Consider the following 72,089-nt stretch of genomic DNA (forward strand, 5'->3'; position numbering starts at 1 on the left):
AGTTGGTGGGAAAGTTTGCTTTCTTAGCTTGAAACTGATTTATTCTGTGTCAGGCACTCAGTTCAAAGCAGATAAAAAGAACACAGGTGCACATAAATACAAATTAATACCTACATCAAACTCCTTCATATAAAACAACATTTATTAAACTGGAACCCAAATGCACATTAACCTGTGTTCCAAAATAAATGCATGTGTCCTCACAGATGTTTCATTATTGCAAAGTGTACAAATATTAGGATAATAGAAATGATCTCCAAATAATGCATGATGATGCTAATTTATCACTGTAGGAGGAGCATTATTTCTGTCCAGTCACAACCGGGAAAAACACAGAATTGAAACCAAACGCTAGCGTTCTTCAGCCTTTTATATGTGTTTGACTGTTTGACCAATCACTGCAAGAGAAACTGCTTCTGCAGGATAAACATAAACTAAATATAGAATATATCCTGTGTCTTTGATATCAACATCCTGCCAAATAAAAATGAATATCCACCTTTCAGACAAAGGTATGCCTGGGAGTGTGGACCTCATTTCAAGCACAATTAACTTGAAATGGAGTGCTGCAAGATCAATAGTCCCCAGTTGATCCAGAGGGAGCTGTCAGTCTATGGAAATGGCACACATATGGTAATATCCACAGCTTAACAACAACTTAGAGGATTTACTGTTGCTGTTTTCAGACCCACATGAATAACAAACAGTGGGCCACCCCCTGGGAACCATTTTGTTTTATCCCAGCTTCAATTAATCTTTAAGGAGGAGGATACCATTTGGGATAAATGGCAGGGGGGAAATGAAGAGGGCGTCTGTAGATGTGGAAGGTATACTGCTAATTATGAAAATTACAAATAGACGATCCACTCATGCAAATTCATTGATGTGTGTGTTCCATTGTTCTTTTCACCTAACTGGCTTTTCATCATCTCTTTATCTCTCCCTCTGTCACACACACACACACACACACACACACACACACACACACACACACACACACACACACACACACACACACACACACACACACACACACAGACAGATAAAGTGTGTTTGCACTTTCATTTTCTAATTAGGACACTTTTGTCTCAGTGAGAGCTGCTATTGACAGGCACGCAGACATTAGCAGGATTATATGAGTTCTTACACTGATGAGTGTGATGAGATCTCAGGAGATGTGTATGGATTTTACCTCCTGCTGACTGCACTTCTTTGCTCTTAGCCTTGGGGCCAGAAACCTGTGGCATAACAGACTCTCCGTGAAGAAATGAAAGTTAGGATCGCTGGCAAGCACGGTAGTTATACGGTCCAGTGTGATGTCATTAAATCAGATTCGTTTAGCAGAGTCAGGTGCAGACAGCCAGCACGTATAGACAATGCAGTGTCACCTGAGAGAGCGCTGGGGCTTAGGTCAATTCGAAATTGATTTACCTCAACTCTGCGATTGATGAAGTCCGTTCAGGTTAAACTGCAGAGTTCTCGATTGGGCATGCACTCGATTGGGAGTCACTATTGGAATTTACTTCTGTGTGTCGCCCCTTAGCTCAAGCCAGGTGGGAAATTGAGTTACAAAGCACAGTATGAGAGGGATAGATGACCTCTGTGACAGTTATACAGTTTGTGTCTGTCTTTCATAACTCCAGCTGGAGAAAGTCTGTTGATTGAACTGAAAAGGAGACTAAGGTAAAAATCCATATTACTCTTTTCATACTCTTGTAATCTTGTGGCAGGTTGAGTCCTCTTGAGAAAGAGCACTAGAGGAATGGCGGCATTCCGACATGGGAAGCCCTGCTATTGGCAAATCACAACCTGCTGGGGCAGCCAGAGGTATGTAAAACACTCTCTCTCCTCTTTCAGGAAGGCGAGATGTAGGTGGAGACACATGACAGGCACAGAGGCAATTCCCTGTCCTGTTTTCCAGGGAGTGTGTTAAACTAAATTTAAATTGCTACTATGATTTTCGTCACTCGCCTCTGATGAAGGAGAAGTGATGTTGGTAAAGAAATGAATAAATGAAAAAAAAGCACCACAGCCCGGGGCCTGTGGCTCTTCCTGACTCCATCTTTTATCATGTAAATAAGGTGAATGGGACTGGGTTAGGGGGACAATTCCCCAGTCGCCACTTGAGCCAAATACAACTTTCCTGCGCTTTAGGCCCACAATGAGAAATGTATTTGGATGCCTCAGTTTTAATTTAACTGGAGTGGCAGCTGAGGGGGCACCAGGGACCTCATCTCATGGCTGCTACGATCGCTCGGGTGAAAGGAGGGGAAACCTCAACCTGGTGCCATACATTTCAATGTGCAAGATCTCTTCCACAGCTCCATCACTGTTTGTGTGTGTGTGTGTGCGTGTGTGTTTATGCGTGTGTTTGTGTGTTACATCTGACTGTGGCACTCGCTCTGTAACACTTCTTTGGTTTCCCAGGGAGGAAACACGCTTCTTGCTCCACTGTAACATTTGATTCATTATGATCTGCAACAGCACATCAGTTCACTTATTATGTCTTAAAAAATCCTCCCAGCCTCCCAAAGAGCAAGGGGGAAAAATCCACCAAAGAGGCACTGCCTTGCAATTGACAGCTGTTATTGTGCTGTGCCATCTGGTGCATTTGCCAGGGAACAGAAAAGGGTTAATATTCTATGATGTGTGGTAGCAGTGGCACAGGCTCTTTTGCACAGCCAGAGTGAAATACCGGGTGCCAGGAGTCTGTGCACCCGATGGAGAGAAACCCTCAACATTAGCATGGCACCATATCAACCAATGTGGCTAATTTAATGGGTCAAATACGGTTGGGAGGGTGCCAAAATAACAGACGTACCAGGCAGAATCTCTAACAGGGTGGAGAATCACAAAGAAGAGTTACAGCTCCGCTTGGCATTATGCAGCTTTTAATCATAATTCTCCACAGATAAAGCATAGCAACCCCGGAAATTTTATTTTCCTTTTTTGTTAACCCTACATTTTGGAAATCTGTGTTCAGCTTGTGTCTATTCATGTCCCTGTGCATTTGTGTGCAAGTATGTGTTTTGCTGTGTTGGAGCTGTCATTATTCATTGACCACAGATGTAAATGGATCTAAACAATGGGACGCGCGTGCTGTGGGTAGCTATCGCCCCTGGAGAGGACAGGGCCTGCTGAAATTAATAGGCCTCCCGTGGCTAAATAAGCAATGTCGAAATAAGCCTAAATGTCCCCCAATCGCATGACAGACAGGGCCCAAGAATCCGAACAGCAGGTAGTTATTATATGAATTGCTGGAGAGGGACATATTGCAGACCCAACATGCCACATCAAAACCATCACACTGAACTGGATTTGAATCATTATGTGTGAAGTGAAGAAAAAAAGCTCATTTGCTGCACAATGTTTCCTGCTATTGTTGTTTTTAAATAAATTATTTTGCAGCATATAAGCCTTATGTGGAAAGCCAAGCCTTATTTTCCATTATAAGATTGTTGTTAAACTTTTTTTTTTTGAAGAGGGAACAGAGGCAAATCATGAAAAATCAACCATTACAATGTCTTTCACATATGTGCACTCATATGCTCAAAGCCCTAATGTTGAAAAAACGCACACGAATATGGGTATAAATATGCTCCTTAGCTGGAAGACACAACTATTTGAGCCATCGGCTCATTTCTAATTCTGAGTGCTGGTTCACAAAATGGTCCAACATTTAAAGCGACTGGCAGGGGGTAAATTAGTGCTCCGAGATGAATTATCATACAATTAAGGACCCCAGAATGTGCCAAAACACAAAACACACAATATGGAGGAAAGACCTACTTTCCCCCTAATTCATCAGAGACCGACCGATGTCCCATCCGCTTTTAAAGGAACAGGCATTGGCTTTCAAGCCCATTTACACTCATACTTGTTTGCTCTTCTTGTGTTCAGCATTCCAGAGATTTATATTAATTCTAACAAGCAGTCTAATTTGACCATATGTGGTAAGATTTTTTTCTTCTTCTTATTATTTGATATTGTGATTCCTAAAGACACAATAATCAACCTGCATATAATATTACACTGACACTTGATTTTAAAGTATCAGGTTTTCATTTTCATTAATCATAACACGTGTTCTTCCTACTGTTGCTCTCTCTGTCTTTTCTTCTAGCTTCTGTGTGGCGATAAAGGCGGCTGTATTGGGGATCTGAGCTGTGTGGAGTGATGAGACTGCTTAGGTGGTCAATAATCTATTACGGCACACAGCCCTCGCCAGAGTGACAAATGTCTGTCAGAGAAATGGGCCCACAGAGGTCAGAGCTGGGCTACTGACCTCCGCCCCCCTCTCAGCCACCGCACACAGATACTGTAGAGCAGGCTGAGGCAGACTACAGTGGCAGGTGTCTGTTTTTGTTTCCACCCACCTTTATCAAAACCAACTTAATTTACCTTTACAGTGATGACAGTAAACCTCCACATCCAGCTCATCATGACTGCACGCTTGAATAAATCTTGCAATTTTGTTTAGGGCCATGTAAAATGAGGCTTTAAAATTCATGAACTGGCTTTCTTTTTTTGGGGAGGGGGACTTGAATCTCCTTCCTATTTAGAAACATCCATCACAGGAGAAATCAGACACTCTTTCACTGTGAGGAACTATCTTAACCTTAATCTTTCATACCGGAATAGTTTAAGAATCAAATTAAGTACAAAAGCAACCTGAGGCATCAGGGTTTCTCAGTCTACTAATCTGCAAGGGTACCTTTTACATTCTTATGACAGCATAGATTTGGTAATTACTTTAGTTTGTGTTGATGTGGGTTGGGCTACAGTACACATGTGGACACAGAGTGCATTTTAGACATTACCATCCTTGTTATAATCAGGTATTTTTTCAAGTATTTCGGTTATATGTTGCGCATCATATCCTGGTTCCTAAAACGTGAATAAGCCCTTATCACGATTTTCCAGTAGAAACTGGGGTACTTTAATCACCCTATCCAGGTTTTGTGATCACTGTCTGACATGTTTGTAGGTGCACCATCAATCCAAGTTACGTAGTAATAAATCAGTAAAAAAAAAAACAAAGACACTGATGTAACAATGTAATGATAATCAACACACTGAAATGAAAGTGAAAGTCTGACTTTAGCAATGTAGAGCATACATTGTATTATAGCTCTTGTCTTTTTTTTTAAGATTCTTTTTTGGGCATTTTTAGGTGTCTATTCAACAGCAAAGCTTAAGACAGGAATGGGGAGAGAGAGGAGGAATGACATGCAGCAAAGTGCCACAGGTCGGAATCGAAACTGTGGCCACTGCGGTAAAGACTGAGCCTTTGTACATGTGGTGCATGCTCAATCAGGCGAACTACCAGGGCGCACATTAGCTCCTGTCTTTAATTACAAGTGATCAGATGCTAAATCAGAGAAGCTAAATCCAACCGAGAGGTAAATGCAGCAGAGTTCAGACAGCTACAAACCAAACTGTGTTCATCCTGTGGCTGAGATGTTGAGGACAAACCTGCATGCAGACGATCAATCAGAAACATGAATACAGAGTTATGAATAACCAGGTTTCTCATCTCATTTTCCATGTAAACATTATAGCCTGATCAAAGCTGGGATAGGAGTCAAAAGCGGGCTACTTATACCGTTCATGTAAATGGAAATGTATGAAATGATAACATTGTAAGTTCCATGGCTATAGCATATCAAATCATAATCCAGAGGTAATTCTCTTCAAAGTTGAATAAACTTGGCATATGTGCTTGCGTCCTCATAGAAATATTTGCAAGAAGTCCTTTTGGCCAAGTAATAATTAAAGCTAAGATCTAAATGGATGCACAGTATGATTTAGATTTTTAGGCCTGTGTTCCAGTCCTATAGTTTTTTCTACACAATATTTTGTATGTGTGTTGTATTGGTTTGCATGGTAAACATGTTTGTTTTGCTTTGATTTCTCAGTATGCGGAAGATTTTCTAAGCTTTTTAAAGAGAAAATGAAGGTAGGCTTCCACATTGTGGACAAAACCGTTCTGTTTCGTATCGTATTGTATTGTATTTGAAGAAGGGCCGCCATATGTGACTTAGCAAAGTGAGATTCTCGGAATTAATTTGTAGCTGAGTATATAAAAACTCCCTTACAGCTTTCTGGAGTCACCCTGAGAGGAGTCAGTGGTCTTTGTGTATTGGCAGCCGTGCTTCCATGTTATAATGATAGGAATGGACGTAGACCATTTAAGTATCAAATCAATAGCAAATTAAATTTTTTAGCAGTGCAAGCTACACTCAGAATCACCTGTAATTATCCTTGACAGACTTTGGTTACGCTGCTCTCGTGTCACTTTGCTTCCAATGCACACACTGCTTAGACATACAGCAGTTGCTGATTATAATTAATATCTAATTAAAATAGTGCAATTTCTAATATTTTCCGTGCCATCTGTGCTTCATATATGTTCTTTATGAGTGCAGACAAATGGCACATGTATTCAAAACACTACCTGAACACCTGAAGTAGGTTAAGCAGAAACACATGCGTCTAGCCTGGTGGTGTGGTTTGGAAAATGGGCTGGGACCTGATTTGGATAAAAACACGATGACCCACAGGCACTCTTATAATGAACAGTGTGTCCTCTGAGCCTTTAGTTTTCCTCCAGCTTACTACATTTGTCATCTTCATATGAATAAACAGGCCTGTTTAATCTCTCTGTCCTTTCATGGGATTTTGTGGCACATATACACTAACAGCAGGCTATGTGCAGCCTACAAACATGCTTGTTTTGTCCTCTTTCCATTGAATGGTTTTCAACAAAATCTACATTGCAAATGAACTGCAGAGAGATGCAGTACCGATCCGTCATTCTCTGAATTTATGTGGAAACTTGTGACAGTGTTTGGAATTAGATCAGACCTCTGCACGTGATCAGATAGATCACATAGGTGTTGTAACATAAACCTCAGCAACAGCTGTAGCATAGAAAGGCCTTAAAGGTTCACCTTAGGCTGCTGAGAGGCAGGGATATGGGAGATGTGTTGATGCTGACCTGTCTGTCTCCCTGTGCCCACTTGCAACACATCTACTGTTGATCAAGTGGAAATTAACTGCGCCTGAATGACATGCCATGCTGGGGATCTGCACATTGGCTCTGCCTTTTTAATAGACTTACACCTCATTTGGCCTCTAAAGCCTGTGAAGCCTCCCATGGGAAGGCCTGAGGCAAAGACACACACACACACACACACACACACACACACACACACACACACACACACACACACACACACACACACACACACACACACACACACACACACACACACACACACACACACACACACACACACACACACAATACATGCACATACAGAAAACCAGAAGGAGGTATGTGTACACCAGAGGGATAGACTTAGAAAGATGTGGAGAGAGAAAAACAAGGAAAAAAGGTAGAGGCAGAAAGAAAGACAGATTGCTTGCAGGAGAAAGATGGGGGGGGGGAGAAAGAGAGAGACAGAACTGGAGACAGGAGCAGACAAAGAGACAATGAAAGATAAAGGAGAAAACACAGAATGAGCTTGTGCTGTCTATGTTCGGCAGCAGCGACAAAGCCTGATTAGGCCATCCCTGCGCAGTTAGGGAGGGAGCGAGGGCTGAACAATGCAGCCCTTCCCCTTCATAACAACAGACCTTCCTGTCTGACCCCCTGACCTCTGTCACCGGCAATACGTGTCACAGCCGCGACGACACCCTGTCAGACCCACCCCTCCCTCCCTCTCTCCATAACCCAACTCATTCCCTCCCTCCAACCTCAAGTCCGTCAGTCCAACCTTGTCAGCTGATGAACCCCAAATTATTCACTTTTTGAACAGCAGTTGTGATAAAGGGGGATCTTAAGGTCTTACATTTTACTTACACTTTTAAAATGTTGCTCTGAAGCTCCACAGTGTTGGTAGCGGGAATAAGTTAGGATTCAACCCTTCACTCTAAAGTACAGAGGGGTTTCAAGTTTTCTCATTGCTATGACCAGTATTTCTATTTTTGCTTCACATTGCCTTTTTTAAGGTTTGGTAGCTAATTTGAATTCAAGAATGAGCTGGAGAGAAATATCAGTTTTAGAGTTTCTTATTTTGTGTCTCTGAAACACACATTAAACAACTAATTATAACATTGTTAGAGCTGAAAGAAGAGAGAGAAAATTAATTAGCAGCTATTTTGTTAATCAGCAAATATACCAAACTGGTTCCAGGTTCTCAAATGTGAGCTTTTGCTTTGAGTTATAGCGTCGTATATTTAATATGTTTTGTGTCCAGACGGTTAGCTGGACAAAAGAAGTAATTTGGAGACCTTGGGTATTATTAAATTGCGACTCGCTAATTTTTGACATTTTAAAGACTAAACGATAGATCAAGAAAAAATCATCAAATTAATCTATAATGGCAATAATTGTTGCAGCCCTAAACATTATGACCCAATATATTCACTGACTCTGTCCTATAGTATCTTTAATTTGCTCTGTGGTACTACATTCACCAAGTGCCCTTTGACAAACAAATTACGAGATAAAGTGCTTTTATGACTCAAATTAGAACATAGAAGGCATTTAATTTGTACAACTTTATGTATTTTTTTAAATATTTTGCTACCTTAGCTAGAACAAGCCTAGCCTGGTGGCTGATTCTCAATATGTATTGTTATATAATATGATATGCTTTTATAAGTGTACGACTTTATCTGGTTATATGAAACTCAGGATGGTGGAGAACTGGGTTCCTAAATCCTGTGTGTGGTTAGGTTTAGGCAACAAAAGCACATTGGTTCACTTTAAAAAATAACATGGTTAAACGTTAATAAGCAAACAGGTCCTTTCTCATCCTTCAAGTCCCTTTTAACTTTTTAAAAATTGAACCAAGACTATGACCTTTCCCTATTTAACCAAGGGTTTTGAGTACATAAACATAACCAAATGTAAAAACAAATAAAATATGTCGTCACTGAACTATAAGTTGTCACTGAAAGTTTTGCAGATACATTTATTTGTGAACTTGGCAGATGTATGCATTAAAAATATTGTGCATTATGTTGACAAAAACATAAAAAGTAATTTGGACCCCATTACGTATCACTCAAAACATAAGTAAGTGTAATTTCTGAATACCAGGGTTGCAACTGCATAAAGTGCTTTTTTTTTTTTTTAAAGATAACATACTGCTTGCCACCGGTATGTTTTCTATTCATTCTGTGTATAATGTATTTCTAGCAGATGGTTACAGCAGAATTAAAAATCTGCTGCAAAATGGCATCCCTCTATCAGAAGTTAACAGTTAACGATTAAAGCGATTCTCCAGTTAAACCAGATCTAATTAGCTTTTGCCAATTTCCCCCCTCTCGTACCCCTAAACACTCCATCTGCTGTATTGGAGCTTCTGATAGTGAACTCCACTTCTAGGAAGAGGAGCCGCTGTAAAGCTCTCTCTCTCTCTCTCAGTTTTTTTTTTCAGGGGCTGGTTAGAAGTCATCTTTTGTCTGATGGGCGGGGGGGGGGGGTTATTGTCTACATATTAAGTGAGGTTCTGTACGGATTTCAGCAGCATCTTGACTCCCCTAAGCTGAGGAGCAGCTGAGGTTAAGTGGTCTCCTTGCTCATGGCACCCATCTTCTTCTTCACCGTGACAGCTGGGGACCAGACCGTTGCCATAGATACACTCTCCACCCCCAGTTGACTGCTCATTTCAAGTGAACACACACACACACACACACATATATGTACTGTATCAGTTAATAGTGATTGATCTTTGGTCTTCTTCTGGCCTTTTGATCAATTCCACGTGTTCTCCTTCTCTTTATATTCTCGTCCAGAAGCAACTAAACTAAAAAGTGAACACTGAACAACATGAATGGTGAATCTGAAGCGAAAACCGTTTTTCTTTCCTTCACTCTAAGGTCTAATTGTTATCTATTAGAACTGATTATGAAAAATGGAAAGTCAGTTTTTGGAACAGTAAAAATAAATTTCAGTCACTGTACTTGACTGCATTTCTGTTTGTTTTGCTCAAATTGCAGAACTTTTCACTGAAGGTGGAAGAATTCCAAGAGATAAACCAGTGATCTGGAAAATAATTTCAAATATTATTTTCCAATAACACACTTCACAGGGCAACTTCTTGTGTGCCAGGCTACAAAAGACACAGGTCTTGTTCACTGATTTAACAAACTGGAAGTTGCTCTGTTTGTAGGAACATCCCTGAGTGATACATTCTATGTTTGGAAATATGAATATTATAGTATAATTTATTTCCAAAGCCAACATCATTTATGTTTGTTTTCAACTGAGGATGCAAACAAATCTTTAAGAATAAATACTTACTTGGGGAGGGGCCTCAATATCTTAAGGTAATAATGGAGCATTTGTTTATTTCTTTCATTTAGAAACTTATGAGGACCAAAGGCCTATAATACATCCGACTCTCAGACTCAATATGCAATATGGGCATAATATATCATTCTCATAAAAAGTCACAAAAAACTGTTCATGTATTTATTGACAGATTTAGCTCAGAGCATAGTATTTATGTTGTGAATGTTATTAAGATCACACACTACTTTCTTTGAAAAAAACATTTGCTATATTTTCTTAAAAAACAAACAAAAGAACAAACTTTTACCGACGTCATTAACTTAATAGGGTAATAATGTGCTAGACCAATGAAGGCCTGCAACGTCAGTGTATGTTAGCCTTTACATAGTCTCGCTGCTGTGTCAGCTAATGGCTTGTATCCAGTTTTGTACACAAAAGTTATCATTATTGTATCATATTTCAGTCTTCACTGAACCTGCCAGACTTAGCATCTTAATATAAACTTTTCTCAATATTTTGATTTAGAGTTTAGCTACAATTCTCAATTTCTGGTTTTACAAAGCCAGCTTCAAGTGATGCATCAAAAGAATTAACATGCACTTAGCATGTTAATGATAAATGAGAAATTACCTGGAGATTTATGAAGAGATGTCAATATTTGCTTAACCTGCATGCATCTCTTTGCCAGGGTGAATGTATTCACGAAAACCCACTGTGTTACATTTTTTTGAAGCCTGAAGGCTGTATATGTAATTCCTGTAAATGCCATGTGGAAATGCACTGTATTTCTAACAACAGAAAGCGTTGCCAGAGCAGTGAACGTCATCGACGACAATGGACAATTTGTGAGGTATTATGATAAGTAAAAGATAGGAATCTGTAAATGCCCTCTTCAAAATGTATGCAAAAGACAGCAATTCTACATTTCTTCACAATAAATATGATTTTCCTATATCTATGAACTTTCTTACCCTAGAAATTTGACAGATTAACTACAGAATCTAGTATAAAAGTCAGCAATCTGCCTAAAAGGATTTGCAATTTTGATGAATCAATACTCCTATGATTTCTAAGATCTGTAATGTCAAGTGCAATGTTTTACTGCTGTTAAATAATTTGGCATAAAGTTATTCTAATTATTCATTAAAATATAATTCAAGTCAACAATTCATATATATATATATATATATATATATATATATATATATATATATATATATATATATATATATATATATATATATATATATATATATATATATATATTAAATAGATAGATAGATAGTAGATCATTAGCACCCCATTACTGCTGGTCAGTAAAGACGGTCCCATCCAGATGGAGCTGCTGTATTCTGATGCTACTGTGACACCTCTAGGTGTCCTGTGACCACCATCTAGGGTCAGACATTAAAAGCAAAAAGGCAAAATGTTGGGATGTGACAACGAGCAGGCCCCACCCAGGACCCCAGACCAGCAGGCTGAGATTAGAGGACATTTGTTCCACAATATTGCTGCCTCCTGGTTTCCTAAGGCTGGTGCGTCTGCACAGAAGGTGCAGGCAGATATTTGGGCAGCGGCCAAAGCCTTTCCTCGCTAGCGGGCCACCTCGCTAGAGCTGCAGGTGCTGAGAAGGACTCCCCGCTGCTTCCTAGTGTGGTCTGCGACCCTACAGGCTGATGGAACAAATGCTGGTCTAGGGAAAATAAACTTATCTCATTTGGATGACAACACATAGCCTCAGGTTACTGTGTTGTGTTGCACCAGTTTTGAGAAACAAGTCTGATGGGGTCAGTGGCTCATCTGAAGTAGAGAGCAGTTTTGCTGTACAAGTGATAATGAAGGATTCAGTTTCTCTCAGGATTTGCTCATCGTATTAAAATCTGAACTTCTTTTGAAAAATCAATATACTGTTACTGATTTCTAATGCAACAATCAAATGGGAAATAGTAATGATTTTACTTTGCACGAGCCTTTGGTAGGTAGCTGGGACTGTTGGAGGTATTCTCTGTGGAGGGGCTCTCTTCTGGCTGACCTGGCCCTGACCTCTGAGGTGAACCCCATCACACAGAGATGTTAGCACGCCACCCAGCGTGATGGATCACCCCTCGGATCACTGTGATCTAACAATCGTGGCCAATCATAAGGACTCTCGCTGTTACTATAATGATCGGCAATGATTCGGGCCTGGAGTATTCAGATGATGGATGGAGGCTCGTGCCGGGTCCTGAGAGAGGGCGAGTCAGGCTGGATAGAGCCAGGACTGAATGTCTATTGACAGCGTTTGGTAGGTTAGGTAGTTGTTCACATCTTTATCATAATGAAGTGGAGATACTTAACCCTGGAGTACGTGGGGGTCTCTTGGTGCTGTAACACTGATGTTTAAGGTGACCCCCCTCAGGGAGACGCCCACACATTGGCTAACCCATTTTAACCAGATGATATGCTAATTTTTGTGACCTTAAATTGAGCTGGGTTACTCCCACTTCTGCTGAAAAAAGAGGATGATGAGCTCAGAACGACATATAAGGGATTGAGATTTTTTTTTTATTACACTTTTTTAACATGAATTTCGATGTTGGTTTCAGTTGTTTGAGTCATTAAGCAGACACAAATCATCCTGCACTGTAACTGAAATCCATGCAATGATTTTGTAGTACAATCCTTTCTAATATATACAGAAGATCAAAGTAATACAACACTAATGTATACAGCATGAGCTCCATTTGTGTGGAGGAAAAAAAGCATTTCTGCTGCAATAAAATGTTTGAAGCTGGGTTCTGTACTGTATCTCTATATAATACATGCAGCCTCTATGTCTGGCCTTGGATTTGGGTAAAGGCTGTCACAAGCTCACATGAGTGCATGCATCACGGAGCAAGGGTACTCATCCAAACCCCACCCAAAAACCCACTCCCCCGGTGCGGGGAATTACTGGGCCTCTCCCAGCTCCTGGTAACCCCTTCATTATCCACACACCAATGGGTCCGGATCAGATTCAGCCTTTCTGCAGGGGGGAAAGAAATGGAAATTGGGAGGCAGGGGCTGCAGTCCATGCATCTGAACAATGCCTCAATGTTTAAGAAATGGCCTCATGGATGGGAAGTGATAGGGTTCAGTTGTGTTTAGTCTGGACCAGGCAAACTTGTTTTCATTTGGTCATTTGTGAGAATCTGCTTAAATGGTTCCTCTGGATCTTTGGCTATTTAATTATTACATGCGTAATTAGCAGCATTGCTTCACAGAGAACTACATTTTTAATATTATATTTTGCTTTTCCCATGAACTGTGTGGTCTGTAGTCAACCCTTTCTGTGTCCCTATCTCCTTTTCTCTTTCTATGTCCTCTATTTATTTTTAAATTAACCTCCAAATAGACCTCATCTGTCCAGAGAGAGCGTATTAACTAAAGCCCTACTCTCATCCAGGATGACTGCCACAAGGGCTGCAGACTCCACCCACACAAACCTGTCCCTTACTGCCCATCAACCGAACAGCCTCACACATCAGGAAACAAAAATCAAATGTGGAGAAGAGGTAACAAAAGGATTTCATTATATATAATTAATTACCTACTGGCCCTTTCCGAACCGAAGAATTAGAGGGCTTTAATTGCTTTATCACCTGGGCCTTGTGAGCGCAGCAACTCAGCAATCAGCCTGATTTGTTTTAAATGAGCTGCCATGGGATGGGGTGGAAGCTTGATGCTCTCTATCTGCCCTCCAGCACCTTTAGGTGAATTGCTGGACTGAAGGTATGTAGAGTGAAGCTCCTGACTGGTAAATTGAATGTCTGTAAATGAATGGAAATCAACAGTGTCAATCCTTGAAGCTCCTAAACATTTTCTGCTGGAAACGTTCTATAAGAAACAGTAGGCTATGTCAAAGGGGCCCCTTTTTTTGAACGGAGGTTTTAAAACCCCAACACACAAACTCCCTCAGGATGTGGCGGTAGCCTTCGGGATTTGAACACCAGTGTTACTGAAGCAATTAGCATATTCCTGTATTAAAGGAGGGGAGCGTGACAGTGTTTTCCAGGATGTCAGTATGTATCATTAAAAGGCATATTTTAATTAGGGACATGTTAGTTCGTTACACTAAATGGATTAACATTGCTTGTCAAGGGTAGAGATATGTTTTACATTTAAGTCCACTGGGGAACAAGGTCTCAATTTAACAAGACATCTTTAGTTGAGATGGGTCTTGTTAGTGGGGATTCAGAAAATGGCACTTAGACAGTTTCATATTTTGAATATGTGTGAAAATGCCGTATCGCTGGGCGGCTGTTTTTGTGTAACTGGATGTAAGAAGTCAATTATTACATTGCAAAAGTCTGCAGGCTGTCATCTGGAAACAATACGCTCAAAGGGCAGACAGTTTGCTATCATTTGCAAGTATATTATTACCAAAAGACAGACTTCAACTCAAATTGGTTTAGTTTTACATTATGATTTGTAAAACAAACGATCTCAAAGCATGTTTGTCCCTTTTAAAGTTTATGAGGAGGGATTCAAAAAAGCGAGGAGCTTGACAGTACACTTTCTGACGATGCAGCGAGTACAGGTTCTGCATGACCGTTTGGATCAAAGAGTGGTTATCTCTCCTATTGAGCTGTTCTCACCTCTGTCTTCTTTCATTATGGGGTGGACAACAAGAATTTCCCTCCATTAATCAGAACCCAATTCCCGGGTCAGCCATCACAGAACTCCTAACAAGCCAAAATGCAAAAAGAAGTGTGGAAATAAGTAAAATAAAAACAAGACAAGCATCTCCTGAATGTCATAGATGCCCGAGAATTGATTTCTTCCCTGTTAGTGGGGAAAAAATGGGCAAGAAACTATTGCTTAGCCAGAGGTTCTACTAAATTAGATTCACTTTGTGTGTGCAGTCAGCAATCAGTCAGCAAAGTCAACTTGAACTGGTTGTGAAGTAAGCACATATTCATATAAATTGGCTTTTTTTCTGCAGTGAATGAAATAATCCCCTACCTGACCACAGTGGATTGCTCTGCATACATATAGACAAGTTGTTTCCATCCATATATGAATAATGGCTTGTGTTAGAGAATGTCTTTCCAGGGTATCCACAAAGAGTGCGTCAAAGGATTTTGAGACTATCAGGATAGTTATTGGGATGTGAACCCTGCAGCTGTGTTTTTACATTTCTTTCACATCTGCTGTGCTTACAACACCTCTGCAAGGATTATATTCAGAGGATTTGCAGGCAAGAGGCGTAAAAAACATAAGAAAAACTGCCTGAATTCTTGATATGTGCTGTACACGTTCAATAAAGTGCCCACTAAAAGATGGGATGAATTAAGACTTGTGCAAATGTAGAAATGACGGCAGATACATTCTGGCGAATGCTGACAAACATGGAGCATTTCTAACTCAGATTAATAACCAAATATATGCATCCAGAACTTACAAACCTCTCTGTGCTGTGCCATTTTCCATGAGTAAAAGATGATCTTCAGTAGAATGTCATCACTCCCCTCTTCTGACTGTCACTTAGCCTTGTCTAGGTATAATGTCCTGCCCTACTTTGCCAGTTCTTGATTAAAATGTTGACTTTTTGCTGGGTAATAACCTGATTAATGTAATTGAATGTAAAAGGGCGTAGCTCAGCAGCATTGCTGATCACTGGAGATGGATTAGGAGAGAAGGCTTTCAAATTGAATACAGTTCTCCCTCCTCAGCTTGTTAATTGTGCCGTTTACCACTACCTGAGTCAGTGACCACTGCTATTTAGTCTCTCTAATGATGATGCACAGTCCGACCCAACCACAGATAATTAAAAAAGCCTTCCCCTCACCAACCCCCCCATCTCTCTCTGTCTTGAGTTTGGTGTTGCATTGACAAGCCGCACTAAGGCTAGATATTGAGCTGTCCGCTTCGCAGAGTCTTGGCTGCAGGACCATGTAGCCTTCTAAATGCTGTTGTGTTGTGTGTTTTCTATAGTGAGAAAGTTAGGTATAGATCCTTGGTGTTTGGCTGTGATTGATGGCAGAAAAGTCTGAGGTTTCATCATGTTCTTCCTGTTGCAATGGTTTCCCCCCCTTTATCTCACCCAAGCTAAAACAACTGCTTTTGTGCTATCATTATTTCTAACATCAAAAAGAGAAGAATTCTCCTTTTGTTAAGCTTTAGAAATCAGTGCTTTCCAGTTGGACGCCTTTCTGTTTTTTTTAAATCCCCCTAATCCAATGCCATGTTTGTAATCTGTACTTGGGTAAATTGTGAAAAATTTGTTTTGCTGTGCGGTGCAGGAGCTCGCACTTAAACCTGACAATAAGTTGCGTTATAGGAATTCCAAGCAGCATCCTGACTTGTTTTTCTAGTTGGCAGGGACAGGTGACATTTTTATTTGTGGCACTGTGCAAAGAAGTACTTTACCTCATTGTCACGACCAGGCAGTGAGAGCAAGTACAAGCTCTTTTCATCTCTGCATAGTGTTGGTGCTTTTACTTCTTCTCTCAGAACAAAGACGGTGGTGAAGAAAATGAACAACCCTAAATGCTGGTCCTACAGTATGTAATCTTTCTAACTGGCTCCACCATTTGTGACTTTACTTTGGTCTGCAAATAAATATTATTTTCATTATTAATTAATGTACAGATTATCTTTTGCATTTTATCGATTAATCATTCAGTCTATGAAATCTCAAAAATAGGGGAAAAAATTCTGATTACAATTTCTTCACGAGTCCAAGGTGATGTCTTCTTTAGTCCAACCAAAAGTTCCAAATCCAAAGAGATTTGATTTACAATTATATTAAATGCAGAGAAACACATTTGAAAAGCTGGCACAAGCAAGATATTTTTTCATTGAAATAGCTGCTGATTAATATTCTGTCAATCAACTAATTGTTTCAGCTCTACTTCGTTGTATCCTCAGTTGGATAAAACACAAATTATTGTATAATTTTATATAAACAGTAGATTCATAACAATAATACAACTTAATTGTTTTGGCACGTAACAATAAGATTACTGCCACATCTACTTAGCTTTTGCACAGGGTTCAAGGCTAGGCTAAAAAATGAAGAAATGGGTAAGGATGTTTTTCATTCACACTGTTTGCAATGTTTGTATGTAAATGTAAAATAACGTCTTGATCTGCGCAGTGATGAATACAAAGGCCTTTTATAAAATGTCCCCTTCATCAGGTTCTAAATAAAAGATGCCTTCTGTGTCTTTTGTCCACATTCAGTTTGATTAGCAAAATAACTATAGAAACGTATTCAGTGCATTGTAGTTGAAAGTATTTATCCCTACAACAAATGTTGATTTTTTTTCCAATAACTGTCTACCATATCAAATTTAAATGAATCCTTTTGAATGTACACTGTTGAAGCAGCTCTAGAATGAGGAGCTTTAAAGGAGGTCTGAGAAAGAAATTCAGTCTGTGAATGTACACTGCTTGCAGTCTGGAGCAAGTTCTGAAATAATTAGGGGAGAGAAATCTTTGGCTTGTGCAAACTTCTTTCCACCATTGCAGAACAAAATAATAAAGAGAATGTGTGCTAGACAAAGGCAAGAGACCCCCACGGTGCCTGGGTCTCTGCTTCCTGTCAGGAGTATTCCTGCGGGGTTTCACATGACAAAACGCAGAAAGTTGTTTTGTCCCCGTGCCTGTCACGATACACCCTCATAACTGCAGCTGTGTGTTTGTGTGCATATGTATATGTGTGTTTGGTTGTGCACTTGCACACGTGTGTCTGTGTGTGTGTGTGTGTGAGGGTGTGTGTGTGTGTGTGGCTGGCTGTGCTTTTCTTTTTTTTGTACTGGCATGTTGTCTCGCTGTCTTCCCTGTCAGCTCATAGCCTGGCACCTGCTCTCATGTTCCTAATTAGTCTCATTTAATTAATTATATTCTACAGCACATCTCCTCTCTGTTTATATGCAGTGTCTTTCTTTAGGTCTCACTCCTGTCCTTCTACACTTCTAATTCGTAATACCTTATGTGCAGAGAACATAAGAGTCTTTCTATTTAGTCTATTTCAGTAGTAAATGGGAGTTTGACGAGAGGCAGAGGAGGTTGTGTTAAAGCTAAAGTAGCAGGTGTCTTCTGGTTGAATCCAGCACTCTTTAAATACTAAACATGATATCCTTTTCAGTTAATTGGAAAAAAATACTTCCTTTAGTTGACCGTGCTATCATGCTCTCAAAACCTGCAATTGGTGCGCTTTTTTCACCTTAGAAATGTGATGCTAAATGATCGTTTTTGCCAGTGAGACACGCTGACAGCCAGCTGACTCACAGACAGAGTCTCCTCAGTAAGCTGCAGGAAAACAAGTCAAGTTTCAAGCATGGTGAGTAAACAGAAATCAGGAAAGCACTTTACCTGTGACAGTTGGCCTAAGCACCTCTTTCTTCTCTGTTAGCTTTTCTGTTCCATTTGTCAGGTTCACTTGGCTTGTATGCCAGTGTTGTCTATTAGGTGTATTTTCACTGTGCTTAGCACTACAGTAAAGGACTGAATTGAGAGGAATGAGAGAGAGAAAGAGAAAGAGAAAGAGAAAGAGAAAGAGAAAGAGAAAGAGAAAGAGAAAGAGAAAGAGAAAGAGAAAAAGAAAGAGAGAGAGAGAGAAAGAGAGATAGAGAAAGAGAGAGAGAGAGAGATAATTGAGTTTATTAGCCCCCGGAGTCCCTGGATCTTACAACAACTGTAAGATTAATGTAACAATTAAGACATATTTATAGTTTGAATGATTGTCAAGATTTAAATACACATATATAACACTAAAACACCTTTCCTAAAATTACCTTTATGTTGAATAAGGTGTGATAATTCCTAAGGTGACACTAAGAAGGGGGCATCCAAGGTACACAAGCCCATCAATGAACAACAGTGGAAACAGCGTTGAATTTCACTTCCTGATGTCAGAGAAGAGGGGCAGCCAGTCGCAGGCAGCCTCCCGGCTGCCCCTCATCCCGTGTTTTCCACCAGAGGATCCTGGGCTTACAGAAAAGATGCCGTTAATAATTCAGAGTCTTGATGAACACCACCCAACACCGCCACAAAAGACAAGATCAAACTTTTGGCAAAGCCAGCGCCGCAGAGGGCTGATAGTGTTTCCCTGTGTAGCACGCTGTACGTTGACCATATGGACATCATAATCACCCGTGGGATGAATCAGCAGATTCTTGATCTGGAGCCCAAAATCACACGACACCTTAATTAGCTGGTGTTGATATCGCCCTTCACAGTACTAATTTGTCATCGCCAACAAAACAGCTTCTGGCAAGCACGGTTCTGTTGAATTTTGTCGACACTGCTAAGGAAACAGAGATGGAGCATTTAAGGTAACACAAATTTGTGAGTGAAATCCCCCCCCCCCTACGAGCGGTAGCCCTACTTTGCAAAGCATTTATTTCAACAACAAAGATTTCATATTTAATCGTGTTACATATCAACAGCCAATTATGAGGAAATAAGCATGAGTTTGTCTCTGTTATATCCTGAATAATAATATGCAGCCATCATTAAATTATTTGGAACTGTGTTTATTCCAAATGACATGCGGTTCCCAATAAGGTGTAAATAATTGCTGCCCTCCTTGGGAGGCGTAGCCACCAGGAAGCAGTGAGTTGAAAAGGTCAGACGTGTTCTGCACGCCAGCTCTAAAGTGGTTTATTAGCATCCCAACGACATATTTAGGAGATCGTCTGAGACATAATTACCTGGATAAGGTACAGATGAATACTGTATTTGAGGGAGAAGGCAAGGTTGGTTGGATATTGGCTTTGTCTCCATTAACCTGGAGCGTGGTGTTAAAGGATCTGTTTGTGGAGAGAAAATGACAGGGAGTCGAGCTGACGGGGCTGGACTGAGACAGTTAGAGGCCCCTCGCTGCATAGGATAATTAATAAATAAAATACCAGGGGAGCCCCTGCCATGCCTTCGTCTATGACAGGGGCTGTCTCCAGTGCGCTAAAGCATTAAATGACCAATTTCTGTCAGACTAACTTCCACCACACTCTCTCTCCCTCTCCTTTTCTTTCTCCCTCTCTCTTTTACTTGCCCTCTCATCTCCACTAGACTCACCCCTCTCTCCCTCGTTCCCTCCCTTGCTTCCTCGTTTCCTGAAGTAGGGCTACTTTGCTCTCTTTGCACTGAGTTTTTCAGCGACTGATGGCTCTAGTTCATTTCTGCTGAATTAATTGGTCCCTGAATGAATTCTGTTGACAGGGCAATTCATCATGAGTTTGGCCTGACAGTGACTGGGTGTTGGGTAGGGGAGGGGGCGGTGGTGTCGGAGAGTGTGTGTGTGTGTGTGTGTGTGTGTGTTGGGGGGTGAAGCGGTGTGGGGAGCCAGTCAGAGGTGGTGGGGGTTGGTGATTCTGGCCTCCCACTTTTCTTTCTCCCCTCTTTGCCTTGTCTCATCTTCTTGCTCTGTCCTACTGGAATTGCAGAAAGCTGGATGCTCTTGTTGTGATGTTTTACCAAAACAGTTAGGACTCAAACAAATTGACCCCCCACCCTACCCCCCAGGCTGAGGTACTGTCAGACAGAAGACCCTCTCTCAGCTTGAAGGGGGCACACAGGTCAGTGCTACCCCATTTTACACATTTTGGCCTTTTGTTACACCCCCACACACTTCCTCCCCAACTTCAAATCCCTCCCCACCACTTGATGTGCACACACAAACACCAACTCTCGCCCCACAGCTCCTCAGCCCTTTCGGAGAGTGACATAATCAGGTAGCGAGGCATATTTAGTGCATAATTACACAATGTGTCACACAATGGCCATTCAAAACGATAATTTAGCTCCTGAAGGGAAATGGCTTTGCACTGCTGACTGATTTAACTGGGATGGGAATGGTATAATAGCATATAGTTGGCAGATGAGGCCTGGGTTGAGAAACGTAGCAATTGCATTTCTCCAGACAGCTCTTGAGCTGTTCATTATTCTAATTGCGAAACTATGCTACAGTACCAGATACACACAGAGCCCGAACATCCTTTGAGCTTGAACATGGAGGAAACCTCTTTAGGCTGTGTTGAGTCAATCAATGCTCACTCATTACAAACATCACAAAGTCATGTTCTTGTCGCCTGGATGGTCTCACCCGCCGACAGTGAAAATAACCTCATAATCATCATTCTGTCAGGATCGGGATCATCAGAGACCAGGCTTGAACTCTCTGACTCCCCCTGCCATGCTGAAATAATCTTAGTATGAAATGATGATTTATTTCCCCATGACATTTTCACAAACCTTTATTTTAATGTTTAAAGCAGTTCATCCTTGGACCAGGATGATAAACATGTAGTTGCATCTTCAGGGACATTTCAAGATTATTAAAGACATATTCACTTTGAAGATATAACCAACTTAAGAAAAAACTCTTTCACTTTTAACACAAGTAGCTTCAGATTAAACCTCTGGGCCGCTGTTGTGCTGCCTCTTCTCAACACAAATCCATTTGGGATTAACAGAGTTAACGAAGGCGGCATTGTGAACAATACTGCACCCGTGCAGCCACTAATTAAAGCCTCTTCTAATGAGGGCTCGTTGATTGACACAGCAGGGTTGGCCTCTCCCCTCACCAGCATCAACTATGACAGCCACATGATGAGGCTGATGACAGGCTCCCATGCAGGCAGATGACAGGACGTCACTGCTAGACCACCACCGCTCTCTGAACAATACCGTGCTCGTGTCACACCTTGAGATTCACAGAGTCTCGCTCTCTGGTCATCTCGTGGATGTTAACACAAAGAAAAATCAGTATATATTGAATTCTAGGTGTTTTCACTGTACTTTGTCACTGTTTATTCTGTTCAGAGGAAACACCCTGTCGACCACTGGTGGAAATTGTAATTCAACATTTAACAACACTCCATTACAAATACAAGTACCCCAAGTAAGTACATAAGAATTATCAGCAAAATGTACTTAAGTATCAAAAGTAAAAGGCCCCTGTGGCTGATGAAGGATCATATATCACATTATTGATTGTTATTATTAATGCATCAATGCTAGCAGCATTTTACTGTTGTAGCTCGTCCAGATGCAGCTATTTTTAACTGCTTTATATACGGTTTGATTGAGTCCAGTGGTTGGGTTACAAGACAAATCTGGGAAAGAAGAGCAATCAAATTTCTGCTACACAAATTTATATTAATTTGGGGATTTTTTCTGTAATCTGCTTTTTGTATAATATTGGATAATTTGACCTCTTTGGGTCTTGAGTTATTTAAATGAAAACATCTGAGAGGTTAAGGGGAAATGTCTCTTTGGTTTGACTGCTAACAACTCATAGACATCTAAAACCTGTGGCAAGGGGCCCTGCTTTTTTGTAACAGGTTTTACATTTGTTTTACAGGCCTGTCATATGTTTTTAATCAAAACTCTGAATGAACAAAAACTAGTCACAACAGCTATCAGATAAATGTAGTAGAGTATGAAGTAGTGGAGTAGGATTTAAGTAGCATAAAAGGGAAATACTCAAGTAGAGCATGAGTACCTTAAAATTGTACTTAAGATGAGCAATTGTACTTTCCACCCCTGATGCCGACCATCAATCTTATTTCAGATGCTTAAAAATAATTGAATTAAAAAATAAATTATATATATATATTCAATGCAATAAGTTGATGTCTGCATAAAACTTTAACTTTGCAAGGTATTGCTTCAGACTGTGTTCATCTACCAGCTTTACAATGGGCTTATTTCCCAGTATATATTATCAGTGACAGACATGAATCATGCCAAAGAGGCCTAGCTGTAGGGCATCACCAAGCCAAGTTGACAATGAGGGTGAAGTGTTTGAGTAAATCTTGCGCGAGGCCCATTGGCCCCCGTGGCAGGGCCTCTCTGTGCAGGGTTTGAGAAGCCCTGAGGATGACAGGTGCTTTTCGTAATGCCTAACTGATGAGAGCCAATAAGCGTGCCCCATTCTGCTGGTGTGTGTCTCTTCTCCTGTTGTTGTCATCTGGCCCGCTAAAGTAAAGATGAGCTTGACTGACAGATGCATCCGGGTTCACAGTTTATTGGTTTCTACGAGAGAGCCAGATATGCCAATTTAGACAGGGTAGTGACAAAAAAGTTCCCATCTAAATGGAATAATTTTACCACTGGGAATTCTCAACTGGGAGAGGAAGGAGTGTTAGTGTGTGTGTATGTGTGTGTATGTGTGTTTCATCTTTTAACAAGCCCTGAATGACAAACACATAGGACAGTTAGGGGGCTGACAGAAACAGCAGCTTTTGATGCTTCACAGGGGATCCATGAAATAAACAATAGGCAGAGGAAGCAGGGAAATTGAATTACAACAATTGTGTGTTTGAGAGTAGAGAGTGCAGAGAGGAGGTGAGGCAGCAGCAGTGTGGTAAGGCAGGATGAAACTGATGCATCATTAAATATACTGGAGTCAGAAGCCGGGGCAACGCTTTCCTGCCTTCCCAACTGTCCTGCTTCTTTGTTTCACCCTCTTCTCTCTCCCTGCCTTTTTTTATTTCTCTTTCTCCCTCTGTTCTGCACACACACACACACACACACACACACACACACACACACACACACACACACACACACACACACACACACACACACACACACACACACACACACACACACACACACACACATATATACACACACACACACACACACACACACGTGTTAACATAATGCAATTGTTTCTTTTATTGTAGGCTAATTTCAACAGGAATCATAATGTATATGATTTCTTCCGACATACACTGATACACACAAACAACATGCTCTGCATCTATCATGTCTTTTATATTTGAGAGCTGTAACCCGTATAAGTGCCTTCTGTAGTCCTGACTCTTCATAAAACCAAACATCAATATACCAGCAGCAGGAACGCTCTCCGGGAACCTTGAACTCTGAATTATTTTCTTATGGGGTTAATAATGAGGGGACACCGAGTCAACGACTGACATATAAAAGAATTTATTTCTCATGTGCACAAAAATAATTGGAACAGAACTGAAACAGAACAATGATTGAGGCCACAAGGCTTTCCGTATAGATTTTCACCAGAAATCCTTTTTATGTCCATGACACATCTCCTGTATCATCTTTACAACAGCAGAAGACCCATTCCTTCAGAGGTGCTCCGCTTCCTAAAGCAAAGACTCCGCCTGAATGACGGTGGCTTGAACTGCCAGTGTTTCATTTTCAGATATGTCGAACTACACGTAGACAGAAATAGGCAAATCCCAAGTGCAATGTGTAGAGGATAGCTTCTCCAGAAGAGCAGAAACACAGTCTGTTTCTATGTTATCCGGTGCCCTCTGCAACAGCAGCTAAATTTCATCTCGGATGCCCTGCCCTAAAGAGTTGTGTTGGTAGAGTGAGTGGAGGGAGGGAGGAGAGATGGATGACTGGTAATAAGTGTGGATGTGTTTTTATACATGGAGGCACAGATGACTGTAATTTGGATTAACATAATGATCACAACATCTACTAACAGCAAACAGGACAATATCTTTGATTGTTGCCAAGGACTTCAGTTTGATCGCATCTTTATTTAAGGGAATTGGTGGAGCAAAAGTGAAATGAGAAAGAAACCATTTCACACCGGAGGTCTTGTTAACTTTTATGCTGTTCTCCATGGGGATTACTTAATCTGAGCCCAACAACAAAAGATGTTACAGAAAGCCATTTAACTCATTGCATAGTGACATAAAACATTATCATGAAAACAAAATAAATTGACAAAGACAACCTATGTGATGTTAGCATCTGAAACCTGCTACTACAGTATATGTAGCCACAGGTTATATAGTAGTTGTGCTTTTCCTTTTTAGCACAACATTACATTAACACACAAATGTAATGCATGTTTATTTTTCAGTCTGTATATCTACAAAGGGAGCCAGTACATTAGTATGATCCTGGAATGGTGTGTGTGATAATATTTACAGAGAAGAATTGTCTTCACGTTATTCACAAATCATTGTACAAAGCAGCATTTTGTTGCAACTGATGGAGTATTGAGTCATTGAATTTCACCTTTTTCATTACAGTCATATGCATCATGTTGTTCGCCTGTTGAGTTACGACATACATGTTCAGTGTTGACTACTTATTTAAAAGATAATACTGATTTATTTATGCATACATATACTGTAAATAAAATATTAAATATCAAACTAAGTCTTTGGCAAATGTAGTTAAAAGTACATTCACAAAATATTTTTTCCAAAAAGCAAACTGAATCAGTATTTCTTTTCAGTCCCAATGGAGAGTAGAACATAAATCAAGAAGGGAGGTGAATATGTGTTTGCAAAGGCAATTAATTTTGTTGAACAGGCATGAATTTACATTTAAAAAAAACAGGTTTGTAAGGCAATTGTTGAAGCTAATTTACAGTTGGTTCGCTCAACTGCATACAGCTTTCTAAACTGTGTAGGCATCTAGTGGTATGACTAAGTAGCTGAATGGATTATAACCCAGGAGAATTGAATTTGTTCATGTAGCCATAGGGCTATGGCTTACAAACTCCTCAGAAACTCGAAAGCATCGCTTTTACTCAGAAAAGGATGTTTTCACAAAAACATGTCTGTCTGTCTGCCTGCTTTGTGTTTTAACGCCTACACTTTCCAACATAAAGTATCAACTTATGTCTAAAATTGGTAGGTTAATTCAAATTAATTTTAAGTGAATGTACCAAATAAATTAACAAAGCTGAGGTTATAGTGCAAAAAAAGAGCAAAGGATGATCATGCATGGACATGGACATGACTGGGAAATTAGGGAAATGTGACAACTACTCTGAAAGAATCTTTGATAACCTTTTTACATAAAAAAATAGTGACAAAAAAAAATAATTTAAAGTATTTAAAATTCTGGCGAGGCCATTTTGTGGTCACCATGTTTTTAATACTTTGCAAAATGATTTACATTTTTACATCTGATTGTTTGCCACATGGAGTGTGATGTTGCCATTGGTTTATGTAGGGTCAGTAAACGTTGTAGGACATGCTGTGTTTATCTGATAATGTACGTGGGACAGGAGAAATGGGAGCAGACGACGTAGTCAAAGCACCAGAGCAAAGCCCTCCCTACAGTGTGGAGCCACAATCTCATTAAGTGTCAAAGATGCCTAGCAACACTGGTTCAAGTCGCTGCATCATCAAGCTATGGGACCATTGTCATCTCCCCTGGACCTTATCTCTCTAGAGCAGAACAATACTGCAGTTCATCACATAAAAGCAATGTGAGGATCCATGAATAAAATAACAACAACAACAGCAACAAAGAAACAAAAATAAAAACCCACAACATTGTTTTCCACATGGTATTCTTCACACTGTTTTTCTTCAATTTATATTTTATAATATATATATATATATATATATATTTATATAATCTCTTAAAGTCATTCTGGAAATGTTCGGGCCTGTGAGAGATTGAGGGCATGATGGGTGAGTTCTGAACGCCCACGGGCCCTTTTGACCCAAAGTTTGTGACGCTGAAGCTGGGCTAGATGCACTGGCGTCGACCTCGCCGATCCTTCCTCCACATCACGTAACATCACAGGGTTTCCTTTAGGATTCCACCTCGCTTCCCTTTGACCTCAGTGTTTCTTAGACGGGGACAATATGGAGGCCGAAGCCCTGGCCCTGCAGTTTGAACTGGTCTCCATAGTAACTAGTGGCGGTCGTAGGCAGTGGCAGCAGTGGGAGGTGCGGAGCCACGGGATGCGGCACTATAATAATAAGGGGAACCTGAAAGTTAACAGAAGAACGAGCCGTTGGAAACCACGAAGTCAAACATCATGTAAGACGTGTGTAAAACTCCAAAGAGAGAAAACATGGAGTCAGGAGATTTATTATTAGATTATTATTATTATTATTTTATTATTATTATTATTATTATTATTATTATTATTATTATTATTATTATTATATTATTATTAATGTTACAGTATGTTTAAAACTTTTTTATAAGAGAAAGTTGCTTACTTAGTAATGCTGGATTGCTGAACCGCCATGCTTCGTTGTAAGTGGTGTATTGTGGATGAGAGTAAGGGTTTCCAGAAAAGTCCCCTCCTAGAGAACAAATCAATAAAAACAAACATTAGCAAAGAGCTAACAAACTGAAATTACTGACTTTTTTTATATAAAAATTGCCTTTACCACAAACATACATTGCAGTTACATTACAATCTTGTCTCAAAATAATGTTTCTGCTGTTTATCCTGGCTGCTTGTATAGATTGTCTCCACAGTCCCTTCACCCTTCAGGTGAATTGATTGAAAAGGATTTTCTCTATTCTTTCCTTAAGTTAGGACTTCTGTGCTTTCCCCTTACTGCTTTTAAGCGATGATGCTTCACTTTAAAACTCCCTATAAGGTTCTCTGAGACTCTCATTCGCTCTTTGTCCTCCCTGTGCAGGTCGTGGTGGAAAAGAGAGGACGCTGAGGGGATGTCAGAGAGCGATGCTGTGGGTCCACAGGTTTCCTTCTTTTACGAGACTATAAAGGCTGGGTTTTATATGAAGCTGCTGAAGAATGGCCTTTGCTTTAACAGTGTTTGGGGCCAGTCACTAAATCTTTCACTACCAGATGACAAAAACTACAACCTCTGGATTAAAAAGGTAGCTGTGCTTGTGTGCTTGTATGAGTATATCCATAGACACTCTCCAGTGGCATATAGACCAATAGTTTTCTTAATTTCAGATATCAGCTTTTACCTCCCATGTACATGTTAAAATGTTACCCTCATGCACACTGAGCTCACTTGTAAATACTGCACGCCTGCTTTGATTATTGGTCAGTGTGAAAGGAACATGTCTCAGCGCAATAAAGGGAATTGTGTTTTCAGTTGTTTGGAAGAGAGATCTACACACACTGGCAGCTATAGAATCCCCACTGCTGGTCGTGTAACTCGAGCTCATCCCTGAGAGAGATAGTGATTTAAATATTTACAGGCCCTCCACGCCTCTGTGTTTTGACCCTTAACTGTTTGCTGTGAACCTGAACTGCAGGTTAAGTAGAGGGGAAAGAGATACGGTCTGCAGCCCTGGGTGTCCGGGGAGGCGAGGAGAGGAGCAAAAGCAGTGTTTATTGACGAGGCTGGTGAGAGTGCGCTGTGTGGACACGGCGAGGGTAATGAGCGCTGGGAGCTGGAGTGTAACTGAGAGGAACTGTCCTATCATCAACGGCAACGGATTGGGGGGGAACCCCTAAAAAAAAAAAAAAAAACTCCCCCCAAAAGAGAAAAAAAATAAACTGCTAACCGCAGTCTAACAAAGCTATAACAATCTCGCTTCAATCCTTTGAGTCAAGAGCAATGCTTTAAAGTTTCTTCAGTATCTCAAATGTGTTTTTGTATGTGTTACATGCATACTGTTAAAGACGTCACAGAAAAGCATTACCACTTGTTTAACTTAAAGTGACCTCAACAAGATCAGCTGAAGGGGACTAACCGCTGAAAATTAAACCTGTAAAAGTCAAATTAATGGCATCGTAAAAAGGGAGTAGTGCCACCTACCAGGAACCATTCCAGCGAGTGTGGAGGTGGGGTAGCTGCCTTGTCCTGTGGGGGGGACATGAGGCGGGTAGCCAGGTAAAGTGGTACTGGCCATGTCTCGACCTGCAGGTACACAGGAGGAAAATTATTACATGGATGCTTGAACACAGAAAAGTTGAAAATTAATGTATATTTTAAAAGCGTTACTTGCTGGTAAAGCATAAAATCAGAATTTTTCTTTTTTATGGGTAAAAATAATTTCTCCCTAAATGCTGCAATCATGATATTCATATCATGAACAAGAAACATAGTTCACAAATACTTAAAATGACCACAAACATGTAAAATGTTGCAGCATGTTACATGAAGTTGCATGTTGTCTATCCATGATGTCTATCTGAACTGCTAATACAGTCTGGGGTTGCAAGGGGTTGGAGCATGCACTGGGTGAAAGGTGCAACCCTGGGCAAGTCACCAGTCTATATCACAGGGTAATTTGCATGTTAATTTGAGGAAAGTTACTTAAATTGTTTTTTATTAAATGCTCCAATCAGAGACTGACAGAGCTGTAAGATTAATATACCAAAGTCCTAAGCAGCTTTTAAAACTGACAGGAGCATCGGGCCAATGAGAGCTCTGTCTGCTCCACATTCAGTCCTGTAATTAACAGTGGCAGCATCAGGTCTGGCTGGATGAATTGGCACACAGGACAGGGACATAAACAGCATCAGCCCTACGTCTCTGCCTCTGCACCCCCCTCTTTAAGCCTCCTCTGGCCCTTCAGACCTTGGGCCTGTCACGAGGCTGGAGGGACTTGGAGGCCTTTTGTTAACCCGAGAGACAAGCAAGGGTCAGAGCTGGAGAAAAGCAGGGTGGAGTGGGGGAGAGAGCAGTCACTGTTAATGAGCAGCAAACAGTTAGTGCTTCTGTATGCATAACAGAAGGGCCACAAAGCATGATGGGATTGAAGGCTTTGCAACGTGAAAGGCAGACGCTTTAATTTGGTGTATATTTAAGTTATTAAAAATGAACACAGAGGTAAATCGACTGAAAAGAGTGAGCTTGATTGGGGTTTGATCTGGCTACAGGGCCTTATGGGTAAAGTTGTACCTGCTATAAAGGGCTGGTTGGCATACTGGCTGTAGCAGTGGCCGTGGGCATGGGCAGGGTAGCTGGGAGTAGAGGCATCTACAGAGAGGCTGGACTGGTGGGACAAGATGTCGGCTAGAGTAGAGTCTTCAACAGAGGAGGGGGTGAAGGGGGCAAAGGATGCCTCATGGGGCTCTCGCTTTACACACATGGAAGGTGGATATGATGGGTGAGAGTCTGCCAGGTAGAAAGAAAAGAAAAAGAAAAAAACTAGATATAATGTAAACATGCAACCCCACACATACAGCATACATTCACTTCAGTCACTCAGATGTATGGAGGGATGGATGTATAGCTTTCTAAATGCCCAAATAACCAAAAGGAAAATGTGAGTGCAGAGGGCAAAACAAATCAGAAGTGTCACAGCAGAAGTTTGTAGATTTGTCATGCATATAGCTGACACTACCACAGGGAAATAAATCAAACAGAGACAGGACTCCAAATCCTTAACAGATTTATGGTATGAATTAGAGGAAGCCTAAAGGATGAGTAACACTACAAGAAGTGCAATTGCTTTTACAGTATACATTTACTTCCTATCTTTTACCAACTCAAGACCAGACATTTTGTATGACTTCTGAATAGATAAGCAGTCTTAAGCAGTTGATTTGTTTTTTTGCATAGCATATAATAATAATAATAATCTCATATGCACCCAGCAGTAATTCATTCAACTAAGTGGAAACACCAGTGAAATGTTGCAACAACACATTGCGCCTGATCAATCAAGCTCAAATACGTAAAAAATTTCCCCAAGGTTTTGGGGAAAACAAACAACATAATCTCACGGCTGCTTTCTCACAACAAAATCACTCCCACAAATAACCAAACAATCGACTCGCAGACAGTTCAAAACTCTACACTTTGATCTAATTTGGCTGATGAGTCTTGGCATCTTTCATTTCACCGGCTCTGCCTCTTGAACCTATGCAATCAATGTGAGCTCTGTCTTCGGCCTCTCCACGTCTGCCGCAGAGCCTGTTCTGTTCACTGGGGCCTGTAGGGAGAGATGGCTCTTTCCCGACACCATGATAGCCTCATTAGCTGCTTCCCCCATCATTGTTACTTTACAACAGGACTGTGTGTTGCGATTCCTCATTAAGATAAGGGCTGTTCTATGAAAGGGGGATGCAACCCTGTCAGCCCTATGAACCTAATGCCAGGGAACGTAACTGACTGCTTTCCCACTGAAATCTAAAGCAGGTTCTACAAATCTCTTTGTCTTTGTGACAGCTGTAAATGTGGATTTAAACTGAGGTACTGCAATTACACAGAATACTTTCATCTTATTGAGACAAATAGCATTGTTACGGAGGGAACAGCACAATGTTTAACAATGTACATTTTTAACTTGTGATCAAATCATTAAAAAGATGGTTGCCACGAATCCCTGGAATGACCAGACATATTCTAATGAGTGGGCTTTGCATTTAATTGGATGGACCCTAAAGTTTGTCACATGCACTGCACAAGTATTTCATGAATTTATTGGAAACAAGGTCCACATATAGGGATGATTGCAAATGGCTGGCACTCAGTTCTGTACTTCAGTTAATTATATCCAACATGCATTCTGTTCAAGTCTTTAAAGTTAAAACAGCTTCAAAAGTCAAGTTACCCTGAGGTTGATTTGAGTGCATAATAATCGCAATCCACCCCTAGAAAAAAGGCATTCATTAATATAAGACAATACAGCAGATACTTTTAGGGGTTAGCCGAAAAGCTCTATATTCAACTTACACCTTAATCAGCTGCATTACAGTTTTTACCCACGTTCACGATCACAGTGAGCCAAACCCATGACAAAAAAAAAACATGTCGTACAAAGACATACTCAACAAGAGTTGGCCTTAATAAAAGATAAACCAGTCACTGTGTCACAATTAAGAAAAGTGGATTGTGTGAAGCTGCATGGCCCACCTTTAGTAAAAGACTGAGGGTGCCAAACATGAAGCCCAGGCCAAGTCTGTTTACACTGTATCTGAGACTTCCTGCATACTACTGTAGGCTTCGGTTTTCTCAGCGCCTGAGCAACCGTTGTCAAATAGACAGTAGTTACGACGCAACAACAACCGATACAAATGCTGCGTTCAAGACCACTGAACTTTGAAACTAATCAGACATGGTGTTGCTTATTGTCCTGGAGATGAGGCAGAGTCCGGCTAAAGGGAGCCTGTCAAATCACAGACCCTGATGATGGAGATGGAAGATAAACTCAGGGTCCTTAGGGACTCTTCTCCCCAGCAAACACATCTCTGAGAGAGTGGAGATGCTATAGAGTTCTCCAACATCTGTCTCTGCTCCACCACTGATACCACATCTACAGACCCCATCAACCATAGAAATGGACTGTTAAGAACCTACAACGTCCCTCAGAGTGATGCGTCCAGATATAGCTACAACAGCCTTCTCTCAATTGAGCATTTCATTTTTAAACGTACACCGAGGAACTTTGGTGCGCAAACCATTTACTGGCAGAACTGTTTTTAAAGGCTGACGCTCAATCTACAGAGAACTTTTTTTTATTCCTACAGTATGTTCAAGATCACAGCAAAACTTCTATCTTGTGTAGGTAGGGCAAAGTCCTCTGGAGAGGAGTCTACAGAGAATGTAATGTTAAATTTACCTTGACAGGGACACATTTGTGTTTCGCTTCAAGAACAGCCTTCACTCTCCTGCATTGTAGAGGTGGTCATTTATAACAACTCACACCAGAAAGGAACAAAAGAATGATTGTAAAAGACTTCCTCCAGTTGTGAGTAAAGAATATTTGCAGGGCCAAATAGCTTGAATTCCCCATCCACATGGTTTAAAGTCATTCATTATCCAATGTGTGCTCAAAGGTTAGTGTGCTATTGTGGGGGGTGATATAAACATTAATTTCCGAGCTTGCCGCTTCTGAGCTGAGACACGCCGTTTGTCACCAGGCCACACACCAGGCACCGCAGGTTAGGTGGCTGCTTGTTGTATGCCACCCAGCATAGAATGGCTGGTACTGCCAAGTCATAAAAACGGCTCAGTGTGGTGTAGATTTCAGCTGAAATTAATCTGAAATAAAGCTATGTTTTTTCACCTCATTAATACAGTTGAGGTGCAGGAGAAAGAGAAATAGATAGGAGAGAAGGTAGATAGATATAATGAGAGATGGAAAAACATGGGATCTTCGCATCTGCTTGAGTTGAAGAAGGTCAGAGGGATGTCCATTTACACCCCAGCCTACCCACATGCGCTAGTGAGAGTGATAATGGAGCCCCACCTTCACAGAGACTGCTGTACTCTCATTTGGTGTAACTCTATTTAACTACTGACAAGTAGCTACAACATTATACAATAATTCGTCTCCCATATGAAGTCTCAGAATTAGGATAACTAAAGTTAAGATGCACCAGATCTGCAGGATACTTCATGTTGCTTACTCTGTTCAGGTATCAATAAAAAACTGTGCAGACACATACATGCTTGACCAGAGCCAGAGACCAGGGGTTAATCATGACATTTTGTTCCATCCATGGATGCAGTGAACAGTTCACAGTGTTCTTTCACTGGACACAACCAGTCGCATATGCACAATACTACTGTAAACATGGTAAAAAGTAAATAGTGACATTTAATATAATCTCCAAATTAGCAAGCAGCTTCATTTATTATGGTTCTCTTAAGAGAAAATAATAGAATAATTTCCTTTCAAAGAATCATTGACAAATTTAGTCTTTTACAAAATGATTTGCATTTACATGTTGAGAATCTAAAAATCAAAAAAATCATTTGTAAATGATTGGTGTTTCTTACTAAATTCCAGTGGTGCGTTTCAGTGCCCTAAATCTCTCTGATTTGGCGGCCAACCTCCTTCCTAGGTAACCGTCTCTTTCACACATCAGGGTAAACAGAGGACACAAAAGATGGGCGACATTGCTTTCGCTCGCGCCCTTGGAACGCAAAACTGAGCACTTCATTAATCATTCATCTTTAATAGATTATGCAAATTTCAGGACATAAAAATCAACAAGATCAATAACTGTGTGAATTTTAATTGGGAGCAGAAAGCATTTAAAGAATGAATATAATCTCGTAGCTCCATCCAGTATGAGAGCATAATGTATTGATAATTGGATCCCAGCCTAAGTATGGAAGGTAATTTAGCATTTTTCAGCCTTGGCATACATTCCTATTTACAGGGTTTGCTAATGGCAGAAAAAATAATATTATGCAGTAACAACCTACACCCAATCAAATGCTTCATGCATTACTTTGCATAGTCATTAAAATTAAATAATAAAAGCTTACTGGATATTACTTCTGACTTTAATTGCTCAAAATATTCAGACGCATTTTCTAATGCTTGTGCTAAAGTATGTTGTTGTCATATTCCACTCTAAGAAAAGTTTTCTTAGTTTGCATCCTCATTGTGCAATCTGTGGCCCTCACATGTATAGCTTTAGGAGGCCCCCTGGCCCCCAGGTGGCTTGAAGGCCACCTGCTATGAGTGTGCTCCCCAGAGCGAGACTGCTTTCATAGGAGGAGCCCAGCATAAAAGACAGAAACACACCTTTCTTCTCTTGAGGCCCAACTTTCTGGGGCAAATCTACCTCCCACATATTCAGGAATAAAAAAGGGGTCTTTCTTTTCCCATAGCTCTGTGTCTGGGTCCGTGCTGGACTGTAGGGATCATTTGAGAAGGGCCACTGCAGTTTTCAATCATGCTGTCCTTTACTTACTCTCTCTCTCTCTCTTTCTCTCTCTCTCTCTCTCCCTCTCTCTCTCTCTCTCTCTCTCTCACACACACACACACACACACACACACACACACACACACACACACACACACACACACACACACACACACACACACAGTGGACTCATTGACTTTGATGCCCACTGCATAATTATGGGTGTTTTATTAAAAGACTGGCATATTACCCTGGAGTCAGTGTGGCCATCAGTAAACCTAACCTCTCCTGGGAAAGAACCTCAGCAGCCACATTGAAACAACATTTCAATTAACCAGGCGGCCATCAACCTCGACAGCAGAGCAAAAGAAGCCATAGTGCAATACAGGGTGGGTAAGTGTGGGTAACATGATACAGATAGTTAATATTACGAGATATTCAATACACTGCACCTGCCATTACCTGTTGGTTCTCAGTGGAAGTTACTATTGAAAACAGCAGCAGTTGGAAAAAACCTGTACTATCAGTGTTTCTTTCACTGTCTCATCTGGGTCTCTCTCTCCACAGCATGAGGCAGCCAGGCAGCCACGGTGCTATTCCAGCCGCTGTCAATCAACAGGCTATCATAGCCTTTGATGACAACGTCGTGTCGCGGCGAGAACAGCAGCTGTCTCTTATGAGAAATGCTCCCAGTCAATCTGTTAGCGGGCCAATCTGGGCTAACACAATAGCCAGTTAGGAGCAGCGTGTGAAAGGCCTGTAGGATTTAATGGGCTCAGATGATATATCACCTCGCGCTGTCCCTCAGAAATAAATACACAGTGCCTCAAAAAGTGGCTCAAGAGAGCTTTTTCATCTGGTGATAATAATTTAATATTGCTGGAAAATGTGCCCGCCATCAGGAAGCGACAGTCAAAATCTTGATTACTCGATGAAGACACAATATCCAGATGATTTTTTACAATGCTCTGTCAAAGTTGATCAAAGAATGTTTTAAAAAGTTAATTTAAATCAGTGGAGTTTTACATTTTAATACTTTAATCCACAAGAAAAACTGCTTAGAAGTGAAGGCACAAACAACTGACTTATGATTATCAGTATTATCAATTAGTATTATTAAGTGTCATAAAGTGTAATCTGGGTGTAAAATGACAGCATAAGGGATATTCAGTAAATTCAGGTGCAGTATGGTCTTCTTTGTCAGCTGCTCCCATCTTTAACAGCTGCTATAGTGTGCATATACGTATGTGTAGTGTATATATGTGACCTCTGGTGATTATGGGATTGATTGATTAGACTGATTTGCTTTGTATCAGGAGGATGAGGATGAAGATCAATTTGGAAAACGGTGTGTCAGATTCACTGGTGAGAGGGGGCGGATGGGAATTTAGAAAATGGGATACGATATGCTTGGTGTTACTAAAAAACTTTTAGAGAGCAGTTAGGAAGAGGCCATGAAACAATATGGAAAGATGTTGCAGCAGAGCTAGATACACTATGTTTGTGTTCTCAGTACTGAGTCGACCACCTTGCTGCAGATGTTTTCGACCTGCTGCGGCTGTGTGTATTCTTTTAGGGATCAATGTAGCGTGAGTCAGATTGTACCTGTCACAACAGAGTAGCTCTGGGAGACACTGGAGGCGAGGTCGGAGCTGGCGCTGGTGGAAAGGCTCGGCTTCACATCATCCAGGCCTGCGTTCAGGGATGGGAGTGAGTACTCATTCGCCTGTAGACAAATAAAAAATGCAAAAATATGTCAGTGGCGGAATGCACGTGTGAGTAAAGGTGGCAATCAAAAAGAGCAATTCACACAATTTTATACACAATTTTACATGAAATAATTTCACATTCCACGAGATTGTGCCATGATCTGGGTAATATCGCTCATGCACTGCATGCAAGCCCACTTTTGGTGCGAGATTTAGAGCAGCTTTTCCAGTTATATATGAAATATGTCTGAAGGAAACCCCTAGTGTACTGAGGAAGCTGTCTGTGATCCGCTTACTGTGTTTTCTTCTGAATATTTCCTGTATGTTCTGTCCCCCCACCCCCCCCCGGCCTTGCCAAGGTGTCCCAACCCCGCTCCCCATGCTTTAACAAGACCTATGATGTATGCATGCATTAGGGCTTGTCTGAGGAGAAGGCAGAAAGGGAGAGAGGGATGAGAGAGGGATTGGGAGAGGAGTGAAAGGACGGGGTGTCAGCTGGCTCTTTGTGCTCCACTGCAGTCATCCCTGTGACCAGTCAAGGGAGAAGACATTCAGGGCTTTGTTACAGGAGAGACATGTGGTGTGGTTTTTTTAAGGGGAGTACAACCTCAAAATGTTGTTTTGCCTCTAGGATGAACACATAAAATGGGGTTAATAAAATGATAAAATAGTGTGTATATTTTTTTACGCCTTTCATACTTTTAGTAGTATTTTTAACTTTACATTGGGGGTTTTCATTGAATATCTTTTCAACTGTGATAAAACATACTGTGCAGCTGCAGCCATCTTTCATGTTTTACAATTTTTGCAACACTCTGCTGCACTGCAACAGAAAACTTCATGTAAGGATCAACCAACAACAAGCCTCTAAGTCTTTATTCACTTTAATCTCAGGTTAAGACCCTGCTAGCAGCTGTGGTATGACTCCTATTTGATAATGAGATGACACTTCCTGACCTGACTCTTCTTCTTGAAAAGGATAAGTGTGTTTGCACACCTTTGTGTCTGCAAGTGTTTGTGTCGGAGTGCGTGTGTGCATCTGTTTGTCTCAATGGGACAGGGGTCCCACAGGGGTGAGCTAGTGACCCCAGTCTTGTCTGCCTCTATCCCAGATAAACTCTAATTGTCTGCTTACAACTGTTCCCTGGCACTAGGCTGGATGTTCCTCTCTATTCCGCTGGGCCTCAGCGGCACAAGAGCCATTTTGTCATGCAGATGGGCTGTGGGCAGGGCCGGGCAGGGCTGGGCGGAGGGCGAGTGGCAAGCACAGAGAGGCCTGAATGACCTGACCACATGGCTGCCAGAAGTGTGGGAGGGATGAGGCCTATTCAGCCTGGCCTCTTCAAAATGGCTTTTTAATGCCCTGACGCAGACACCAGACAAGCCCCTAATAGCCTAATATCCCACCTTTTCACCAGTTTAAGAAAAGGAGGGGGTGTTGGAAACAGGGAGAAAAAAGGAGGTGCACAGAAAGAGTGGAAAGCGGCCTGATTAATATTACATTAAATTAAAAGTGATTTTTCTGGACCATTCTGATGCCGTTTTTCTCACCCCTCCTCCACCTTTCTCTCGCCTTTTTAATACCTTCTCCTCCACTCTTTGTGATTGCAAGTCATTTCCAATTCGTTTTGGTATTGATCTTGCCGTAGAAATCACTTTGGTAATTAGCTGCATTAAGGGCTGTATAGCAGGCTGAGGGGCTGTCCCTCTGATTTATCGCCGCTGTAATTCTTCGCGATCGCGCAGAGATGAAAATGAACTCAATTAGGGCACTGCTAAGGCTGCATGGGCAACCACATAGAGTTCCAATGGAAAAATTAATAGTCTCTTGTTGTTTAACAGTCTAATGAATGTAAATAAAGGTTATTTGTTGTAATAGGCTGAAGGCTTGTAGGTTGCTTTGAGCAAGAAGTTGTTTAGAGCTTTTTGTCACTTGTGTCAGTATGTGTACCAGTTTATTCTCTCTAAAATGTAAAACAAAATCTATGTAAATTATTTTACTACAACTAAAAGAGAAGAAAGAAACCAGGAGGTCGGTGCAGGGCTGTAAATGTCAATGTGTAGAAAGAAATCTGTATGGCCAACCTGTTCAGGTTTGATGTGTTCTGAAGTGGGGAAGACATCAGGGTAAGAAGGACGTTCAAACACACGGTCCAGGGCCTCCAGCTGCTGCTGGGTGAAGGCATCTGCTCGCAGGTGCTTCCTTAAACTCTCCACGCTGCCCTGAGAGTCGCTGCCCGGGCCTGAGCCATCTGAGCCATCTAAAGAAAGAGGGAGAGGAAGAAGGGAAGGGGAGGACAACATTCTGCATCAGGGCATAGCTCCAGTCTTTTTTTTACCTGATTTACCTATTCTAGCAGGCTAGCAATGTGACATAAGCATAAGAATATTTTTTTGTTTGTTTGATCTCGACGGGTGTGAGAGTGATAGCATGAGGAGCAGCAGTAAATTCAGGGAGACCCACCAGCATGTCTGCCTTTTATCTCCCTCTCTGTTCTTCACTGTCTCCCTATCTTCCTCTCAACACACATACACTCAGTCAGGCAGCTCTCTGCCTCCCCCCACCTCTCCTCGTGGCCACCATCAGCACGGTCATCATGTGATAGGTCTATGGTAATTGATGGATTACCTTCAGTGCAAATATATACTTGTAAGGGAGAGCGTGTATTTCAGGAGGAGAAAGTAGGGCTGACGATTACATACAGAGCCTCTCATTCTGCCAGCAGGAAATGGAGGGCCATTATTTAACCGTACTATTTTCCTCCTGAACATATTACCCTTCCCTCTCTCTGTCTCTGTCTCTCTTTCTCTCCCTCCATCCCCCACATATTGCCTGTCTTCGGGAAAACAGAATGGAGTGGGGACGGTACTCAGGGCCGAATGAGGACGGGGCATCGAGGGCAAGCGTATGCATTTCCTCACTCGGTCGCACTCTATATAAACAAATGAGCCTATGCTTCCGTCGTTCCCCTGATCTCTGACCCTATCAACTTGGCCAGGGAGCCCACCGCTACCGCTGCAGCTCTCCCTCTGCTCACTCATCAAGTCCTGAACACTGAAAGAAAAGAAAAAAATCTGCAACTAAAACCTCCAGCCAGCATCCCAGGAACCTCCACTCCACTGCCTGCCTCCCGCCACCCTCCCTTCCTCCTTATACTCCGCCACCAACAGCGGATGAGGGCTTTAGCTCGCATACAAATCTGTCATTCTAAATTTGCAGCAGATTATGTTCTCTCCTGGGCGAGCCAGCGGTGATATATGATATGCAAGGCCGCTATTGATTGCCTGATCCGCCAGCAGAGGAGGGAGGCGAAATGAACTTGGAATGAACATCATGCCTCAACTCATTGTGCGTATAATACTCTACTTAATCCCACATTTTTCTGTGCTATGGAATTCAATTGATCAATCATGTTCCACTGATGGTACCATTTCAGGGGCGTTATTGCCATTCTGCTCGGCTGCTTGACCTTTTTTCAATGGTTGAGGCCAGAGGATGAACCCGACTCGCACCAAGAAATAGATCCATGGAGAGAATGGAATAGAGGACTGTGATTGGGTATGAGGGTGTGTACGTGTAGATGGGAGAGTGTGTGTGTATATGTGTGTTTCTCTGCTAAAATATATTGACTTTAGCTTTGTGTAACATTTATGAAGGAATCAGTTTTTCCTACCATCAGTTAACCGAATATTTTAGCACATGCTTTATTTTCAAACAGCTCCCTTGGGTGAAGGGTTGGGGTTGCATCATTAGTGTTGCTGTAAGAAACTCAATTGTTGTTTGTGGTACAGAAGAAAATGGAGTAATTAATTACCTCGTATCAGCTGGTCTGAGAAAAGAGGCAAGCTTGATCAATAGTGTTTGTCATTCACTGTAGAGGAGCATGCTTATACTCAGCACCGCTCACACACTTAATCAGGCCTTCTGAACTGGCTGCAAAACGACATAGATTCCCATTATAGGACACTTTTCGGTGCACTTTCTGTGATCTTAGCGTAAAGAAAAGCATCACTAGCTAAATTAAAAACCCAATTTTGGAACCCGCTAATTGATTGACAGGCATTTTAACACAAGGACTAACAATAAAAAACTAAATCTATATTAGCAACACTATGAGGTTTGTTTACACCAGTAATGGTTTAGAAATGGGAGTAAAACAGGCCTGAATTTAATCATGATTTCACTATTTGCAGTTATGTACGTAAATATATTTCAAATGTATGCGGTCAAAGAATTTCTGATTTGGCCTTTAAATAGAAATAATACTAAATAATTTATTTTCAGAAATTGCCATTAGAGGTTCATGTTTGACATACATCACAAGATAGCTGCAATAAATCAGATTCATCCTTTGACAGTCAGCGTGTCAAGTGGAGTGTGAAGCCCGACTGTCAGACCGTGTGTGTGCGTGTGTTTATGTGTGTGTGTGTGTGTGTGTGTGTGTGTCTCATTGACTGGCTTCATTTTCTCAGTGTTTCTTCAACCCCTTTGGGTGTCTCAGCAGGTATTCTCTTATCACTCCCACATCACCAGCTGACTGCATCTCTTCGTTTTAACACCAAAGTGTTAGGAGATAAACCGAGATAAAAACAAGACTCTCCAATGGTGACATTCACACATCTACCCTAAAGCAATGTGCTTTCTGGTAAATACTTTGTTTTATCACCTTGAAAAGACGGACGGTGTTTGACCCTGTGTCTAAAAGTTTTATATTTCACAATGATTTATTCAAACATTTTAAGTGGACTTTGTACCAACTCAATGTCCCAAAATTGCCACTCTACTTGTTTAACAATACTGTAAAAAAAAAATTCTAACTAATATTCACACTCATTTCAGCCATTTGTACACACACACATACAGCGTTAACCAATGGTAGTAGCTACTGTGAGACAGACCACAATGGTACCAAAAGCTGTTGTGTTTTGCTTTGTCTCTAAGGGGGATGTTAACGTCCTGCGGTGGCATGGTGGCACTTTATGTCCTTCTTTCATCTCCCCTGTCTCTCTGATAAGATAACTCAGCGGAGAGCAGAGGTAGGGGCTTGTTGGAAAGGCAAATGAATTCCTGCACACTGCCTGGCTCTCTCCGTAAATCAATGACACAGGGTTTCCTAGATCAGAGGCTGCGAGTCCTCTGCTGATAGGTGAAATGATGCTATCGCAAATTGTGATATAATTTGTTGATGTTTTAAAAAATGCAGTTATGCTTGATAAAAAAAAAAGAGAGCACAAACAAACTGGTATACCCAGAGGGTGAACACTCCTTCCCTGTAAGCTAGCTATATTTATGAAACCTCTGAAGCGGAAAGGAGAGGTGGGGTGGGGGAGAGAGAGGGAGAGAGGCAGCAACACTGCCATGGCTGTTAAGATCCTGTTATGTTGTGGCGTGTTTAAGAGCTTTATTAATTCGATTTAGCACCACCAACCAGTGTACTGACTGTCAGCAGGCACAGTGATGCTTATTTGATATTTACCCTCACTGCCATCACTGAGGCTGCGTCGATAGTATTTTTGAAGCACTCTAGTTATTTTATTTACTTTCATTTAAAGTCGTAGATCCGGGCCAAAGCAGAAAGTTTATAATAAATAAGTAAAACTATTTGGATACAGTTTGTGAGTTTATAACATAATTAAGAGGGTGGCTGTAGATCAGGTGGGAGAGAGAGTCGGTCTTTAACTGTAAGCAAAGACAAGTGTAAAGCAGATTGCTGCACCACAAACTAGGAAAATGAAACTACTTGGTTTGCATTGGAAATAAGTTAATCACATTATAATGTATTCCCCTTGACAAAAATGACTTGATAGAAGAGATACGTTTCCTTTTTTAGCATGACTTCATTCCCATCTCTTGTTTTTCTTTGTCCTCATCTGCTTTCATGTCTACCCTCCTCTGGACCAGTCTGCCGTTTAGCGTTGCCACCCTGTGTGGCGAGTATTTGTGGAAATGCAATTAACGTATCCCCACTTTTCTCTTGCCTTTTCTCCCTCCTCAAGCTGAGTAATGCATCGCTCCATTAATTCTCGGCATCGCTGCCCGTAATTGACTTTTCTCTGACATGATTCCTCTTCATTGAGTGAATTCCCTCTCCTTATATTTTTTTGTGATGGATCTCATTGTATATTGTTTACAACTGTACATTGGGTCTCATGCTAACGCAGCCACGTAGCTGAATGCAAAGGGTTAACCTGCAAGACTCGGGAAAGAAGAGGGGGACGATAAGAGGAGAGATAAAATGTTGAAGAGAAAGAACGACAGAGAAAGCAGAGAACGAGGGGAAGAAATGCAATGTAGACCCTTTTGTTTCCTCCTCTACTTTCGGGGCCCTAACAGCTTCTTGTCTCTATGTTACGCTCTGTGGCCCCTCTCAAACCTGGGCTTTTCTCTCACACACACACCCCATCAGGGCCATCATGGTGCTCATGATTCCATTTATTTCTGTCTCGCTCTGGATGCATTTATTTTCTAAAGTGATCCTCTATTGACTCATTGTCATGGACTGGCTTGACTAGCCAACCAGTGTGAGCTGGGGTTCAAATCCATAAACTAACTGATTCAAACTCCACAAATGGGTCATATGTGTTAAAAGATACACACTGGACAATCTCCAAAAGGGACAAATATCAAATTTGAACAAATCAAAACAGTGACTGTATTCAGTTTTTCCTTATGCTATTGAACAAGGTGGATATGACTCTGGCTGCTGGGTTGATTGTTTTTTTTATGTCAAGAATGAACAACCTGCAGGGCCATATTTTTTTCTCCACGCTCACACTCTCATCAGCTCCTTCTACACTCATCCCACACCCACGCTACAATCACAAGTTATGACCTTTGCTTTCTTCATCTAATTTATCACTGTAGCTCCCTGTCTGTCCTCCCCAGAGCTCCGCTTGGCTCCATCCAGGACGTGGTTAACCAGCGATGAGAGAAACATACAGTTAGGTCACATCAACCTGCCTGCATACAGCAGCAAGGTCAGGAGTAACCTGTCATTGTGTGCTAGACTAGTAAAACACTGAATTTACATAAAGCTGCAGCTCAACTCAATCTCCTTTAAAAAATTGGAGGAGGTATGTCTCAGAAAATAAAAAATTGTTCAAAATCATCTTCGAGAAATGACTGGAAAGCCCAAGCTTTAGCACTGTAATACAAATTTGACAGCAGTTGTCACCCAACCCTCTCTGTCTTTTCTTGGCTTTTACTTCCACCATAGGTTTAAATGACTGAGAGCATGCTGTACAACAGGCTAATTTCCCTACTTCACTATTAATGCATTTGGCAGGAACAACATTCCATTTCCTGTAATGAGATACACAAATAAATCTGGCAATGGATAGATTCGGGCTGGGGTGGTGGTGGTGATGGTGGTGGGAGTAGGGGGGGGGGGGCAAGGAGGGGGTGCACTGACACGCATTCTCCCAGCACTGGCATAATTGGTATCGCTGCTTGCAGACATGCAAACCAATCTCTCCACAGATAGGACTGAGACTCTCTCTTTTCCCCCCTTAAGGCTATTTCTTTTGTCTTTTCGATAGCTTGCACATCCAAGATAGAGGGAGGGAGGGAGGGGGGAGATGTTAATTTGTGAATTAATAGCTTTTCTCTGCAGAATTGCAAATTCTTTTAAATGTCACTATGCTCACTGTGTGAGGAGCATCTGAAGCCACGGAGTTACAAACAGACACACATAACAAACATTTCCATGCATAGGTGTGTATATATGCATGCACAAATCCTAAAACTAATTCTTGCTCAGCTCTCATTGAGGCTGCCAGGACCTCCTTCTTCCCTCCTCAGCTCGTAAAAGCCCGTTTTTTTTCTCTCATTCCGCTGCTCCTCTATCTCTCTTTCACCTTCTCCCATCTTCACTCGAAGCCGTCCAGTGTAACATGCTACTTTTAATTTGCAATAACACATGACAAGGACAGATTAATGGCTCTTATGGCGCCTATGTCCCTGAAGCTCGTCTTACGGGGACCCAGTGTACATAACGCGTGTCACACTACATTATCTCTACAGCCCTCCAGTAATGGGGACCTTTTTCTTCCTCAAAGGGCAAACGCTGACTTCAGCCACACTGGGATCACATGTCACCAGCATCAAAACACCAGCGGTACAAGGACCGTGCAATGCTTTTTTTCATGTTCACCATGGACAAGTTAACACAATCAAGCTTAAAATCTTTGATTGGTTTACAGACATGCAACAAAGTCCAGTGAGTCATTTGTTGAATATTCTAAACCAAATAAAACTCCTTGCTGCACTAGGTCTCCCCATCTTTTAGTGTATTTACTTATCAATTTACACATTTATGTATTTACTGAGTTATGTTAACATTTTAGCAGGTAACTTTTTGCTAGATGGGCCACTAGCAGCTTTTTTGTAAAATAACAACAAGAAAAATGTGGGTAATTGAAAATTAACATAAATAACTAATCACAAGGGCTGCAGTGGATCTCTTGACAAATTAAGGGGAAATGCCAAGTTCAGAATTATTAAAAACTTATTTTTTAGTTTACAATAAACTGCATATTGTTGTTGAAAGGCTACAGCTATCTTTACCTAAAGGTTCTAAATAAGCTAGCCTGTACATTACTGTATATTGAACTGCATGCCATTACATGGAAAACATGATTTTCCACAGTCACTTTAGCTTAATTCATTTTAATTTCTCAGGAGATTATTTATTGGAAAAATCTCCCCGTCCCCATAAACTCGTAACCCTGGAAGAGCAAAAACAGTAATTGAGAGGAAAATAGTGTGATCTGATTGACCAAAGCAAAAGAGAAGGTTGTCTAACTTCAACTTACAATGTCCTATTTTCCTTCCATCCAAGTGGTTGCCACTCCAGAGAACTAAAGAGACAGAAACATAAAAGAAGGAAGTGGCCTGTTTTGATGAGTGCTCTTTGAGATCATTTTCAACCATTTCATCCCATCAGCCACCTCAAAGCAGTACCACATAATCACACACACACACACACACACACACACACACACACACACACACACACACACACACACACACACACACACACACACACACACACACACACACACACACACACACACAGGCACACGCGCAGCCCCCTCCCTGCCTCCACCGGTCTGTTCCTACACCTGTTCGGGCCTCCACCGGGGACATGTTAATTCATAGGCATTAAAAAAGCCAATTGTTTGCAAAACCGATAATCTATTAGCCCTCAGGCCGTGTGTGTCCACTCTATTGCCTTGCCTAGGAATGTGAAATTCTGTCTTGGACCGTATAGGCTTCCATTTAATCTTTGAACATATCTAGGTCTATTTTCTTTCCCTGGTAGTGTAGTATACAGTCTTACCAAAATATTTCATTTTTGATTGTTTTAATGCTGTTCAGAATAAAATATAATTCAGTAAAAAATGCATCTATGCATCTTAACAGTGCAGAATATTAAATGACTGGTATGTAACTGATAGTATCAAGGCCAAGATTCACAACAGAGCTTCTCTTTCTGCCTTTTGTTAAGTTACAGAGGAGCAGCAGCCCTGATGCCTTGCCAAGGGGGATTAGAGTTGTATGACAGCTATATGGGATATCTACAGTACGTCTGAACATGGTTTAAAATTGAGATGCAGCTCTGTAGGCGTATGGTAAAACGCAGGGCATCAAAAAGCTGATTGAATCGCAACTCTCTCTCAACACTCACCCTGCCTGATATACAACATAACAAGTCACTGGAGACAGCACACAGAAACACACTTGGCTGCAGCGCTGTCATAAATGCCATCTTCTTCACACACAGAGAAAAAAGTAGGAGACGATTGATGGAGAGAATTACTGCAAAAGGATGGAAAACAAAGGGATCTTGTGTCTCCCTTACCATCGTCTCGTTTCCTCTTCTCGCCGTTGGAGCGGGGGATACCCAGAATGCCGTTGATGGAGTAGGATCCTACGGGATCGTTGGAGGCGCTGGTCACAGGGGGCGAGGCGGTGCTGGGCACTGATGGAAAAAAGCTGAGTTAGTGTGTTGGTAAACTAAGTGTGTTTATTCAGGTGCATGTATATGTAAAAATGCATGTAAGTGTTCATGTTTAGGTGTTTTCCTTCTGTTTCAGCAGCCCTGTTCAGCTCATTTGACTGTGCTGTAATCTGCGTGTAGCCTTATTCACGCTTACCTATGGTGTGGCCGGGCGTGGAGAGCGGTGTAACAGATCCGTCAGGGGACGGGTGGAATTGCTGCTGGACTTTGGTGCGGATAATCCTGGTAAAGTGAACAACAGACACGGATCAATCAATACTGTTTCCAGAGCATGGAGATTTCACACCAGCCCGGCCGCCCCGGGACACTTAAACACGGCACATCACGTCCACTTACGCCTGTGCATGTACAAGTGCTCCATCGTTTGGGGCGCTTGTATCCTGATATTCAGGCCCCTGTCACAAATAGCCAATCTCAGGGCTTTAGGGGCAATCTCTCTGCTCCTGTGTGAGGCTGAATAGGGGCTGCCCCCTGAGATTGTGGATTCAATCTAGCTGGATTCTGAGGTTAGAAATATGATAAAGTCCCCATACCAGTAAGATGTGATGTGGCGGGAAAGTCTTCATTGCACTTTGGTCTGAATGATCTTGCAAACAAAGCATGAAATCACATCAATTCACCTCAATGATCAGCTTCACTGGCTCTACCTGGCCAACTCTAATAATCTCCCTCTCCTGCTCCCCACTCCCTCTTTTCTCCTCGCTCTCCCTTTACTCTCTCCATTTCTCAAACTTGATCTTTCACTCCTCTCCCTCCCAACCTCATCCCCTTTTCTCATTTCTACTCCACTGTCCAATGTGCTCTCCGTTTTACTGTACTTTACAGTGCCTGTCTTTAAAACCCCTCTTCTCTTTCTTTCCTTTTTTCTATCTTCACTCTTCTCTATATAATTTCTTTATTCCTCCCTGTATTCTCTGTCACTTCTCCGGTGTCTGTTGTAGTTTTTGGTCTTTTTGTTGCTCATTGTAGCAAACAGGAATTCTCCAGGCTCACTGAGAATCAGAGCTATTGATTGGGACTCCGGGATAGAAAAGTTGACGACGAATGGCGGAGAGGAACAGCAAATGCAAATGGTGATCTATAAATTATATGTGACAGGAAAGCAATAGTGTCTTATTGGCCCAACCAGAGACCACTGCCACATCGATGTATTTTAATCTGTGGTTCACTTTGAAATAAATAAGCATAAAATAAAAGAAAGCATCACAATAATCTGAAAACTTTAAAGATGACAAAAATATGAGGCCTTAGAAATAATGTTACATTTGTAAAATTGAGGATTTTTGGAAAGGTACAGTGGGTTTTACACAAGCTCAGCTTTAGCTCTTATGGGACATGATCCCATTACATTAAACCATGACTATGGTAATCTTTTGATTGACAGATGAATGTGAGATCATTGAATAACAGGCAGCATTGTGTACAGACAGAAATCCCACATGGAAGCCATCTTACTCGAGAGGTGTGACAAAAACAGACTTTAACAGACTGCAGATGAGGCGAACGACATTCACATGCATGCAGTATCCAGCAATGAGCTATCAATTCTGAATCAAGGCGGCTATGGGGTTAACTTCCTTGGGGGCGAAAATGTACATCATGCTCTTTTCATTCCCCTTGCTATCTCATGTGTCCTCCATACTCTCTCCTTCAGGCAGGGCAACAAAGGCTAGCCTCCTCCAGAAAACACACATCAATATTTTATTTGAATTTCTAACATCTCACCACAACAGTTATCTGACCTCATGACTCGAGGGAGCCTCATAAATTCAAGGACTTTGTTTCAAGTCTATGTTGTTGATATTGAATAAGCAATTTGGATGGGTGAATTAATGACTTTGGTGTTTGGGTGTTGTAAAAAAAAAAAAAATCCCCAAACAAAGATTAAAATGTGGATCAATATGATTGAAAGCCGCTTAGGACCTGATGGTTATGCCTCTGTCTACTGGGCATGTTGCAGCGGGGAGAAACTCCTTTCTGCGGCAACAAAACAAGGTGCAACCCAGTCTCTGTGTAATCTTTAATAATTCATGCAGGAAAAATGTGTTTAAAGCCAGGACATCCTCTTTAGAGCAGAGGTCATCCCCTTAACCGCAGTGACCACCAGAGGTCCACTGTGTCTTTCTCTCCCCCGGCCTGCCTCTTATACTTCTCTTCCTCACTTTCTCCCTCCTCCACATATTTCCCAATCCTCCCCTTAAGAACAACAGTGAGAAACAAAGACAACCTTACACATTCAAAATAGCCTGTAATGTGAACATTAGAGTAAACTATTACTCAAGTTAAGGTTAGATTTCAAAATACTCATGTGCATTTTTTTTTTTTTAAATATGCTGTAAAATAAAAATCAACTAACCTTTCTTAAACGCTAACATACATTTTGGGGAATACAATTCAAGAGAGGAACTACCTGACTTTTATGTTGTAATTTGTAAAGTTTTGTGAATGTTTTAAAAACAAAAAATGCAGTTTTGTACATTGCCACACACTCTGATGTTAATTATTAATGTGCAGGCCAATTTTGTTTCAAAGGACAACGTTTCTCCTGATAGTGCTGTTCCACACAGCTCAAACCAAGTAGATGGTCAGAAATGTTTTCTAGTAACACATAAAACATTGCCTCCACACACCCTTAAATAAATTTCCTTTTGGTTTTAGGAACAACAGGTGAAAACAGAGAACGGCATCAAAAGACCTGTTGAAACCATAATTTCCATATCTGATTTTATATTTTTTTTCTCTCTCTCTATTTTTTGGTAAAGATTCACCCATCTCCTGCATTTAGCTGGATGTGTTATGAGACTCTCTTCAGCTCATTAAAATGTAATGCTGATGACCAGCTCTCTGGAACAGTGCCTCCTAACCAAAGTTCATCACTCGCAGGCACTATGGGGCTTTTTTTTCACTTTGCACACATGCACTGGGGCTTTTCACCGGAGTCCTCTGTCTAAAGATACTTTGTCCACTGCTGTCCCGCTTCATGTGGTAAGGTGAAGGTGTAGGGTGTCTGCTGCTTTAGCTGCTTCAGTGGAACAGAAACTCTTTTAAAGTCCATTTACCCCTAAATCAACACTGCTTTAGGACAGGGATTTTCTAGGGTCTATACTTTTCTAGATTCATTCCACTGTAATTAAAACAAATAACAATTATTAATATTATAATAATAATTTATATTATTATAATATAATAATATAATTATTATAATGTGTGATTAAAACCGGAATAATTTATAATATAGGCCTACATTATTTAGAATTGTCCAAGACTAAATGTGTGATCTGTTGTCGCTCCACATTCACCTTGGTGTTGGAAAACAGAGCAATTGGTTGGCAATAAAGAGGCTGCTGCCGCCTCTGTTGCAGTGTGGTCCGCGTATTGAACGACTTTGTTGGGTATTTCCCTCCGCCTCTGGATCTGGTTACGCGGTATTGATCGGTTTTTATCGAGACAGATGTGATTCTTCGTGGCCCCATCCTCAGCTCCCGTGCTGGCTGTGTTGTGGAGGGCCGCACAGGAGATTGAATTGCACTTGTGAGACCACCAACGGATAGGCTCGGCTGGGACTGACTATAGTTCAGCCTTGTATGTGAAAATGAAATAGCGATCTGCTTATTTCAGAGCTGATTTATCACATTTACGCATGGGGGTTTTCCCCCTTGTTTCTCATCGGATTTTCTTTTTGTATTTGGCTCACTCGAACATTTTCTCTTACGTGTATGCACATTTGCACACACACAAATTTAGAAATACACAACCAAGCTCTGTTTCAGAGAGAATTTACGCACATTGGGACGATTCGACATAGGCCTACTTTTAATGATACAACGAAATTATTTCCACCTACCTGTTGATGGATGAAACGCTGGGGACAGTGTCGTTGTCGCAGACGCCCTCAGCCAGTAGTCGGTCCCTTATCTCCCAAGCGAACATGGTTGGATTCTGGCGCTTATAGTCAGCAATTTTATCCACCACTTTCGGAGTTGCAACCTTTGGTTTGGAGCCACCAATGACTCCGGGTTTAATACTGCCGGTTTCGTAGTACCTGCATGGGGACAGAGTGAATGTTCCTGAATGGATCCCTCCTTACAGTAATTCAATAATCCAGTCTGATTGATGGGAAGGTGGCTTAAATATCGTTTGTGTGGAAATAAATCTCCGCCGAACTTCTGCAGTTATATTGGGCAAAAATAAATAATTAAAAAAAACCTACAAATATGATGGCGGCTTTAATCTATTAATTGGTGTGGAAGTGTGCTGTTATATGGGCCTAATTGAGTGTCAGCTGGAAGGTGAACAGAGCGGATTTTCAACGAAAAGCAGTGTAATTAAAATCACACAATATAAGCAGTGAGACGGACAGAACAAAGAACAGTTTAGCTGTAAAAAGCACATTTTAGACCTCATTTCCAGTTCCCATGAGCTTAGCATGCACGACATGCCACCATGACCTATTGGTAAATGTTGGTGACAAACATTCAGTGTGTGTGAAATGAAATACCTCTGAAATGCCTTCTGATAGCTGAAAAAAATATATTTCAAAATATTATCTCACAGCATTTGTGCTCTGAAGTAAAATAATGTAGACCTAATTTTTCGGGGTTAAAGTAGCTTTTACACTGATGGAAAAATATAGGAACGTAACGTGTGTATTTATGGTATTTTTTTCCCCAAAGGATTATGAAACTTAAAGGTGAGTTTATAATGACCGTAGACTGTGTTGTTTTTCTTAATCTGCTAGTAATATTCCACCATGTGTCTGTAGACCTGAAAAGTCAGTTTTCAAGTGATCTCATGCTACTTTATACACTTTCTTTATCACCTGTCTCCTATAATATTAATACAGCCTCATATTCCTCCGATATATTTTTTATCCTTAATGCTTAGCTGTTAACTCTCCTCCGAAAATTTATTTCATGATTATGATGCTTTTCTCTTGCAAGGCTGCAGGTGATGGATAGAAAATCTCGGACGCAGAACTGCTGTGTTCAAGCAAAAAGAAAGAATTTAAAAAAATGGCCTGCCTATATAACCGATGACTGAGGCTGAAATAGAGCTGGGTGCGCATATAGCTACGAGCTATAGAAGATTGATGTTTGACACACATAGGGCTCTGTTGCTAGTGGATCCCCTCTTTTACCTGCCGAGGATTTTGCTGACACAGCCGTGACTGACCCGTAGCTGTCTGGAGATGTCGCAGGGCCGGACGCCCTGGTGGGCCAGCTCCACGATCCGCTGCCTCACCACGTCCGGGAGGGGTCTGCCGTTCACAAACACCCCGCCGAGCTGGTTCACACCGCCGTGCCCTGCGTGGGACACAACAGCAGCACAGGGGAGCATAACATTACATACCTGCAGAAGACACGCCGTCTCTTCATGTGGATTCATTTCGCTTTCTTTTCTTTGTTTTCTTGTTTCAGTTTTAGCGTAAAAGGTTGAATCACATTAACATACACACAGTATAATGTGCATGTTTACATAAACACACACACACACACACACACACACACGCACGCACGCACGAACATTTTAATTTTCAGTCTTTGTTGCTGCATGAATTCTGAAATTTCTTTAAACAGTAGTGGGGTTTTAAATAAAAATAACCATAATAATAATAGTAGTAATAATGGGCCTAATAGTTAACAGTAATAATGGTTGAAATTGAAGCAGCCAAAGAGTAAAATTCAGGTGGGGTTGTGTTGCTTTCAAAGACAAAACATATAAAAACTAAATAAAACAAAGCACGTTCAATTTGAAAAATATATAGAAATATACCTCACTGGCTCTTTTTGATACCACAAAAAAAAGTAAACTCCTTTCTCCTTATACATTGGTAATAGGCAATATTTTCCAAGAGCACCTCCTCCACTGTAGCCTAACACATGTCGCAGATATTATGTTTCAACCTGTTTAATTTCCCTGGCACAATTGTTGTAAATAATTAAAATGAGCTTTGATAACTCATATTACAAACGCGGATGGTGCGAATGAGGAGGAATAAATAATTTACAAGCAGTCCGGGTCTTCTTTACCCATATCGTATGGAGAAGAAAACATGAAGAAAACAGTTAGAGCAGCTGCGTCAGTTTAATTCCTGAATAAAGTGAGAGATAAATAAAGTGACACGTTTATTCATTTACACACAGCGTGTCCTTGTCTCTCTCTCTCGAACTGTCATTTCACAGGTAATAAAAGCTTTGTATTTAAATTCGGGAGTTTCTATTTCGTCTCTCTGTCTCTTATTAGTAAATGCAACTTAAACCAGCCCACATTTTTTTCATTTTGATTAACCTCTGAGTCAATAAAGCTTTACACAACAAATAAACTAAATAAAAACAAAACTCCTCAGTGACCACGTGCTCTTAAAAATAAGCCAGACATGTTCCTGTTTTAAAACATTTAGCAGCCACTTATCATGGTTCCTCTGCCTCTAATTCTCATTTTTATTATTACCAAAAATGAACGTAGGCTATTAATCTATTTCTAATTTAGGCTACTATTCTGGTAAAACTTTTCCAATTTTTTCCAAGGGTTTTGGAAAAATTACTAAAGATAGGCTACTTACATGTTTAATATTTGAGAGCTATGTTCATCTTAAGTACAGTAGGGATACATTGGCAAACAACGAACCTTAATGGACTTAAAATGAAATATATATATAGGCTATAACAAAGAACCTTTAAACATATCTAACTGGATGTTTTATAAATTAGACCGCAGTCATTACAAACATCTTCGATCTTGCAGGAATTAAAGTCACAGCACAGAAATATAAACTAATTCAGTATACTCACGGTGCATCGCCGAGAAGGGGTCCGCTTTGCAGTGAATATCCATGGGATAGCAAAGGAAAGAAAGGTAATCGACTGAGGTCGCCGTTTCGCCTCGGTGATGGAGCTTTGAAGCGGTAAAAAAAAAAAACAAGGATAGCCTATATAATTTGGTGTACAACAGTCCGTGTGCGAAGAGTCCGCAGCAGTGGACAACTTCTTGGGGCGATGCTAAGTTTTCCTCCTGTTCAAGTCTAAACTCAAAAGTCTTGCAGAAGGGCTGTCAGGTGCAGAGCATGACCCACGCGTGTGCAGAGCGCACTAGTCGCAGTAACATTGACTCAAACCGGGTCACTGTTTGTGTTTAAAGGACATCATGAGGAAAACAAATAGAGTATAACTGAGTCTCCACGGGTCCGATCGGGAATCTGCGGCCGGAAAATCCCTCTCCTCTGACGGCGTGGAGCACAGGCGGGCTCTGTAGTTTAATCAGATAGGGGCGGAGATGACAACAACATGGACACGGCGAAGTACAGAGCAGTGCGTCCCCCTCTCCTCCAGAATGGGCTGTGCCTGAGCGAAGCTTTGGGCTGAGAATGAAGCCCCTCTCCTTGTGTGTCTGTTTCTAAAAGCTGCAGTCCCACAGATCACCCACCCCCCCCCCCTACTACCTCCATCCCACAGATCCCCTCGCATAGAGATGGATGACTTGTCAGACAAAGGCAATAGATTCCAACACTTTGTGATTCGCCCACATAAAAACCTGCAGCTCAAACGAGGAGGTCCCTGCATCCGACAGCCAGGAAGGGGAGGGAGACGAAATGGGAAATGATGAGGCTTTGGGGTGAAGAATCAAGGAAATTAAAGGCAGGGGGTAGAAGAGAGGTAAAGAACTGTCAGCCTGGTGTATGTTGTTTAAAGCATACGCTTCTCAAATATTTCTTATATGAAAGACTCCCATTAGAAACACAATGATGAGACTGGGACCCACATGGGAAGATTTTTTATTGTTGGCACTACATTTTTAAAGTGATATTGAAGAGCCTAAACAAGATATTTTAAACAATCTTAATTTGAAATTCTCCCAATTTTTTTACAGTTTAAATAATAATGAAATTGAACTATAGGCTTATTTTTGCAAACGCATATGGCGGCCCAGTAAGTGAGCCTCTGGTGGAAAGTGTAAAGCCTCAAATATCACAGCTTAGTTTTTTTTTCATGAAAAAAAAATAAAATCTCTTTGGAAAATGTGTTTTTTTTTCTCTCATTGCATTCTTTTTTTTTAGCGCCCTGTTCATAAATCAATAACAAACACTCTTTAATAAAGAAGTCTTTGCATCTTCTGAGTTGAGCATGATGATGCAAAACCAATGTTCCGCTACTAAAAAAGCTGCTGTGCTTCATGTCTTGACTGCACTTATCCGTGTGTGGTCAGGATGTGTGCAAGGTGAGCTCGCAGCCTGCAGAGGGAGAGTCAGTCAGTAGGCCATCATCATCATCATCATCATCACCACCATCATTTTCACCAACTCCTCGCCTGTGTGCAGCATCGCTCTGTAGATGGCGCTCATACAGTAGGTTACACAGCCCGCTGTGCTAATGCAGGCAGGCAGGCAGGCAGGCAGGCAGGTAGGCTGATGCTGCTGGAGCTGGCCGGGTCAAAGGTTGGAGGTAAACCTACAGTAGCTGTATTATGCGCTCTTAATCTCTTCCGGTAGACCTCAATCCGAAAGGAAACAAAGAAAAAAACACCCAATAAAAGACCATAATAGCATGAGGTTATAGCCTACATTAACTTCTGCATAACTGACTGCTGTTTAGCCAAAGTAGCTGCAGCTTTTCCAGCATAATATATAGGCCTATTTGTTTGCATTCATAAGCACCGATGATATCAACAGTGTTTGTGTACAGTGGGGAGTGTTTTGATAAAGTCATCCAACGTGATGTATTCATTTACTACAATGTAAGTATTTGTGGAAATACAATAATAATAATAATAATAATAATAATAATAATAATAATAATAATAATAATAATAATAATAATAATAATATGTTATTTAAAGGATTTGTGGACTTCATGACACAGGACTCCGTGTTGCGTCCAGCTGCCCTTTGGACAAGTTTGAGGACGATACATCTTTTTATTTCTGCTTTTTTTGGGGAGTGAGCTTCTGGTACAATATGTAGCACCATGGGCTGTAATTTCACACGTCAGTGCACTTTTGCCCTAAAGCTGCTGCTATTTCCCCCACAACACCCCGATTTGCCCCCCCCCCCCTCCCCCCATACCTCTCTGCACTGCTAGGATGACGTCCCCGTGTCATAGGACTACAGCAAAACAAACGGCGTGATAATTAAGAAACTGTTAGTCCTGACTTCACCCCCTTTATGATTTCTTTTGTTGGCCTGCGCTATACAATAAAGAGCCTCCGCATAGTTGCCACACATTATAACAGTTGATTTTAATATATTTCAGACACTTAAAATAATTACAACAACGTTACAGCTTTCTAAACATAGTGTTGTTTTTTTAAAACAGCAGAGGTTACATTTTAGGCCTGTTCTGATTGATGTTTCCTTTAATGAAACACTATCCCCATTGTAGCCAAAGTACAAATAAATAAGTTGGCTAATACAAAGTAGGCTAACTAATAGCCTAAAAAAGAATCAGTTGTTTGGGGTATTTAATAAGAAGATTGAGGTGGAAGACAGCAGCGGAAGGGGCGGATGATGAATTTCCTCGGAGGACGAAACTAATCCTTTTCTTCCGTTTTGTGAAACATATGGCCTGTAATGCGCGTTCACGTCAACAATCGATATTGCTGTTTTTCAGCTTCCTGTTGTGATTTTACTGCTTGTTTGCGACGATGCAGGGGTTCCCACATATTTTCATGTCAGGGCCACCTACTTTAACTGATTTAAAAAAATAATTTGACATGTTTTTATCTGAGTGCAAGTAGGCTATATAGGCTATGTTTGTAGATGTTAGAGTTGTTAGAGAGTTAGATATAATATGAATAGAATCTTAACAATTTTTTCAAAAAGATTTTGCTTGAATTGCAATATTTCTGAGGACCCCTAATGGTCCCCTGACCCCAGTTTGGGAGCCACTGCAAGTTCAAAGTTGGACTGAACAGCTTGTTAACTTACGTTGTACTTCTGTCCTGTGCAAGCATTTGTGTATAAACCTTGGAGTATTGAGGTGAGAGTTTAATGATAGATTTATTTATTTTCACCAGTATGAGCCTTTTAGAAATGTAAGCAATTTCAATCTGTACTAGCCTACTTAGCTGTATAGAAGCCATTAAAAAAAATCACCTGCAATAGGTATGATGCATCTAATACTTCCACTCTCCACTCTTGTATTTAAGAGCTAATTTTACCAAACTAATTCTGAACACATTTCCGTTGGATCTATTTTTTCCCTACTAGTCAAAACATCCGCATCATATCGGGAGTCACTCGTAATACCCCACAATGATTTGGTGTCTCCTGACACCAAAAGCCATATGGATAGTCTATGCCAAACTGCAGGATATCAGCTGCGTCCTTAGATTGCTTATTCATGCGCTTTATAACGGGAGCAGATGGATATCAATTTGACTCTATCCTCGACACCATCACAGATTGATTTTGTACTTGCTTTTAATTTTGCCATAATTAATTAGATCATTACAACTGTTTTCCATTGATCTTCCCATCTAAACCCAAAATTGAGAGGTGAATTAGATTGTGATCTATGTTTTTCAATTACAGCCTGCAAGCTTAGATGATATTAATAGGCTATTAAGAAATCATGTGCAACAACGACAATAATAATAATAATAATAATAATAATAATACACAATATCAAAATATAATTTCTTGACCTTAATTTCTGACATCAAAAACGAAGTGTGAATGTATGAAGCATATGCACAATATGAAAGAAAAAGCACAAAAAGCACAGAAAAAGCAGATTTCTTTCTTTCTTTTTTAAACACCAAAATAAAAAAAAATATAAAATAAAAATCCAGACATACAAGCAGGAAGCCTCCTCACAGTTTTGCCCCACACGGTGCAACCAACATACCTGCAAACAAACACTGACATTAGTATGAGGCAGAGGGAGAAATCCTTACCTGGTCGACCAGCGCTGTGAGCCATGGCTCTCTCCTTGTCTAATGGTGCGTCTCCCCGATGCAGCCCAGTAGATCTGTCCGGCCTCCTGCGCTCCCTCCCCGGCTGGGCGTTGTGCTTCTCCCCGCTGGTTGTCAGAATCTTTGACCGATCATCCAAAACTAAACGGTTTAGGCGACAACAAAAAGCGGAAGCATCCCTGCTCCAATAACCTATGAATTGATATAGGACAAAAAAAAAAAAATCAAAGAACACAGATCGTTGCAGGTGCTGAATTAAAAGGAACTGTAAAACTGACTTGTGTTTAAAAACTGGATTTTAAACCGACTTTAAAAAAAATAAAAAGTTTATTTAGCCTACAGGAAATTATTGAAAGTATTGCGTTGGTTTGTAGTTGTGTAGCTTTTCCAGTCTATTAAATTCAGTTTGAAATTATTAAAATGTTGTGAAATTATTTATGCCAATTTTTGTCAGAGAAATGCATGGTAATTATTAGCTGACAGACATTATAAAGTTTAGATGCCCAAAAATGTCACATCCTCATGAACACTTAAGCAACACGACAATCGATAATAATGATTTATTAAAACAAGATTCATTAATTTGTATGAGCTATAGGCTTATTTTTGCAAACGCATCTGGCATCTAGTTCTTGTGCAGGCTTATAACAAAATGTAGAGTTTTTTTTTTTTTTTTTTTTTTTTTTTTTTTTTTTTTTCTCTCTCTTTTTTTTTTCTACACACACATAACACACACACACACACACACACACACACACACACACACTGGTGGTAGGGGTTGGGGGCAAGCAAGAAACAGGCATACAAAATACAATTGTGAAAATTCTGAATTCAATTAAAACTTTTTATTTAATTTCAGAAGTTATTTCAAGTATACTTTGTCATTCAGAGGTCCAATCACATCTGTTACTTTGAGGTTTGACAGAGGTTTATTTTCTTTTTATCAAACACCTTGACTATAGGCTCTAAAACCGTTTTCTCAAAGTGCTCCTCTCATGAGATTGAGTCTAGTCAGATATCACAGAAATACATAAACTTCACAGAGGAAACTTTCTGTATGTGTTTAACCGTGTGAGGAAACAAAAAAAGTATAAGGGAGAATATAAAACTTAGTAACTGGAACATTAACAGATGAATAACCAGTAAAAAAATGCTATATTACAATATCCACAAGAACGACAGAGCGTGGTAAAGCTATAAAATTCAACATTAAAAGATTATAGCTTCTCTATCGGCTATTTAACAAACATTTTGTATTATAAGACTCTTTACAGTGCTTGAAGTTCAGAAATGGTAATAAGGCTGCCACTGGACCAAGGACCAGTAATGGATATAATGGAACGCTTTATATATAAGATACTCAGCTTTATTCTTACTTACTCCTTACTAAAATGTAATTTAAACAGTGGTCTACTTTGCAACTCTCAGTGCTTTTTTTTTAAACCATCAGTTCTTCATGAGAGGTGCATATTTTTTATCAATTTTAGTAATTTAAATGCATACTTTTGTATAGAAAATATATTATTTCACCTAGAATGTTACTAAAAAACAAATATATTTGAATAGAGCATTACAAACATTGTAAATACATGTACATGGACTAAAACAGTGAGCTTTACATTTGTGACTTTGCAATTTATCGAATTATGAAATAGTTATCCAAATATGTGGTGCACAACTTCTCTACAACCCACAAGAAACAGCCAATGTGTTTAAACTTGGATTCACAGGGTGGTAGACACACACACACACACACACACACACACACACACACACACACACACACACACACACACACACACACACACACACACACACACACAATGACACGCTATTGTGTTGTTTTTACAGTGTTACTGTTTATCGCTGTGAGTATTAAAAATACATTTCCAGCCATAAGAGCTGAGTCTGCCTTGATAATCTCGACATTAATGATCATAATAAGTGTTTTTTTCCCCCTATCTGTTCAGGCGACACACTGGGGGTCTGCAGGAACATCCAAATGGGAGGAACCCAAATCGAGGATCTTAAATGGCCATAAAGCTGTGTGGGCTGTCAGTAATGGAACCTAAGCTCTTCTCAGAGCCACACACCACATTTACGGGTTATGACCGGAGTCTGCAGGAGAGGCAGATTGAAAATTGAGGGAGAGGAGTGATTTTGGTTGGACGGCGTTGTGGGGGGAGAGAGATCTTATGGCAAAGTCCATTAGACTGGTCATTGGTATCTACTCTGTCCAAGATTGCCAGGGGGCTGAAAGGGAGGGAGTGTGTGTGTGCGGTGTGGGGGGCAGGTTAATGTTGAAGTATGTATCTTCAAACCCTCTCTTCCTGTCTCCTCTCCACGGACAGCTAAAGTTCTCACCTGCACTTCCACCCTTCATCATCCAAACGCGCACACGCACACACGCATGCACGCACACACACACACACACACACACACACACACACACACACACACACACACACACACACACACACACACACACACACACACACACACACTCCTCCTCTCCCCTTTTTAAAAATAGTGTCCCACTTGCTCATAGGCTGAACATTAAATAAACCTCCCTCCTTCACCCTTCATGCCCCCATCTCTCCCTGGCACCATCCCCCTTTCCTAATTCGGAGGCCACTGTAACTTGGCTGTGCCCATCATTTATCACACCGTACACCAGGGCTGAAGTCACATGTGTTTGAGCTTTTTTCCAGACAAAAGTTTACAAATCTCTTAATAGTATAACCCTAACCCGTACATGAATTTTATAGTTTGTATCACAATTTATTTTCCTCTGATGGAAAATGGATGGCCAAACTAAGACAACAACGGGACAATATGTTTCCTGCCTGGTGTCTGGATGGTTTGTTGGAAATCTGGGCTGAGCGACAGCCAGTATCATCATCATCAACTCTTGCCAGCTTTTCATATTTAAAGCCAGCAAGGGTTTAATTACCAAATGATGACAGTGTCATATGGTACCATGATGGCACAGAATGAGGGTGTGTAATGTGAGCATGTGTGTGTGTGTGTGTGTGTGTGTGTGTATGTATGTGTCTGTCTCTGTTGTACATATTTGTTTGTGGCAAATGTGAGTGTGAACACCTTTGTGTGTCAACATCACGATAGTAGGTAGCTGAAGGGCCTGAACAGGGAGACAGACAACGGGCAGGAGGTGTTGTAGGAGAAAAAAACACAGTAAAACATCTGTAATTTGTAATTCTCAAGTATTCAATGACTGCTCATGGATTAAAGATTAAAATCTATTGTCTTGACAGATGGGAGAGAGAGGGTAAGGAGAGGGGGACACTCATGCACATCCCATTTCCATTTGTATATGAGCAGCACAGTTTGGCTAATCACAATGGAAAAATAAGCTGTCTGCTTGCCTCACTCTGGGCAATGCCACCATGAGCCTTCATTCCAGCTGTGGAGACATTAAAGACAGAGGACTCTTTCTGTTGTGATGAGACTGTGTTAGCCGGCAAAGAGTATTTGTTTATTAATATTCCAGTGGGAATAAAGCACAGGGACACACTGTGATCAGCAGATTGGAATGGCAGTACAATACAATAACCCCCGTCGTCCCAAAACATTAAATCAGCTGTGAGGAAATGAGCTACCAAGGTGCTGTGGATTTCATCAAAAGAAAGCGCTTTAGTCAGATCTCAAGGCCCAGCAATGCAGCAAGTAAGGTCACCGTCAAACTGTGGGTGGTTACAATATGACAGAATTGCTTTTTTTGTGTAATAAATTTGTCTTTGGCTTGTTTGAAATGTTAATTTTGTACATAAAGCGCACAAGATGCTGCATGGATGAATTTATTGTGTAGTTAGTCTGTGTGGTCTGCACTGAGAGGGCTGTGTGTGTGTGTTTGTGTGTGTGTGTGTGTGTGTGTGTGTGTGTGTGTGTGTGTGTGTGGGGGGTAATGGTCTGGTCAGTGGAGTGAAGCAGACCACCTGAGAGTTGTTTTTGGGCATTAGTGTGTGTTCTTTCTCTCTCTCTTTCGGTGTGTGTGTGTGTGTGTGTGTGTGTGTGTGTGTGTGTGTGTGTGTGTGTGTGTGTGTGTGTGTGTGTGTGTGTGTGTGTGTGTATGCATGCGTGCATGTGTGTGTGATATATGACACTGGCCAGCTGAAGGAGGTGCCTTGCTCTCTCTCTCTCCATGCTGCATGAAAGGGAGCTGAGAAGCCTGATGAATTAAAGCCTCTCTTCAATAAAACATCAGAGTCTTTCAGTAACACACGCTTGAGATGCCCCAGTAATTGACTTTTGGACTTCAGGATTTACATGAACCCTCCAAAAGCAGCTTACCTGTGCAGTGATGCCCCTTGAGTCTGCATCCATTCCCTGCTGATGTGGATTTCCATAAACTCATGCAATTTTTTTTTTTACCTCATCTCTGATAAATGCAAAACTATCCATTGTAGATAATTTGAGGGATTTATTGAAGTGTTTGCATTTATTCATCTTGAATAAGAAATCTTGCCAAATAAATCTTAATCCATCGATATTTGGCACAGTTGTATTCTAATGAAGTCGGCCTACAGATTCCACTCAATGGCTGTCTTCTCATTTATACAATTACCATAAGTATTGACATTGCTCTAATTTTTTTATCTACTTGAGGATATTCTATACTTGCAGTACAGTCAATTTAACTGTTGTATTTTAATGTTTAACATCATTCAAAGGTAGAAAACGTTGATCATGTTGGTTGCATGGCTACATAAAACTTATTTTTTTTAGCTAAATTAACAAAAAAAAAATAATGTATCTCATGAAAACATCTTATTGGACCATAAAATAAGACACCCACACTCGTAGTGGACAAGTACAGTATATTGGATGTCAAACACACACATTTGTGACTGTCTGTCAGAACAAACATTATTCATTGCAGTCGGTCAAAGTATTGCCCAAGAGGCTTTGGTACCTTTTTGTTCTCTCACAGCCAGAACCCAGAAGCTATTAAAGAGGGCAGGACTGGTGCGATGTACGATTTATTGGTCCATTCCTCACAAGTGCCAAGTAACATTTGCTCCTTATATCTTTCACCTTACATGAAATGTGAATTCTGGGCAGAAATGGGAGACAATATTACACATCAGATATTAGTTAGAAATGTAGAAATCTGTGTCTTGGAGAGATGGCCCTTAAAGTTGTGAATTTACTCCTCATCTCACGCAGCACATAATAAACTCTTTAACTAGATGGGAAAATAAGAATGAAGGGAGATCTATGGGAGGGGCAGAGTAGCTTGGCAGATTTAATTAATTACTGCGTATTAAAATGTTTGTTTACAGAAGTGAGCAGCTACAAGAGGTCCGATGTTAATTAATTTAAGGCGTACTTCCCCCCAGCCTCAGCGATGTGTCACAAGCAGAGCTACTCCCTTTGGAAGGGACTCTGCATCTCATTGGATATCCATCAATTGCTGTGAGGTGTGTAAGAAACAAAGACGCACGCTGCACAAATTAGACCCAATGTTAACATTATTGCATATTAATATTTCTAATTAGCAAGCAGAAGGTAAAGTTGAAGTGAGGAATGTGTGGTGCATGGATGGCCATTCAGGAGACACAGTAGCTGATTCATGGATGTTTGTCTGTGGAGTATCTACACTATTTTCTCTTTCGCTATTGAAATTACTGGACCATGCTAAGCAGCCAAGACGCTTGTGTCCAAAACATTTGGTGACAGATTCAGTGGCTGGACAAAGTCCGACTGCTTAACACATGTGCTGCTTCTGTCTGGTCTCCAGAGGTTCCTCTTTGGACAATGATGTATCTGACTCCCCTTCGAGGTCAGCTGGACTGAGTCCAGAACATCACCTGCAATCAATAGTGTGGGTAAAGCAGGCCCAACTGAACGCATGTGAGGGCAAAGACTCCACTCAGAAGCCCACTGTGGGAAAAAAAGGCCTGCATGGCCCATTGCCTTGCTAAAACCAAACCACAGTCAGGTTTGGATGCCTGACACACTGGTGTCTATAGAAAAGAGGTGGGAAGATGGTGAAAATAGAGACAGAGACAGAAAGAAAAGAGTGTGCTTTTGAGGAAATAATGGAAAAAATATATAGGAGGTGAGAAAGAAAACCAAAATACACTTACACACATACAAACTATCAAACACTGCCTTTTAAAATGTCAGCTGATAACAGTGTGCATCTATTTGTTGCAGTGGGCTTCATGAGGACCCATCAAGCACACCATGAGAAAGAAAGACCTGGAGAGGGGGGGTTCATTGAGGTGAAGAATGGCTTTATTTGTGGGGATGCATGTACTTATTTCACTTGTTAGAGTCATTATTGGCCCTGCTTACTGTACTGTCAGCGACTAAGAACCTTACATCTACATGCGAAGCACCAGTGTAATGTTCCACTGTGGCAATCTAACATGTGTTTCCCTCAAGTTGCTCTCTTACCTCTGATCATGATTATCAGACCAGAGCTCCAAATAAGGGGAAGCACCTCCTCCATCTTACACAAATAGGCAACAAGACAAAACATGGTTAGGAAAACTGTGAGACATGATTTCAATTTTAATGATGAAGACCATAGAAAATAAAGGTGGAAGAACATGTCAATGCTTATTTGGATTTCAACTTGGCACACACTCTTCTAAGTAATTTATTTATGTTTTTACATCCATGCCTTTAAGTTTGAAAGTGCACAGTAGGAAGTGACAAGACATTAGGGCAGAGAGCGGAGGGGTTATGTGCAACAAAGATTCCTAGCCACAAATATCCCTAGCTAGAAAAATCCCTAGCTGCATCCAGGATGAGAGGTCAAATCCCCCAAATCCGTGGCTTACAAACCCTTCATTGAGAGAAAACAAATACAGCTAAGCAAGTTATTCTATACAACTATACTACCTCTTTCTTGCTCACTTTCTCACACACATTGCACACACCTTCTCCTGCAAAGAATGTGACAAAGAAAAACTAACCCATTTATCGAATACAGACTTGTGTTGCTTCTGCTCAAACAGCCATGGTGTATTTTTTATTCTTAACTCTCAGCTGCCGACAGAGCTGCGACTGCTTCCTCAATCAAGACCTTCGAGTGCCACAGTGCAGACACCACTGAAGACACTGACGCCTGGAACACACTGAAGCTGAGGGAAGTGGCAGATGCTCTGCTGTGCATAGTGTGTATGCGTGTGTGTGTTTGTGTGTGTGTTTGTGTGAACTCCTACTGTAAGTGGGATTTGAAGAATTGGCCCAGTCATCTGAGCAGCGCTCCGCATCTCTCACAAACAAATGAAGGCCCAGAGCCTCAAAGTGAGATTGATATCTCTTTCTGAACTTCACAGGGAATATTCTGAATATGGAAAGGGGTTCCTTAATCCCAGGGGATCCAAAGGGCGCCTCCTCTCTTCTCTTTTCCCCACCTCCATGCCAACAATAACAGGAAAAAATGGCCCGGGTACATCTTTTTTGTTCATCAATATTCACTCATTCATCGTGTGTCCTGGCAGCTGAAATGTCGACAAGCGCGGCGCAATGGATGGGCCAGAAATTCACTTTGTCGCAGCGTGGAGGATGTCTGAAATTGCGTTTGGAATTAAAATAGAACAATCCCCAATTTTTCTGGACCGGAGCAGAGCCATACATTTCACTTAGCGACTGAAAACTTTTCAATTTGTACGGCGGGTCTTCAACAGAATCCAGCCATTAAATAGGTCAAGGATGGATGTACCCAGGCTACATTGCTCTCTGAGTCAAACAAAGAAAGTTGGGAGCACGTTCGCAAAACATCACTTGCCTCACACAGAAGGAAATGCTTGCAACTGGGGTTTATACACACAAGCAAATAATGCATTGAATAGATGTATTAGTTAGGGTTTTCTAAAGCAAGAATAAACACTGTGCAGGAATAGCAGCAAAGTCTTTCCAAAGCCGGATAGCTTTTTCTGGAAAGATGACTAAAAATGGAAAATCCAAATACCACTACACATCTTTCCAGTATGTGAAGTCACAGGAAACAGATCCTTGGGTGGGATTCATCACAGCCAAATATAACGATTATCACCACATGGCGACTTTGACAAAGCTGGCCCTCATTTGACTCACTGACCTGATCGTGCATGGGTCACAAACTAAGCAAAAGTTTACGACACTGAGGCAGCGAACCTCTGAATATGTCTTTGTTAAAACCTGTCTCTGGGAAATGTGGTGATATCTGCCAGGATCAATACAACATGATATGTTTTTAATCATGCGCAATGGATGCTGATTTCTCTGTCATTTTCATGGTGGATGGATATAGCTGCTCAAATCACATGTCCAGTCATAGAGTCATTTCTACTGTTTCAATATTAATTAACCCCACTGCCACCATGATTTTAATCACAATTGTCATATCTGCTATATCTGTTTTTTGATTACTGATGAAGTGCAATGTTTGTTAAGAATATTCATCGTTAAAACATACATATATTAAATAATTTCTCTTCATTTGGATTAGAGAGCTATTTTGCTATTATATATAAGTATTTATAATTGTAAACATATATTCTTGCGGCCACCTTTATAACATTGAGAACATGTACAACTGAAGCTAATCCCCTTTAGCCTACTTTAAATCCCACCCTCCCAAAGCCACTTCATAATGATCTCCCCCTGAAAGGTAAATCAATTATATAATGACGACAAAAGAACCGTTTTGTCATAAAATGGTAATTAGTTTGGGTCCTGACCTCCCTCTTGGCACCTCGACTCCCCCAGCTGAGGACCGGGGCAGGTCCGCAGTCCACACTTAACGACAGGCAGGCGTAACACACTGGCTGAGCATTGTGGGGCCTTTGTCTTCATTCAGGGGGAGATGAAGTTCTCGCCGCCACGTTTATCAATCATGGAGGGGCTCCAGCTGTTCCACGGGCTTCAGCCTGGCTTCAACAGCCGGCCTTACAAATTGTCTGTGAATAGCAAGGAAAAGGGACCCCCCCCCCTTCCTACACACACACCCAACACCATGCACACACAAACAACATTAGCATCAACATACATGCATAGCCATATACTCATGCACAGACCAGCATCACATGCACACAATCTTACCATTCACAACACAATTTGATTTAACACACCACCACAAACACTTAGAAAAGCTTTATCAGACATGCAGATGCAACTAAATAACATAATGCCTCCTATTGTTCACGTCTGGTGACAAATGTTTCTCCACAGCCTTTTCACAGACACGACCAACCCTGCCGTCTGCTCGCTGCAATTACAAGATGGATTAATAGCTCTTTCTAACACTGTCATCATCACCTTGCATGCCTTGGAGGAATCAGAGGATGCTGCATTCCTGGATGAGAATCACGTCCAATTACAGCTTAATGAATGAAGGAGAGACACATAGTACTGAACAAATCAGGCATACTGAAGCCACTCTGAAGTAACTTACAGTGTGGTTTCGAGGGCATTTTGTTTGTCTATAGATCCTAAGTATGGATGGCTCAGCATGTCAAAGATCAACTAGCCTGCAAAATCAAATTCTGCAAGTAAAGAATTATGATTGTATGTTTGCATGAATGATTTGTAGGCTTTCACTGCAATGAAAAGTTACACGTGTCAAAAATATAGATAGATGAACATGTGAATTAGTTGTTCTCCAAGGTCAAATGGTGATTGCATTGTTACTTTCACATGCCATGGTGTCAAAGCGATCTGCACGCTCACTTTTTCATCATATTCTGCACATCAACAAAATAGCAAGAGAATGAAGTAAAGGAGACAGAGAGAAAGAAAAGAGAAAATAAGAGAGAAAAAGAGAGAAGAAAGAAGGAGAAAGAGAGAGGGATACAAATTGATCGTTTGGTGGCAAGATCAGTCATAGTCACCCTGGGCGGATGGATGAATGTCTTTGATGGCCACTGCAGGTTCAGGCAGGGACAGTGTCTGAAAACAAGAGAAATTGGTTTGGGCCCTTGGGAGGGGAATCAATGTGTGAGGGGCATGTAAGTGCTGTAGTGTAGCTTTATGCAGGGCTATGGGGGTTGTCCAAAGTTTGAGGGGTCTTGAATGTGACAGCTGACTTCTTTTTTTGAAATGTCCATGTTTGTTTGCTTTGTTACAAAAAACTTTCTGAGTTCAAATGTGAAGACTTTTAGGGTCAGTTTCCAAATTTGTATGTCTAATTGGGATGTCTACAGGCAGATTCATGCCATTTAGTCATCCTGCCTGCTGTTCCTGTAGGTTGTGTGTAATTCTTTAAAATGTAACTATACAAAGACTTACTGTAACAGTAAAAATTATTTTGCTGGCCTTCATTTTTAATCTCAACTACACACCTGTAAAGATTTATCACTGCATTTTGCACACTATGTGACACTATGATGGTGACAAAATCTGGCCACAGATAGACATAAAAACACACACATGGCAGTTTCACAGTTATGGTGCAGTCACAATTCCTTTGCTGCCAGACTTGAGTGACAACCTAACAAGTGACTTCAGATTTGGTTTTGTGGTAACATTACTGTTACAGTCAGCAGCTGCATTTTCAAAAGACAGCAGCTTTACTTTTATCAACAAATTTTCCATCTATGCTGTCAAATGAAAAAAGCTTCCACACATTACTTTTCACATGGTTTGGTGATTACCTGTTCAGCATGGCTCACTAGTTTCCACCATTTTGCGCTAACAATGACAACAACAATTACAGATTGATCCCCCCCCCCCCCCCCACACACACACACACACACACAAACTGTTATTAAATTATGAATATAAAATTACAGCCCTAAAAACTTATTTTTTTTTAACTTAACCAAATAGGTTATTGTCATTTGACAAAAAACACATTTTTATGATAATATTACAAAAGATTGTGTCACCATCTTTTGTAGGTAAAGTTATGTTACGGGAGCAATTGCAGTTTTTGTACAGAGCAGATATAATGACAATGACAATATGTTGATCTGTAAACTATAAATTATATTCATGAAAAATATGCATTTGTAATGTATATTTAAATGTATCTTATGGGCTGTAAAAGTATAACATAGACATTGGAGTTCACATTAACTTTTACTTCTCTGACACCTGCTGTCCAGCAGGCCTGAGGAGGTCAACAAATGGCACAGTCAACATATTTCATTTTTTCTCTTATGGAAAATCTTGCAGCTCCAAATGATGTCCCTTCATCTTCACCCCATGTAGGGCTGCAGCTTTTGATCTTTGACCAGAGGTAGTGGGCGAGGAGGTGGTGAGGAAGTGTTGCACTAAGAGTGAAAGAGCCAAAATATAATCCATCTATATCTATCTATGTGGGAAGCACGGCTGTACTCACAGGGGTTTTCACACCAACGGCAGTGACTGTCTCATTCAGGGTGGCAGTAATAGAGTTTTATTAAATGATTAGTCTCTATTTTCAGGGTGGAAACAAGAATCAAAATCTCATGCTAGTTAATGGGGCCATTGTGGTTTGAATAGTTATATGTGTTGGATTATGATTTTTCTGCCAGACAGTCTCTTTGAACGATGATGCAACCGGCTGTCAAGTCGACTGTGCTCTGGTAATGAGTCATATGACAACTCCTGGGGTTTCTCCTAACTATCCAGGCAAATGTCAGCAGTCTACCCCCCATTCCCTTTGATGACCTATTAAATATTATGAGGACCCCCTCCTGTGTGCACTGTAGTCTCACTCATATCAAGATGGTGTTTAATGCCCATGAGACAAACAACAGACAGATTAAAGCTATTATACCCTGCTGCACTCCCACATTCACCCTCTACAAAGTGGAGTTGTGATGAGTTGTTTAATAGTTTTGCTGCTTAAAACCAGTTTATGCCGTAAAGCACGATATTGGGTTATAAACGACGTCTGAGAAATTATAGTACAGTGATCTTTCAAAACAAAAGGCTTACTGACCTCTGCAGCAGCTCCATCTCACAGCGTGTCACTCTCAGACGTAGAGGACTTACCTCCCTCTGATCCAGTAGTTGCTATTAATATAAAGCTACTGAAACCTAATCAACTTCAAATACTGCTTGTCAGATAGACAATATATTAAGACAAATGATGATTTTTATTCTTCGCCAAATGACAGGCTTCAAATTTCCCGAACATGGTCATTTTCTGGATTGTGAGTCAAGTATAAGGAGCTAATTACATGACGATCTGAGCAAAAATAACTTCTCATTTTCAAGAATAATGGGAAAGAAATGTTATAGATTAATGGCACTATTTATCTTTTTTAAATTTCTGTCTTTCTCTGGTGATGGCAGCGCTCCCCAAGGAAAATATTCATAAAATGAAATTGAAGTCATAACTTAATAGGTTATTAAAATTTTTTAATGCATATCACTTCTCCTTTTGCAGCGCTGTAAATTTAAATTGAAGTTTGTGGCGTTCAGAGACACCGGCAGGAGTTTTTTATGGTGGCACAAGAGAGGGAGGACATGCATCTCTGTCAGTGGAGTATTTGCTATTCTAATTTTATGGCAGGCCAGATTATCAGGCAGGAATGTCAGTGGGCGCAGGCAGACTGCTGACAACACCTCAGCTCTCAGCCATGTGTTTCCATTAGAGAGCCAGCGTCCAGGGGTTTGTTCCCTCTATTATTGTCTATTTCTGTCTTTTATCTTGATTTAAAGTGAGACTTTCTGCATATTTCTCTCCTGTCATTTCTCGCCCCTTCTCGCCTCCACCCCTCACACTTAGACTCTCGCTCTCTTTCTTCCCTCTTTCCCTCCCTCCTGATCTGCTATTTTCTGTATTCTCACATCCCTTTCTGTCTATCTTTGCTCCTCAGGGGATCAGGCTGAGGTCTTAACAGAGACATGGGTGACAGAGGAGACGCTACAAAAATCTCACGAGGCCGAGGTATAGAGCGAGTGACGATGGGACACCTATCTTTAGCCTACTATCTATGTATCACAGTGCCAAAGAAGGTAAGATGTATTGAGGTGATTGAAAGAGAGAGGGGGGAGTGATGGAGGCACTCCCCCCACCTAGATGGATGGGTGGGAGGGGATTTTTTCCTCAAGGTCAGGGGCCAAATTTATTTATTTCCCTGGAAGTTACAATGAAATTTTACTGAGTACTTTGCTCTGATGATGAGAGAGATCAGTGGCCATAAATTTGTCTTGCCATTTGGTTGCCAGTGATGAACCATTTATAATGCCGCCTTCAAGGACACAGCATGGTATTTGTATGATAGTGCTATTCTATGTAATGATATCCATTTCATTGTGCCATATAACACAAATGAGAAAATTAAGAATAAAACCGCTCAGTGCCGAGCAGGTCTAGCTTTATTCATAGCTATCTAATGGGATATGTACAGTAAATGTCACATGATATTTGTGATGCCCTTGTCCTGGTTTTACAGTAGCGGTTAAAATGTTGGAAAAGTACAGAGAGCTTTTGGGAAGTGCAGCACAGGTTGCTTGAGTTTTAGAAAATATATCTTTTTTTCACAGCCATAAAACACAACTGCTGCTGTGAATTTGTTCTCTAATAAATTCGATAATACAAAACTACTTACTCCATAAACAACACATTCAGCTCATGTTTGGTTTCTCACATTCATCATTTACAAAGATTAGGGCTCTTGACTGCACGTTTTTCCCTTTTTGTGCTGCCTTTCAACACACAACAGACACCTCCAGGGTCCCTCAGAGGGCATGATGAACTAATGCTCTGTATTGATTGGCCATTTAAAAGCCTCTTGTAGCCTTGGGAGTATGTTAATGCCATGAGGCCCTTTCCCCCCGCTGCCCTGTGGTCCCCAGGGCCCTTGTGTGTATTCCTCAGTGGGCTATCATAAGGAGTTCATTAATGGTCAATTACTAATATCTGATGAGGCTCATTGTGTTACGATGCCGCCGTAACTGGGCATCTGTCTCTCCTGCTTTGCAAATAGACATAACAACAACACTGGGGCTTTTTTTACTGCAGCGGGATCACACACTTCTGGCTAAAAACCACATGTCAAAATGTACCTGTAAGGGATGAGGAGCAGCATGCCATTATTTAAGTGTCTGTGGCTCTTATGTGGATTCAATGTTGTTTATTTGACTTCTTATTTCAAGTGATAGGTCTGTAGTTTTTGCACAGGGGCCTGCAACGATACCTCTGGGAATTTTTTACTCAGTAATTTTCGATTTCTGTATAGTGATTGTGCATGGTGAAAACCTTAAAGTATAACATATTGGAGCACTCACATGAACCTGACCTGTTTATGCGAGCAGACTTGATAGGCTGTCAGGCCCCAAGTGGGAAGAGCCCCCTGAATGTGGCGAGGCATCCTTTGACTGCCGGGCTGATATTTGTGGATAATAAAAGGAATAAATCAGACAATGGGGCTGAATATTTCATTTGTTATCCATATTCCTTATGGGAAAATGATACAGAAATGTAAAAACAGCAATTTCCCACCAGCCCCTGCTGGGATTGTGTCAGAGCAGAAGGGCTGTTTTCTTGTCTGAAGATAAAGTGCGTCTTTGCCAGCCTATTCTCTCTAGTATAAATCTAACAGGCAGCTTATCCATTACCTGATCCAATGCAACATGGTTCTGCATAAGTATGTTATTGTAATATGTTATTATTTCAAAGTAGTTGAAGTTTTCCTCTTCTCACTTCCTGTCTGTCAACATGCTTCTTTCTCTTTCTATAACTGTCCCTTCTCTCTTCCTTTCGTGTCCTCTATCTTCTCTCCAGAGAACAATATTCAATCTCTGGGACTTTGGGGTCAGCAGGATAACTTGTGATGACATTATAATGACCCTCACTTTTTGCTCCTTCTGGTGATAGATCCCCTGAGTTATCTCTCTCTCTCTGTTGAGAGGTGAAGATTATCTGAATGAAATGGGCCTGTGAAGTGATAACCACCGTGCATTGTAGGCACCCGGCT

At 40.9% G+C, this 72,089-nt stretch overlaps 1 protein-coding gene across 23 annotated transcripts; it reads right to left on the minus strand.

Moving 5' to 3' along the window:
• Positions 1-24,872: 24,872 nt before the first annotated feature.
• pax2a (paired box 2a) lies at positions 24,873-53,725 on the minus strand. Of its 23 annotated transcripts, none has more exons than XM_039784539.1 (13): positions 53,103-53,725; positions 51,449-51,614; positions 50,810-50,830; positions 50,156-50,353; positions 46,448-46,533; positions 46,153-46,272; positions 45,104-45,148; positions 38,375-38,550; positions 36,186-36,306; positions 29,875-30,090; positions 28,786-28,887; positions 27,256-27,342; positions 24,873-26,999 (listed from the first exon to the last, which is right to left on the minus strand). In XM_039784539.1, exons 1-13 carry the CDS (start codon positions 53,143-53,145, stop codon positions 26,878-26,880), a joined length of 1,503 nt encoding a protein of 500 aa, XP_039640473.1. In that variant the 5' UTR covers positions 53,146-53,725; the 3' UTR covers positions 24,873-26,877. The 23 variants fall into 23 exon arrangements, with proteins under 23 accessions (XP_039640473.1, XP_039640472.1, XP_039640476.1 ...); XM_039784538.1 differs by having other exon boundaries at positions 51,449-51,626; XM_039784542.1 differs by having other exon boundaries at positions 24,873-27,018; positions 51,449-51,626.
• Positions 53,726-72,089: the final 18,364 nt, after the last annotated feature.

Source organism: Perca fluviatilis, chromosome 19 (genome assembly GCF_010015445.1).
Source record: "Perca fluviatilis chromosome 19, GENO_Pfluv_1.0, whole genome shotgun sequence".
NCBI lineage: Eukaryota > Metazoa > Chordata > Actinopteri > Perciformes > Percidae > Perca > Perca fluviatilis.

Bases quoted from the DNA above. Each gene is read 5' to 3' on its own strand.
- pax2a (XM_039784538.1), bottom strand. From the start codon at position 53,145: ATGGATATTCACTGCAAAGCGGACCCCTTCTCGGCGATGCACC. The intron at 46,534-50,155 runs GTAGGTGGAAAT...TCACTTTACCAG, and splicing joins AGCGTTTCATCCATCAACAG to GATTATCCGCACCAAAGTCC. The intron at 45,149-46,152 runs GTAAGGGAGACA...CTGTCTCTTTAG, and splicing joins GAAGAGGAAACGAGACGATG to TTCTCTGGAGTGGCAACCAC.